Genomic DNA, 72,089 nt, shown 5'->3' with positions numbered 1-72,089 from the left:
CTACTGTTCAACCACCCCTCCACGGGCACCCCTCCACCATCTACTATTCATCCAGCCCTCCACCACACCACGGGGTCCTGTTCAACCACCCCTCCACGGCCATCCCTCCACCGTCTACTGTTCATCCAGCCCTCCACACCACGGGGTCCTGTTCATCCAGAGGCAACGCCACCGCTCACTGTTCATCCACCCCCCGCAACGCTCACTGTTCATCCAATTGATCGGCTTCAGTTAGCAGCAGTAGCGAAGGAATCGCTCCATCGGGTTCAGTTAACAGCCATCGATCAATCGCTCGGGTTCAGTAACGCGTAGCCTGCAGTGCAATCGCTCGGATTTAGTTAGAGCCCAACGCCTCACTCGGGTTCAGTTAGAGCGAACGCCTCGCACACACGCGCGTACGTGTACGAGAGAAACGCGCATCGCTCGGCCCCCGACCTCCCACCGTAACCGGCAACTCCCCGAAATCCCCCCCTCGCTTCTACCACGGGTTTTTCGGTCATGGATGGCCCAAAGAATGTCATGCAGTTGCGTCTCCAGCCCGCCCAGGACGAAATCCCATTTTATGTCATGATTTTTTGTCATAGAAGTAGGAGCCCACCACATCTATGATGATACCGGGTTTTGTCACAATTATCGTCATAGAAGTGTCATCTGTATGACAGAAAAAAAATTTGTTCGGCCCAAAATGTCAGGAATGTGTATTGTTTTTGTGTTGAAAGAAGATTTGAGTGGAAAGCAACTTGGGGAAGGCTAGAGATCAAGATTCATATGGTAGGAATGGAATATCTTGGTCTCAACACATGAGTAGGTGGTTCTCTCTCAGAAAATGAATGCTAGAAGTGTAGACACGTTCTGACGGCTCTCTCCATGAGTGAATAGTGGGTGGAGGGGTATATATAGCCTCCACAAAAAATCTAACCATTACACACAACTTACTAATCTCGATGGGACCGAATCGTCAAACTTGGTCGGACCGATTTAGCAAACAATGTGACCGTTAGGATTTTCGATGGGACTGACATATCAACTCGGTGGGACCGATATGGTTAGGGTTAGGGCATAACGTAATCTCGGTGAGACCGATTACACAAACTCGGTGGCACCGATTTTGGTAATAAGCTAACCAGAGAGTTGGTCAGGCAAACTCGGTGGGACCGATTCACTCATCTCGGTTGGACCAAAATGTTACGAAGAGGAACAGAGAGTTTGCATTGTAATCTCGGTAGGACCGATTACGCAAACTCGGTGTGACCGATTTTGGTAATAGATACATACCGAGAGATTACAATCCCATCTCGGTGAGACTGAGATCCCTATCAGTGAGACTGACTTGATTAGGGTTTGTGGTAGTGACTATGACATATGAACTCGGTGGCGCCGGATAGGAAGAATCGGTAGGGCCGAGTTGGACTTGTGGTTTGGGACATATGTGGATGTGAGAAAGTGGTTGAGGGATTTGGAGCATATCACTAAGCATTTTGAGCAAGCAAGCCATTAAGCAACACCTGATCCCTCCTTGATAGTATTGGCTTTTCCTATAGACTCAATGTGATCTTGGATCACAAAAACAGGAAGTGTAGAGTCTTGTGCTTTGAGCTTGAGCCAATCCTTTTGTCCTTAGCGTCTTGAAGGGGTTCCACATCCTCTAGTCCATGCCACTCCACTGCTGAACTTATATGAAACATACTAGGTAAAATTATTAGTCCAACAAGAGATATGTTGACATAAATTAGCAAAATCACCCAGGGAGCACTTGTGCTTTCAACCTCCCCCTTTTTGGTAATTGATGACAACATACATCAAAGCTTTAGACAAAGATATAGAGAATAACAAGTAAAGCTTTGGAAAGACATGTAACATGCATAGGCTCCCCCTACATGTATGCAATCATGTAAATATGGAATATAGGAGCATGTGAATGCATAAGCATGACAGGGTAAGCAATGTGTTACATGTATCTTGGCTATATGCATCAGAGCAATAGATGTGAATATGGGAAATGTGCCTTGATGCTCATGAGTACTTCTTGCAAATAGTATGTACATCAGCAAGAATTCCTCATAAACATGACTGTTATGCATATACTTACCTTGTGGTCTTGAGTTGGCTTAGGAAGGGATGAACCTGCGTAAACAAGGTCAGACAACACAGATACACCTACTAGCCAGAGCAAACAAAAGAAACAGCAAGAGAACCAAGACTGGGATGACATGTAGAGTGAGTACTAAGTACCACAATGAACATAGACATGTCCCCGAAGGTAAAGATGTGCAATGAATTCAAGGATTTCCTTCCCTTAGATGTCTTGCTCCCCCTGAATCTAACATGGGATACTGGGAGAAGATAGGGAACAGAAAATCAGGGCTCAAAGAAAATAAACAGAGCTAATGCAGACAAACAAATATGAACATGTCTTTCCCCTCTTGAAGACATGTGACTTCTCTCCTCTTGAATACCAAGCATCTGGGTTCCTTGATGACTACTCTCTCCCCTTGAGTGTTCTCTCCCCCTATAGATATGATTAAGCTTTGATGTGATCTCTCTCCCCCTTTGACATCAATTTCCAAGAAGGGTTCTTCTAGATGTTTGTCATGATGAGGTCCTTGACTCACAGAACAAAGCAGCAAGTCGAATGTGATGCTGGTAGAGGACAAGAATCATTGAGTGGAGCTGGATTAAGAAGAATGCAGAAACTAGTGGCAAAATGTCTTTCCTGCTGTGAAGTTGGTGGCTCCGAGTTTTATGCTTCGGTTGCGCCGAAAGGATTCGGTTAGGCCGAAAACAACAGACCGGTGTGACCGAGTTCATCACAGAGAAAACACTTGTCACCTCAGCTCATTAGACAAGTAAGATCTCACAAGGATTTGCAATGAATTGGATGCAGGGAATGCAGAACAAAAAGAAACAGAAAGGAAATCTAGATGAAGTTTTTTTTGAAAGGGGAAACAAATATGCATGAGACAAATGCAATAGCAGAGAAAAAGGACACGAGAGAACTTCATCTAGAATTGGTCGGCGACAAAGTCACCTATTTAGAGTATATTGACTTAGGAGTCAAGTGAGATCACTTGATCACAAGTCATACCCATCGTTTAAGCTCAAAATGGGGTTACCATTTTTCGTTTAAGCATCTTGATGTATTCACATCTTGTCGAGTTGCTTTGACTCATGACTTGGAGTAAAGCTTCTCTAAGATGGAATAACATACCTTGGGTGGTGGTGTTGATCGTGATCATGTAGTTGAACTTATGTGGGATGCTCAAGGTTGATGTAGCTCATCAAGAGGTTGGAGTGCCACTTTGGAGTTTGAGTTCATCTACCTACATGGGTTAGATAACATGCAAGGTGCAAATATATCCAAGACATAAGATTATCATCATAAGAGAAATATCAAGGATTAGTCATAGGCTCATGTCTTGCATGTATCAAATGGAGTTCCTACTCCAAGTTTGAAGCATCAATGATGTTCAATTCACCTCTTAACCTGCAAAAACACTTTCTCATCAAGTGGTTTAGTGAAAATATCCGCTAATTGCTTATCGTGCGAACATGTTTAAGATTAATGTCCCCTTTGGCAACATGATCTCGAATGAAATGATGACGAACTTCAATATGATTAGTTCAAGAATGTTGCATGGGATTGTGAGAAATCTTGATAGCACTTTCATTGTCACAAAGCAATGGAACAAGTTTCACATATATCCCATAATATTTAAGAGTTTGGGTCATCCAAAGTAATTGAGCACAACATGAACCAGCGGCAATGTATTCTGCTTCGGTGGTGGATAAGGATACCGAGTTTTGTTTCTTGGAAGACAAAGACACAAGAGATCTACCAAGAAATTGACAAGTACCCAAAGTGGACTTTCTATAAACCTTGTCACCGGCATAGTCCGAGTCGGAGTAGCCAACAAGATTAAAAGAGGCCCTCTTTGGATACCAAATGCCAAAATTTGGTGTATGAATTAAGTATCTCACTATCCTTTTCACGGCCTTAAGATGACATTCTTTTGGAGCCGCTTGATATCGTGCACACATGCACACACTTAGCATAATATCGGGACTGAAGCACATAGATATAATAATGAACCAATCATAGAGCGATAAACCTTTTGATCAACCGGTTCACCATCTTTGGTCAAATCAAGATGTCCACTAGTAGGCATGGGTGTAGTCATACCTTTGCATTCTTGCATATTGAACTTCTTGAATAAGTCCTTGGTGTACTTTGTTTGAGAGACAAAGGTACCTTCCTTAGTTTGCTTGATTTGCAAACCGAGAAAGAACTTGAGTTCACTCATCATAGACATTTCAAACTTCTTTGACATTAGCTTTCCAAACTTCTCACTAAAGTGAGGGTTAGTTGAACCAAATATAATATCATCAACATAGATTTGGCACACAAATAGTTCTCCATTAACCCCTTTAGTAAAAAGAGTAGAAAATATTTTTCCAATTTCAAAGCCTTTTTCAATAAGGAACTTGGTCAAGCATTTATACCACGCTCTAGGAGCTTGTTTAAGACCATAAAGAGCTTTGTGAAGTTTGTAAACATGATTAGGTTTCTTAGGATTAACAAAGCCGGGAGGTTGCTTAACATAAACTTCCTCCTCTATTTCACCATTTAGAAAAGCACTTTTAATGTCCATTTGGTACAAGGTGATATCATGGTGATTAGCATAGGCAAGTAATATGCGAATGGACTCAAGTCTAGCAACGGGGGCATATGTCTCACCATAGTCCATACCTTCGACTTGAGTGTAGCCTTGGGCGACGAGACGTGCTTTGTTGCGAACTACTTGTCCATCTTCATCTTGCTTGTTGCGAAACACCCATTTGGTACCGATTATGTTGTGGTTGTTGTCGGACTTCTCAACCTATGTCCAAACTTGATTTCTCTCAAAGTTGTGTGGCTCTTCATGCATGGCGTTTATCCAATCCAGATCTTCCAAAGCTTCTTCAACCTTCATAGGTTCAACGCTAGAGATGAATGAATAGTGTTCACAAAAGTTAGCTAAAACGAGTTTTAGAGCGAGTGATTCTCCCGGTTTGGATATCATTGTAGATTTGCTCGACAAGATGGTCTTTAGCAATTCTTGATCGAACTCGTGAAATCTTATGCTTGGATCTTGGTGGAACATCTTCTTCATATTGTTCTTCTTATTGGCCTTCTTCGTTTTTGACGTTGTTGTTCTCTTGTCGTGGTGGAGAAGGAGGTTGTTGACGTTCATCTTGGTGTACTTCCTCGTTTTCTTCATCTTGGTGTGTCCCACTTGTGGATGCTTCCGTATCAACTCTTGGTTCACCTTGTCGTGAGGTGGAAGCTTCCACTTGGACGGACGAGGTACTCTCCTTCACCTCCATTGGACGAATCTTGCCAATAGAAAAGTCTTGGATTGCTCCGAGGGGTCTTTGTCTCCTACATCAGATGGCAATTGCTCTACTTGCAAGCCGTTAGATTCATCAAACTTCACATCTACCGTCTCTTCAACCTTTCAGGTGAAATTATTGTAGACACGGTAAGTGTGAGAGTTTGAGCCATAACCAAGTAGGAAACCTTCATGAGACTTAGGAGCAAATTTAGAGCGACGATGCTTATCAAGAATGTAGCCCTTTGAGCCGAATACTCGAAAGTATCCACCTTGGGGTTTGTTACCGGTGAGGAGCTCGTATGCTGTCTTGCCAAGTAGCCTGTGAAGATACAAGCGATTTGTCGCGTGACAAGCTGTCTCAACCGCTTCTGCCCAAAAGTGCTTCGGCGTCTTGTACTCATCAAGCATCGTTCTCGCCATTTTGATGAGAGTCCGGTTCTTCCTCTCAACAACTCCATTTTGTTGAGGAGTGTACGTAGCCGAGAACTCATGTGAAATCCCTTCTTCGTCAAGAAAGGTGTCCACATTTGCGTTCTTGAACTCCGTTCCGTTGTCGCTGCGAACCTTCTTGATCTTCACTTCAAATTGATTTTGGGCCTTCCTAGCGAAGTTCTTGAAGATCTTTTGGACCTGAAATTTATCATCGAGAAAGAACACCCACGTAAATCTTGAAAATCATCAACTATAACTAGACCAAAAGAATTTCCTCCGAGACTTTTGTAGGCATTGGGACCGAAAAGATCCATATGAAGTAGCTTGAGTGGCCTCCTTGTGGTCATGATGTTCTTCACGGGGTGCCTTCCTCCAACCTGTTTACCTACTTGACAAGTGCTCCAAAGTCTATCCTTATCAAATATGACATCATTAATGCCAAGGATATGATTTCCTTTAATAAGCTTGTCAAGGTTTCGCATGCCCACATGACCTAGTCGTCTATGCCACAACCAGCCTTTAGAGGATTTAGCAATAAAGCAAGTTCTAGGTTGAGCCTTTTTAGTGAAATCAACAATGTAAAGATCACCTCTACGTATACCAGTAAAGACCATTTTATGATTATCTCTACGAAACACTTGGCAATCTACTTCAGTGAATAGGACATTGAAACCAAAATCAACAAGTCTAGATACTGAAAGTAAATTGTACCCAAGAGATTCAACGAGCATGACATTTTGAATGGAGCTATCTTGTGATATGGCCACCTTACCGAGGCCAACCACCTTACCCTTTGAGTTATCACCAAAGGTGACATACTTTCAAGGTCCATCATTTTCAGCAAGCTCACGAAACATATCTTTATCTCCGGTCATGTGATCGGTACATCCACTGTCAAGAACCCATTCCTTTCCTCCTGCCATGTATCCCCCAAGATTTGCCATAAGACCAAAGTGTCTCATTGCATCATCAAGATCAAAGTCACTATCATCATCCTCATCATAATATCCATGTTCAACATCATCATGTGGTGGATCAAATCCTAGAGAGGGTGATTCATTAGAGTGAGTTTGACAATGATCTTCTTTATGAATTTTAATAGCTTCGGAAATAATATCACTAATAATTCCAACATCTCCTTTGGCATGCATAAGGTTTGTAAGTTCAAATAGACAATCACCAAACATAGGATCATTGGAATTCATCTTACTCAAGGCAATAGACTTATGGATAATTTCATCTAGATTTTTCAAGGAATAATTTGGAAAGCGTTCCTCAAGAAATTTCCATATAGTGTAGGCACACTCAAGAGTAGGCAAACATCCAATCAAGTTTCTAGGCAAGCCTCTAGTGATAAGATTAACAGTCCTAAGATTGCGAATCATGTCAATTGACTCATCAAGGGTAGGATGCATGGGATCAACAAGAGGTGCACAAGGGCTAGCAATGTACTTGTTCAAATGATATTCATTAAAACTCACAAGCATCTCATTTTTCCACTCATGAAAGTACTCCCCATCAAGTATAGGCACTCTATGTCTAAGACTCCCCAAAGTAGACTCATCCATCTTCCTCCAATGGTGTTTAAACCAAAGCAATGGAGACCAAAGCTCTCATACCAATTGAAAGGATCGAGAAGAGGTGTCTAGAGGGGGGGTGAATAGACTCTAAGCAAGAAAAGTTGTAGTTTTTTAGTTTCTTTAAGTTGAAGTGGAGTTTTGGCACAAGTTTAACAATCACAATACATATCAAGAAAGTATGCAAAGAGTATATGAGCAGCGGAAAGTAAAGCATGCAACTTGCAAGAATGTAAAGGGATGGGATTGGAGTGTGCAAACGCAATTGGAGACATGGATGTTTTTGTCATGGTTCCGATAGGTGGTGCTATCGTACATCCACGCTGATGGAGACTTCAACCCACGAAGGGTAATGGCTGCATGAGTCCATGGAGGGCTCCACCCATGAAGGGTCCATGAAGAAGCAACCTTGTCTATCCCACCATGGCTGTCGCCCATGAAGGACTTGCCTCACTAGGGGGCAGATCTTCATGAAGTAGGCTATCTCCTTGCCCTTACAAACTCCTTGGTTCAACTCCACAATCTTGTCGGAGGCTCCCAAGTGACACCTAGCCAATCTAGGAGACATCACTCTCCAAGAAGTAACAAATGGTGTGTTGATGATGAACTCATTGCTCTTGTGCTTCAAATGATAGTCTCCCCAACACTCAACTCTCCCTCATATGATTTGGATTTGGTGGAAAGAAGATTTGAGTGGAAAGCAACTTGGGGAAGGCTAGAGATCAAGATTCATATGGTAGGAATGGAATATCTTGGTCTCAACACATGAGTAGGTGGTTCTCTCTCAGAAAATGAATGCTGGAAGTGTAGGCACGTTCTGATGGCTCTCTCCATGAGTCAAGAGTGGGTGGAGGGGTATATAGCCTCCACACAAAATCTAACCATTACACACAACTTACCAATCTCGGTGGGACCGAATCTTCAGACCGATTTAGCAAACAATGTGACCGTTAGGATTTTCGATGGGACAGACATATCAACTCGGTGGGACCGATATGGTTAGGGTATAACTTAATCTTGGTGATACCGATTATGCAAACTCGGTGGGACCGATTTTGGTAATAAGCTAACCAGAGAGTTGGTCAGGCAAACTCGATGGGACCGATTCGCTCATCTCGGTTGGACTGAAATGTTACGAAGAGGAACAAAGAGTTTGCATTGTAATCTCAGTAGGACCGATTACACAAACTCAGTGTGACCGATTTTGGTAATGGATACATATAGAGAGATTACAATCCCATCTCAGTGAGACTGAGATCCCTATCGGTGAGACCGACTTGATTAGGGTTTGTGGCAGTGGCTATGACATCTGAACTCGGTGGCACCGGATTGGAAGAATCGGTAGGGCCGAGTTGGACTTGTGGTTTGGGACATATGTGGATGTGAGAAAGTGGTTGAGGGCTTTGGAGCATATCACTAAGCATTTTGAGCAAGCAAGCTATTAAGCAACACCTCATCCCTCCTTGATAGTATTGGCTTTTCCTATAGACTCATTGTGATCTTGGATCACTAAAATAGAAAGTGTAGAGTCTTGTGCTTTGAGCTTGAGCCAATCCTTTTGTCCTTAGCGTCTTGAAGGGGTTCCACATCCTCTAGTCCATGCCACTCCACTGCTGAATTTATCTGAAACATACTAGGTAAAAGTATTAGTCCAACAAGAGATATGTTGACATAAATTACCAAAATCACCCAGGGAGCACTTGTGCTTTCACCTTGGCATCTTCAGAATGTTGTAGGCATAGTGGGATGCCGCCATGAATTTGGCTAGGGCGGGGCAACCAAGGATTCCATTGTACGGAAGGGGGAGGTCAAACACATCAAACACGATCTTATCAGTCCGGTAGTTTAACTCCCCCCTCCGAACGTCACCGGTAGCGTGATCTTCCCCATAGGACGACTCCTGCCGGGGTTGAACCCTTGGAACGTGCCGATAACCTTGAGCTCTTCATCTGCTATCTGGAGTTTGCTGATGACCTTTGGAGAAATCAGATTCAACCCGGCCTCGTCGTCAACCAACATCTTTGTGACCTTGAGGTTGCGGATTGTTGGTGAGACCAACAAGGGCAAACACCCTACCGCGATGGTGCGGTCAGGGTGATCCTCTTCATCAAAGATGCTGAGCATGCAGGGCCACTTGAGCGGCTTCTAAGAATCTGCCAATGTCTCCACGGCATTGACTTCACACGCCCACTGTTTAAGCTGGCGGTGAGAGGAGTGCAAAGATGCACCCCCATCAATGCATAGGGCGTCAGTGGCTTTCTAGAACTCCTGCTCGCTAGTTTCCTCTTCATCTCCTCCATCACTCTTCTCATCGCAATAGTTCTTCTCACAACCACTGGCGGGTTTCCCTTGATGCTAAGGAGCCTTGTCGGGGTGACCTGTCCTGCCGCCTCGGCCCTTCCCGCCAACGCCATCTTGGTCCTTCTCCGTGTCACCCTTCTCGTACTCAACCCTCTGCTTCTTGACGAGTTGCTCAACCTGATGACACTCCTGAAGATCGTGGCCTTTGGTATGATGGATCTTCCATTACGGGCCATCACCCTTCCCAGCCTTCTCGGCAGTCGCGGCTTCCCGGCAATCAGTGCACGTGGCAGCTTCTTTGCCGGGAGCCTCGGCCTTGGCCTTCTTGCCGGTACTAGGTGCGCTTCTTGTTCTTCTTCTTTTGGTTAGTGGCGTCATCGTCGTCCTCTGAGTCGATGTCAATGCCATCTTCTTCACCAGGGCTTCACCCTCCTTCCTCTACCCAAGCACACTTATCCACCAAAGTGTATAACTCATTCACGGTCTTGGGCAACCGAACGTTTATTTTAGAACGTGCTTGACAGTTGCGCACGGTGGACTGGAATGCAGCTATCATAGCTGCCGGGTGGTGAAGGAAATATGCCCTAGAGGAAATAATAAAGTTATTATTTTATATTTCCTTATATCATGATAAATGTTTATTATTCATGCTAGAATTGTATTAACTGGAAACTTGATACATGTGTGGATACATAGACAAAATAATGTCTCCCTAGTAAGCCTCTACAAGACTAGCTCGTTAATCAAATATGGTTAAGTATCCTAACCATAGACATGTGTTGCCATTTAATGAACGAGATCACATCATTAGGAGAATGATGTAATGGACATGACCCATCCGTTAGCTTAGCATTTTGATCATTCTGTTTTATTGCTATTGCTTTCTTCATGTCAAATACATATTCCTTCGACTACGAAATTATGCAACTCCCGGATACCGAAGGAATACCTTGCGTATTATCAAAAATCACAAATAACTGGGTGATTATAAAGATGCTCTACAGGCATCTCCGAAGGTATCTATTGGGTTGGCATAGATCGAGATTAGGATTTGTCACTCCGAGTATCGAAGAGGTATCTCTGGGCCCTCTCGGTAATACGCATCATAAGAAGCCTTGCAAGGAAAGTGACTAATGAGTTAGTTGCAGGATGATGTATTATGGAACGAGTAAAGAGACTTGTCGGTAACGATATTGAACTAGGTATGAAGATACCGACGGTCGAATCTCGGGCAAGTAGCATACCGATGACAAAGGGAATAACGTATGTTGTCATAACGTTATGACCAATAAAGATATTCATAGAATATGTAGGAACCAATATGACCATCCAGGTTCCGCTGTTGGTTATTGACCAGAGAGGTGTATTGGTCATGTCTACATAGTTCTCGAACCCGTAGGGTCCGCACGCTTAACGTTCGATGACGATTTTGTATTATATGAGTTATGTGATTTGGTGACCGAATGTTGTTCAGAGTCCTGGATGACATCACAGACATGATGAGGCGTCTCTAAATGGTCGAGAGGTAAATATTGATATATAGGACGATAGTATTCAGACATCGGAATTGTTTCGCAAAGTACCAGGTACATATCGGGTCACCGGAAGGGGTTCCGGGCACCCCCGACAAAAGATATGGGCCTAATGGGCCAAGAGGGGAAACACAACAGCTAGCATGGGCTGCTGCACCCCCCATATGGGCCGAACCATATGAGAAGGAAAGAGGGGAAGAGAGAAGGAAGGGGAGGGATTCAACCTCCCCCTTCCTTCCCTCCTCCCTCTCCTCCTTCCTTCCCCCTCCGGAACTTATGGAAGGTGGGAGGCCGAATTGGGGAGGCGCCCAAATAGGATTCCTCCTACTTGGGGTGCCCCCTTGCTGCACCCCTCCCTCTCCCACCTATATATACATGGGGAGGGGCTCCTAGAACACACACCAACAATTGTTAGCCGTGTGCGGCGCCCCCTCCACAGTTTACGCCTCCGGTCATATCTTCGTAGTACTTAGGTGAAGCCCTACGTGGATCACTTCACCATCAGCGTCACCACACTGTCATGCTAACAGAACTCATCTACTTCCTCGATACTCTGTTGTATCAAGTGTTCGAGGGACGTCATCGAGTTGAACGTGTGCAAAACTCAGAGGTGCCGTACATTTGGTGCTGATCAGTCAGAACGAGAAGAAGTTCGACTACATCAACCGCGTTGTCAAACGCTTCCGCTTTCGGTCTACGAGGGTACGTGGACACACTCTTCCCCTCTCGTTGATATGCATCTCCTAGATAGATCTTGCGTGAGCGTAGGATTTTTTTTGAAATTGCATGCTACGTTTCCCAACAATTGCATCTGAGCCAGGTCTATGCGTAGATGATATGCACGAGTAGAACACAAAGAGTTGTGGGCAGTGATCATCATATTGCTTACCACCAACGTCTTATTTTGATTCAGCGGTATTGTTGGATGAAGTGGCCCGGATCAACCTTACATGACCATGTTCATGAGACCGGTTCCACTGACAGACATGCAACTATTTTTGCATAAAGGTGGCTGGCGGGTATCTGTTTCTCCAACTTTAGTTGAATCGAATTTGACTACGGTCGTTCCTTGTTGAAGGTTAAAACAACAAACTTGGTAAATCACCATTGTGGTTTTGATGCGTAGGTAAGAACGGTTCTTGCTAGAAGCCCGTAGCAGCCACGTAAAACTTGCAACAACAAAGTAGAGGATGTTTAACTTGTTTTTGCAGGGAATGTTGTGATGTGATATACATTATTGTATGATATGATCATGTTTTGTAAAAGTTACTAGCAACCGGCAGGAACCTTATGGTTGTCTCTTTATTGTATGAAATGCAAATGCCATGTAATTGCTTTACCTTATCTCTATGCGTTAGCGATAGTTGTAGAAGTGATAGTTGGTGAGACGACCACGACGCTACGATGGAGGTCAAGGTGTCAAGCCGGTGATGATGAAGATCATGACGGTGCTTTGGAGATGGAGATCAAAGGAACAAGATGATGATGGCCATATCATGTCACATATTTTGATTGCATGTGATGTTTATCTTTTATGCATCTTATTTTGCATAGTATGGTGGTAGAATTATAAGATGATCCCTCACTAAAATTTCAAGGTATAAGTGTTCTCCCTAAGTATGCACCGTTGCAACAGTTCTTCGTGCTGAGACACCACGTGATGATCGGGTGTGATAGGCTCTACGTTCACATACAATGGGTGCAAGACAATTTAGCACATGCTGAATACTCAGGTTAAACTTGACGAGCCTGGCATGTATAGACATGGCCTCGGAACACTGGAGACCGAAAGGTCGAACGTGAATCATATAGTAGATATGATCAACATAGAGATGTTCACCATTGAAGACTACTCCATCTCATGTGATGACCGTACATGGTTTAGTTGATTTGGATCATGTATCATTTAGATGACTTGAGGGATGTCTATCTAAGTGGGAGTTCTTAAGTAATTTGACTAATTGAACTTAATTTATCACAAACTTAGTCCTGATAGTATTTACAAATTATGGTGTAGATCAATAGCTTGCGATGTAAGCTCCCCGTTTATTTTTGATATGTTCCTAGAGAAAAATAAGTTGAAAGATGATAGTAGCAATTATGCGAACTGGGTCCGTGATCTGAGGATTATCCTCATTGCTGCATAGAATAATTATGTTCTTGATGCACCGCTCGGTGAGACCGATTGCAGGAGCAAATGCAGACGTTATGAATGTTTGACAAGCTCGATATGGTGACTACTTGATAGTTTAGTGTGATATGCTTTACGGCTTAGAACCTGGACTTCAAAAACGTATTGAACTCCACGGAGCATATGAGATGTTCCAAGAGCTGAAATTGGTATTTCAGACTCATGCCTGAGTCGAGAGGTATGATACCTCTGACAAGTACTTTGCCTACAATATGGAGGAGAATAGCTCAACCAGTGAGCATCTGCTCAGAATGTCTGAGTACTACAATCTCCTGAATCAATTGGGAGTTATTCTTCCAGATAAGATAGTGATTAACAAAGTTCTCTAGTCAATATCACCATGTTATTGGAACTTCGTGATGAACTATAATATGCAAGGGATGATGAAAACAATTCCCGAGATCTTCGTGATGATGAAATCAACGAAGGTAGAAATCAAGGAAGAGCATCAAGTGTTGATGGTTAACAAGACCACTAGTTTCAAGAAAAGGGCAAAGGGAAAGAAAGGGAACTTCAATAAGAATGACAGGCAAGTTGCCACTCCTGTGAAGAAGCCCAAAGCCAGACCTAAGCCTGAAACTAAGTGCTTCTACAGCAAAGGGAATGGTCACTGGAAGCGGAACTACCCCAAATACTTGGTGGATAAGAAGGATGGCAAAGTGAACAAAGGCATATTTGATATACATGTTATTGATGTGTAATTTACTAGTGTTCATAGTAACCCCAGGGTATTTAATACCGGTTTAGTTGCCAAGATTAGTAACTTGAAACATGAGTTGCAAAATGAACATAGACTAGTTAAGGGCGATGTGATGATGTGTGTTGGAAGTGATTCCAAGGTTGATAAGATCACCATAGCACACTTCCTCTACCTTAGGGATTAGTGGTGGACCAAAATAAATGTTATTTGGTGTTATCCTTGGGCATGAATATGATTGGATCATGTTTATTGCGATACAGTTATTCATTTAAGTCAGAGAATAATTGTTGTTCTATTTACATGAATAAAACCTTCTATGGTCATACACCCAATGTAAATGGTTTGTTGAATCTCGATCGTAGTAATATACATATTCATAATATTGATGCCAAAAGATGTAGAAGTTGATAATGATAGTGCAACATATTTGTGGCACCGCCGTTTAGGTCATATTGGTGTAAAACGCATGAAGAAACTCCATACAGATGGATTTTTGGAATCACTTGATTATGAATCATTTGATACTTGCAAACCATGACTCATGGGCAGGATGAATAAAACTCCGTTCTCCAGAACAATGGAGCGAGCCAATGACTTATTGGAAATAATACATACCAATGTATGCGATATGATGAGTGTTGATGCACGTGGTAGGTATCATTATTTTCTGACCTTCACAGATGATTTGAGCAGATATTGGTATATCTACTTAATGAAACACAAGTCTGAAACATCTGAAAAGTTCAAAGAATTTCAGAGTGAAGTGGAGAATCATCGTAACAAGAAAATAAACTTTCTATGATCTGATCGTGGAGGCGAATATTTGAGTTACGAGTTTGGCCTTCATTTAAAACAATGTGGGATAGTTTCACCACTCATGCTACCTGGAACACCATAGCGTAATGGTGTGTCCCAATGTCGTAACCGCACTTTATTAGATATGGTGCAATCTATGATGTCTCTTACCGATTTATCAGTATCATTTTGGGGTTATGCATTAGAGACAGCCGCATTCACGTTAAATAGGGCACCATCTAAATCCGTTGAGATGACACCGTATGAACTGTGGTTTGGCAGAAACATAAGTTGTCGTTTCTTAAAGTTTGGGGTTGCGACACTTATGTCAAAAGGCTTCAACCTGATAAGCTCGAACCCAAATTGGAGAAGTGCATCTTCATAGGATACCCTAAGGAAACAATTGGGTACACCTTTTACCACAGATCCGAAGGCAAGATCTTTGTTGCCAAGAATGGAACCTTTCTAGAGAAGGAGTTTCTCTCGAAAGAAGTGAGTGGGAGGATAGTAGAACTTGATGAGGTAATTGTACCTTCTCTTGAATTGGGAAGTAGCACATCAGTGAAATCCGTTCCCATGATGCCTACACCAACTAGAGAGGAAGCTAATGATGATGATCATGAAACTTCAGATCAAGTTACTATTGGACCTTGTAGGTCGAACAGAGCATGTTCTGCACCAGAGTGGTATGGTAATCCTATCCTGGAAGTCATGTTATTAGACCATGGCGATCCTACGAACTATTAAGAAGCTATGATGATCCCAGATTCTGATAGATGGCTTGAGGCCAAGAAATCTGAGATAGGATCCATGTATGAGAACAAAGTATGGACTTTGGTGGACTTGCCTGATGATCGGCAAGCCATTGAGAATAAATGGATCTTCAAGATGAAGATGGACGCTGATGGTAGTGTTACTATCTACAAAGCTCCACTTGTCACAAAAGGTTTTCGACAAGTTCAAGGTGTTGACTACGATGAAATTTTATCACTCATAGCGATGCTTAAGTCTGTCTGAATCATGTTAGCAATTGCCGCATTTTATGAAATCTGGCAAATGGATGTCAAAAATGCATTCCTTAATGGATTTCTTAAAGAAGAGTTGTATATGATGCAACCAAAAGGTTTTGTCGATCCTAAAGGTGCTAACAAAGTGTGCAAACTCCAGCGATCCATCTATGGACTGGTGCAAGCATCTCGGAGTTGGAATATACGCTTTGATAAGGTGATCAAAGCATATGGTTCTATACAGACGTATGGTGGAGCCTGTATTTACAAGAAAGTGAGTGGGAGCACTATAGCATTTCTAATATTATATGATGACATATTGTTGATTGTAAATGATGTAGAATTTCTGTATAGCATAAAAGGATATTTGAATAAGAATTTTTCAATGAAAGACCTCGGTGAAGCTGCTTACATATTGGGCTTTCAATGAGTACATACCTTGATAGATCAAGATGCTTGATAAGACTTTCAATGAGTACATACCTTGACAAGATTTTGAAGGAGTCCAAAATGGATCAGCCAAAGAAGGAGTTCTTGCATGTATTGTAAGGTGTGAAGTTGAGCAAAGACTCAAAACCCGACCACGGCAGAAGATAAAGAGAGAATGAAAGTCATTCCCTATGCCTCAGCCATAGGTTCTATAAAGTATGCCATGCTGTGTACCAAACCTATTGTGTACCTTGGCATGAGTTTGGCATGGGGGGTACAATAGTGATCCAGGAATAGATCACTGGACAACGGTCAAAATTATCCTTAGTTACCTTAAAGAGGACTAAGGAAATGTTTCTCGGTTATGAGGTGATAAAGAGTTCGTCGTAAAGAGTTATGTTGATGCAAGCTTTGACACTGATCTAGATGCCTCTAAGTCTCACTCTAGATATGTATTGAATGTGGGAGCAATTAGCTAGAGTATCTCCATGCAGAGCATTGTAGACATAGAAATTTGCAAAATACATACAGATCTAAGTGTGTCAGACCCGTTGACTAAACTTCTCTCACAAGCAAAACAAGATCACACCTTAGTAATCTTTGGGTGTTAATCACATAGCAATGTGAACTAGATTATTGACTCTAGTAAACCCTTTGGGTGTTGGTCACATGGTGATGTGAACTATGGGTGTTAATCACATAAAGACGTGAACTATTGGTGTTAAATCACATGGCGATGTGAACTAGATTATTGATTCTAGTGCAAGTGGGAGACTGAAGGAAATATACCCTAGAGGCAATAATAAAGTTGTTATTTTATATTTCTTTATATCATGATAAATGTTTATTATTTATGCTAGAATTGCATTAACCGGAAACTTGATACATGTGTGGATACATAGAGAAAACACTGTGTCCCTAGTAAGCCTCTACTAGACTAGCTCGTTAATCAAAGATGGTTAAGTTTCCTAACCATAGACATGTGTTGTCATTTGATGAACAAGATCACATCATTAGGAGAATGATGCAATGGACAAGACCCATCCGTTAGCTTAGCATTTTGATCGTTTTGTTTTATTGCTATTGCTTTCTTCATGTCAAATACATATTCCTTCGACTATGAGATTATGCAACTCCCGGATACCACTGTAATACCTTGTGTTCTATCAAATGTCACAACATAACTGGGTGATTATAAAGATGCTCTACAGGCATATCCGAAGGTATCTGTTGGGTTGGCATAGATCCAGATTTGGATTTGTCACTCTGAGTATCGAAGAGGTATCTCTGGGCCCTCTCGGTAATACACATCATAAGAAGCCTTGCAAGCAAAGTGACTAATGAGTTAGTTGCCGGATGATGTATTACGGAACAAGTAAAGAGACTTGCCGATAACGAGATTGAACTAGGTATGAAGATACCGATGATAGAATCTCGGGCAAGTAACATACTGATGACAAAGGGAATAACGTATGTTGTCATAATGGTTCGACCAATAAAGATCTTCGTAGAATATGTAGGAACCAATGTGAGCATCTAGGTTCCGCTGTTGGTTATTAACCGGAGAGGTGTCTCGGTCATGTCTACATAGTTCTTGAACCTGTAGGGTCCGCACGCTTAATGTTCGATGACGATTTTGTATTATATGAGTTATGTGATTTGGTGACCGAATGTTGTTCGGAGTCCCGAATGAAATCACGGACATGATGAGGAGTCTCAAAATGGTCGAGAGCTATATATATATATATAGGACGATAGTATTCGGACATCGAAAGTGTTATGGAGGGTACCGGGTACATATTGGGTCACCGGAAGGGGTTTCAGGCACCCCTGGTTAAAGATATCGGCCTAATGGGCCAAGAGAGGAAACACAACAGCCAGCAGCGGCTGCTGCGCCCCCCATATGGACCGAAACAGAGGAGAAGGAAAGAGGGGAAGAGAGAAGGAAGGGGAGGGATTCGGCCTCCCCCTTCCTTCCCTCCTCCCTCCTCCTTCCTTCCCCCTTTGGAACTTATGGAAGGGGGAAGGCCGAATTGGGGAGGCGCCCAAGTAGGATTCCTCCTACTTGGGGCGCCCCCTTGCTGCTTCCCTCCCTCTCCCACCTATATATACATGGGGCAGGGGCTCCTAGAAGACACACCAACAATTGTTAGCCGTGTGCGGCACCCCCCCTCCATAGTTTACGGCTCCGGTCATATCTTCGTAGTGCTTAGTCGAAGCCCTGCGCGGATCACTTCACCATCACCATCACAACTCCGTCATGCTGATGGAACTCATCTACTTCCTCGACACTCTGCTGGATCAAGAGTTCGAGGGACATCATCGAGCTGAACGTGTGCAGAACTCGGAGGTGCCGTACGTTCGGTGCTTGATCGGTCGGAACGAGAAAAAGTTTGACTACATCAACCGCGTTGTCAAATGCTTCCACTTTCGGTCTATGAGGGTACGTGGACACACTCTTCCCCTCTCATTACTATGCATCTCCTAGATAGATCTTGCATGAGCGTAGGAATTATTTTTGAAATTGCATGCTATGTTTACCAACAAGTGGATATCTGGAATGTCCCTGTGCACTTGGCTGAACCTCTGCATGTACTTCCGTAGACTCTCTCCTTCCTTCCGCGGGAGGAGCCGCAAGTCACTGGACCGCCCTGGTTCTTGATGGCCGCCTATGAAGGTGCCAACAAACTCATGGCACATGCCAGCCTAGGTCAAGATGGAGTTCTCCGACAGGTGCATCAACCAAGACCTCACATTTGGCTTGAGTGCCAAAGGGAAGTAGTTGGCGAATACCTTCTCATCTCTTCCCCCGGCAACTTGAACAACGATGGTGTAGATGCTCAAGAATTCTGCTGGGTTCAGTCTCCCATCATACTTCTCTTGTATTTATGGCTTGAACGTGCGGGCTGATGGCCAACAGACTAGCCGCAGCTCGTGAGTGAAGGCAGGGCACCAAACCTCGAAAGGTAGGTACCCACCTTCACCAGGCGTGGGCTTGTCGATATTGGGGCCATTGCACCTATCAGACTGGCGGCGAGTGTCCTGGCGTTTTTCAATGGTGACATGCATGTCTTCCCTTTGCTTTTCTTCCAAGACTCATAGCTGGTCTCGACGTGCTCGAGGGTCGGATGAAGCCATCGATACATCATCGGGTTCTTGGTCACATAGCTCTGGCCGCGGTCTATGCGCTGGCTGCCATGGAGGGGATTGCACCATGGGGGTGGCCCCTTCGATACGGCCAGCGGCTTGGGCCGTTGTTGCCACATGTGGAGGTCGTGGCGGGTCTGCTCGCTGTGATCCTCCCACCTTGGCGATACCAATCAGACTCTGAATGGTGGCTCCACTCATCCATCTGACCAGCCGTCGGCAGGAATCTCAATAGGAGCTAGGCCCGCACCATGGCCTCCAAAGCAGTGCTCGACATGGATGATGACGTAGACTGCAATGTCGCCTGGCTTCTGACGGTGCCGGAAGTGGCAGCATCGTGCTCTCGTTGTCGTGAGCCAGTCACCAGGGTGGCATGGTGACGAGGTGGAGGTGCTCAGGGGTCGGCAGTTCCGTTTGGTGCATCGGTTGGGTCAGCTCGTCCTAGGGGTGGCGCATGCCCTACGGCCGCGCCCGCAGCGAGGGCGGCCAGAGGGTCGTGGTTTGCCCCAGAGCGAGCGCCACCGCTGTGGCTGTGTCCTTCAGTGGGGCGGAGAGGCGCGGACGGAATTATCTCTCTACCCGCACCTTGTGGAGCATGCCATTGGGATGCTACAGGCATTGTCCTTCCCTGGTGCCTCCTGCTGTCGGTGTCAAAACCGGCAGATCTCGGGTAGGGGGCCCAAGCTATATGTCTGAGGATCGATCGTAACTATGATCAAAAGGACACATTGTTTACCTAGGTTCGGGCCCTCTTAATGGAGGTAAAACCCTACTCCTGCTTGATTATATTCGAAAGGTATAGGGGTTACAAGAGTTAATCTACCACGAGATCGTATTGGCTAATCCTAGTTTGGCTAGCTTAGTAATGTTGTGTTCTTGCCTTTGATATAACCCTTCGGTTTATATAGAGACCGGAGGGGCCTAGGGTTGTACAAAGTCGGTTTAACACAAAGGAAATAACATATCTGGGCACCTAAACTTGCCATCCACGTATATGGGAGTCCCTATCGGACACGATAGGTGACCTTCTGTCTTGTATCTTGACGGCCCATCAGTCCGGCCCATATCCAATAGACCGGACGCCTGAGGACCCCCTAGTCAAGGACTCCCACAGTAGCCCCTGAACTAGTCTTCAATGACGACGTGTTCGGCGCGATTATCTTCGGCATTGCGAGGCGGGTTCCTTGAATAATACACATCAGTTTTCCTACATAAAGGAATTGTATATGGCTTTGCATAGTTAACACAACCCTTAGCCGCGAAGGTAGGATATCACTACTATCTAAAAGAAACGCAAGGTTCCGTTTCCCCTATTACATCATTCTTCATCCGACCCACCTTATGTTTAGTCAAACCACTTCTTCGTTCGCCCTCCTGGCTCCTGCACCCCTAGTCACCTCCTCTCCCATGATGGTTAATTTATTTCCATATATAATGCAAAACTCCCAAGGTTGTTGATTAATTCCCCACTGAATCATCTTCCGAATCCACGGACTGATTCTATCTCCTCCCGATTTGGCTGCCGCTGAGTGTCGCTGACACCGCGATCAACGTAGCCCCCCAACTCTCCTTTCCATCTCACAAGCATTAGGGGAGATTGGCGATGTTCTAAGGTCACAGACACTGGCGTCCTAGGGATTGGACATTGCTGTCTGGAGGAACTTGGCCCACGGCTTTGAGGATAGTGTGGGTGAGACCTCCTGGCCTCCCATGGCCGTCACCGCCAGGTCCTCTCGTTAGGCCCACACGTTGTTGATCCGGCTGCTGGCCATGCCCCGATCATCTCCTTCCCACTCATGTCATCCTCCCCTAGCATCTTACGTCGATTCGTCCTCGCAGCGCCGTCACCGTCTTCCCCTCATCCCCAGTGGCATGCTGCTCCTGATTGTTGCGGTTCCCCAAGCCGAGTTTCCCCCAAAAAACCTGCATCTTGTTAGCCCAACCTCGCTGTCGGTGTCAAAACCGGCGGATCTCGGGTAGGGGGTCACGATCTGTGCGTCTAAGGCTAATGGTAACAGGAGGAAGGTGTCACGCCCAATATGCGACCCTATCCAAAAGGAACTCGAAGGTCCCACCAAGGATAGACCCGCATATTGAAACGCTTTTGCAAGGTGGATATCATTACATCAACATTACATAATAGATGGGGATACATACATAAGGCATACAATGCCACTCGAATACAACATCATCTTACAAGAGATCAACATCCGACTACGGATGGAACACAAACAGAAACTCAAACGACATCCACCCTGCTAGCCCAGGCTGCCGACCTGGAACCTATCCCCTGATCAAAGAAGAAGCAGAAGAAGAACTCCAAAACAAGCAACATCGCTCTCGCGTCATGATCATCGCATAACATGTACCTGCAACTATTGTTGTAGTAATCTGTGAGCCACGAGGACTCAGCAATCCCATTACCATGGATATCAAGACTAGCAAAGCTTAAAGGGAAAGGAAGGGGTAAAGTGGTGAGGCTGCAGCAGCAACTAAGCATATATGGTGGCTAACATACGCAAATAAGAGCGAGAAGAGAGCAAAAGGAACGGTCGTGAAGCTAGCAATGATCAAGAAGAGATCCTAAACTCCTACTTACGTCAAACATAACCCAGAAACCGTGTTCACTTCCAGGACTCTGCCGAAAAGAGACCATCACGGCTACACACGCGGTTGATGCATTTTAATTCGGATCTGGTGTCAATTTATCTACAACCGGACATTAACAAATTCCCATCTGCCTATAACCGCACACAGCTTTCGAAAGATTATACCCTGCAGGGGTGTCCCAACTTAGCCCATGATAAGCTCTCGCGATCAACGAAGGATATACCTTCCCCCAGGAAGACCCGATCAGACTCGGAATCCCGGTTTACAAGACATTTCGACAATGGTAAAACAAGACCAGCAAAGCCTCCCGCTATGCCGACAAATCCCGATAGGAGCTGCACATATCTCGTTCTCAGGGCACACTGGATGAGCCAGACGTTAGGTTGGCATAGACCCTGGTTGCCCAGGGGGCGCCGGACATCGCTCGGTTTGGACCAACACTTAGACAAGCATTAGCCCTGGGGGGCTAAAATAAAGATGACCCTCGAGAGGGCGACTCCCAAGGGAAAAGGTAGGTGGTGGTGAGGCAAATGGTAAAACCAAGGTTGGGCCTTGCTGGAGGAGTTTTATTCAAAGCGAACTGTCAAGGGGGTCCCATAAATCACCCAACCGCGTAAGGAACGCAAAATCCGGGAACATAACACCAGTATGACGGAAACTAGGGCGGCAAGAGTGGAACAAAACACCAGGCAAAAGGCCGAGTCTTCCACCCTTTACCAAGTATATAGGTGCATTAATAATATAAGAGATATTGTGATATCCCAACATAATCATGTTCACCATGGAGCAATCTTCAACTTCACCTGCAACTAGCAACGCTATAAGAGGGCTGAGAAAAGCGGTAACATAGCCAAACAACGGTTTGCTAGGAAGGGTGTCAAAGGTTAGAGGTTCATGGCAATTTGGGAGGCTTGATAGAACGAATGATAGGTAGCGCAGCAAAGCGATAGAACGAAGCAACTAGCATAGCAATGATAGTAGTGAGATCCAGGGTAGCGGTCATCTTGCCTGAAATCCCGCAAGGAAGAAGAACGAGTCCATGAATAAGATGAACGGATGAAGCCGAACCAAGCATAGACGAACGCGTCCTCACGATCGCAACGAAATGGGAACTGTCGAGAAGAAGCACACGACATGGTAAACACACCACACATGAACAAGGCATGATGCACAAACAAGCATGATGCATGACAAGACTACATGAATCTACTCATGGCAAGGGATGATGCATACAAGAGCAACACATCAAGGCAAGTTTAAATGAGGCCGGGAACAACATATAACAATTCCGGTAAGTCCTCATATGCATATTTCGAAATTGGTCCAGATCTGAATAAACCTTATGTTCAAGTTGTTAAACAACAAGTTAAGATGCACCAAGATGATCTACACGAAACTCTAGTCAAGTTACATATAAAGTTCATTTAATTGGGAGCTACGGCCTAGAAGATATGAGCAACACAAGTTAAACATGGCATTGATGCAAAATGCATACAAACATCAAACACACACCTCAAACAAGGATTCAACATGATAATATGAAACTATATGCAAAAACAAGCAAGTTTCATATAGAGCACACTCAAAACGGAGCAACGGTTCAAACACATACACTCCATACAAGTTTAAAGGACAAGATGTCCAAAACAGCAACTAGGCATATTGCAAGCATCAAAACAACATGCTACAGGACCTCAACAAGAAAACAAAATGCATGGGCATGATGTATAGGTAAAGCATAACAAAACATGAACACTGAGATATCTCCATAAATCACTAGAACATGCTCAAACACACATGGCAAGATTGCAAGTAATAACAATTTCAGACTTTGCAGAAAATAACATCAGGTTGCAATGTTTAGAGCTATCAAACAACATGTTACAGGAACTTATCTTGGCAAACAAAGGCATGACATGATACTACTAAATGCATAGATCAAATGTCCTTTAGTGACCATGAGCCAAAAAGGATCAGAAAATATGATGGCACCCATGTAAACATGGCAACTTTTGTTAACAGATTCAGCGAACAGGGCATGGCAGGAACAACGATAAGTAGGCATGTTGATGAGCTTGTGCAACTCACTACAGAGCAATACATGGCATGGCAAGGCACCCAACAGTAAGAAGACATATTTATGAAGCTAAGCATGGCAAGAGCAAGTTCATAGGGTGCATGTATCACTAACAACAAGCATGGCAACAACTGAACTTAATGTTAACAGGCTGACAGCAACATTATTTAGCAACTTTGGAGCAAGATTACAACAAGCTAAAGCAGGCTATAATTACAACCAGGGGCATAGATGGATAGAGCATAACATGTAGAACAAAACACCCTTAGTGAACATCTCCAGATTATGCATAGAATGACTTGTAGCAGCAGGTTTACATAGCATCACGAAATAACAGATTCAGCCTAGCAAAACAGTAACAACAAGTACACTGCTTAACAAGCTCGATTCACTCACCACAAGTCATTGCATGACAAGATAAGCATAGCATCAGCAAGAAGACATGTTTTTGGAACAATCCAAGGCAAGAACAAGTTCATAGCATGCAAGGATCAACTACAACTACCTTGGCAAAATTGAATAACATGTAAACAATCTGCCAGGAAACATTTTGAAGCAAAAGTAGAGCACGAAAAGGACATGCTAGACTATGCCATAATTGCAAACAACAGAATGAACGGATAGACAATAACCATATGTTCAAAACATCCTTACTGAAGTATCACAAAATATGCATGGATCTCTCTGTAGCATCAAGTTTACATGGCATCAAAATAACAGCAGAACAGGGACTAAAATCAGTAACATCACGATGCCTAGTTTGCATGCTTGTGCTAGTCACCACATTGATCACAAAAATACATGGTAAGCTCCTATGTAAACAAGACATAGCATAGATCAAAACACATGTAGACATCAACCTCATAGTATGCACACATCAATCATGGCAAAAATGACAAATGAGCATGTTCTGTTAAGAAACAGAAACTAACATTATGAAGCACTCTTGCAACGATGATTCAGGCATCAAGATGGACTCAAATGAATATGATGCAATGGAACAAAATGAAGTACTCGTTGAGGCGAACAATTCTACATATTACACGCACGAAACGGAGCTACGGATGCAGAGATACGATACGTTGAACATGGCATGATAATGTCAAAATATTTCGGGACTTTAGAGAAATCTGGAGGTCAACCTTCGCATGGAAAACGATAATGGCCGGGGTTCTCGCCGGAGCAGGGGAAGAAAATGGCCGGAGAGGCTCGGGGACGCTGGATCCAGGGCTCGGAGGAGGCGCGCGCGGGCTGCTGCGGGCGGACGGCGGCACGACTCGGGCCCTGGCGCGGCTCGAGGGCGGGCCTGCCCTGGGTCGGGCCTGCCCTGGGCCGGGTGGGCTGCGGCGGCGGGGAGGAGGCCGGAGGCCAGGTGGCGTCGCGTGAGTGGCTGCGGGCGGCGGCGATGATGATGTGGCACGCCCTGATTGGGCTGGGCGACGTGTCCGGCGGACATGTCCAGCGCGGATGGACATGTCCGGCGGCGCGGGGAGGAGTTGCTAGTGTTTCGGGGGAAAATTGATCCGAAAATGGAGAGGGGAAGACGTTTTTATAGGTAGAGGGCGCTAGGCGAGTCCAAATGAGGAGCGGTTTTCGGCCACGCGATCGTGATCGAACGACCGAGAGCATGGAGGATAGTTTGCTGGGTTTTGGGCCACTTTGGAAGGGTGTTGGGCTGCAAAGAGAAAGGGGGGGTCTCGGGCTATGTGGTTAACCGTTGGAGTATCAAACGACCTCCAAATGGCACGAAACTTGACAGGCGGTCTATCGGTGGTATTACAAGGCCCCTTGGCAAGAATCGGTCCATTCCAAGAAAGTTTAATCACCCGCTCACAACGAGAGACAAAAGGGGAACGCCTGAGGGCATAGGAGTGCCGGATTGCAAAACGGACAACGGGGAAAACGCTCGGATGCATGAGACGAACACGTATGCGAACTGAAATGCATATGATGACACAAAGCGAATGATGACATGGCAAAATACAACACGCAAGCAAATGACATGGCAACGACGGCGAATGACAGGCAAACACCTGGCGCATCGGATCCAGGGCGTTACAGCAGGGGACACGATGCTTTACCCAGGTTTGGGCCCTCTCGATGGAGGTAATACCCTACTTCCTGCTTGATTGATCTTGATGATATGAGTATTACAAGAGTAGATCTACCACGAGATCGTAGAGGCTAAACCCTAGAAGCTAGCCTATGATTATGATTGTTGTTCCTTTCCTACGGACTAAACCCTCCGGTTTATATAGACACCGGAGGAGGCTAGGGTTACACAGAGTCGGTTACAAAGAAGGAGATCTAACATCCGAATCGCCAAGATTGTCTTCCACGCAAAGGAGAGTCCCATCCGGACACGGGACGAAGTCTTGAGTCTTATATCTTCACGGTCCAACAGTCCGACCAAAGTATATAGTCCGGCTCTCCGGATACCCCCTAATCCATGACTCCCTCAGTAGCCCCTGAACCAAGATTCAATGACGATGAGTTCGACACGTAGATTGTCTTCGGCATTGCAAGGCGGGTTCCATCTTTGAATACTCCAAAGCATATTAAGGATTGTGTTCGGCTCTATGAGATAATTTCCGCACACCACCGTAGAGAGCATAACACTTTACAAATCTAGTCTACTGACAATTTTTTTACGGTGTGCCCTAACACCGCGGCCTGGCTCAATACGAACCGGTTTTTCTCAGCCTGCCTCGACATGCATTGCGAGGCAGTTTTATTGGCACGCCTTATCGCAGCAGAGATCGTGTTTCCCTTATTGCGGGATCCTCCATCAATACGGGCGCGGGCAACCCCACGATGCCTATTGGTATGACTCCGTGTTTTTAGGCAAGTCCCAAGTGGTTACACTGAGGATGCTTGATATTCAGCCCCTTTATAGAGGGGCCGAGGCCTATCCCTCTTTGCTACCACACTTGCACCTTTCCGCATCTTGAGTTCCAACAGCCGAAGCCCAAGCTTAGGCACTTCGGATCTTCAATCATGTCCGGATCCAACCTTCAAGGCCAGTGGATGGCCTCCTCTGTCACAGAGGAGGACATTGCGAAGCTTAGGGAGGTCAGATATCTGACCGCCGACATCAAGCACAGGCTTCCTGCTCTAGGACAGGTCATCCCTACTCCCGAGCCCAACGAGAGCGTCTTATTTGTTTCTCACTTCCTCCGTGGCTTAGGCTTCACCCTTGATCCCTTTGTGAGAGGGCTCATGTTCTATTACGGGCTAGATTTTCATGATATAGCTCCGGACTCCATCGTTCACATCTCGTCGTTCATCGTTGTGTGCGAAGCCTTCCTCCACATCACCCCGCACTTCGGCTTATGGCTCAAGACCTTCAATGTAAAGCCAAAGGTGATTGAGGGGCGACACACGGAGTGCGGAGGCGCTGCAATAAGCAGAAACACCGACGCCCCATGGCCAGAGGGATTCTTCCCAGAGGTGTCCGATCTATGGCAGCGGAGGTGGTTTTACGTCACGGCTCCCAGAGGCAAAAAGTGGGTGGCTGCCCCTGACTTCCGCTCGGGCCCTCCGTCTCAACTGGCATCATGGGCCAATGTGGGACTGGATTGGGGGCCTGCTAATGACGTACCAACATTGCAGAGCCGCATTCAGGAGCTTCTTGAGAGGGACATTAGTCTTGTCAGCGTAATTTGGGTAATGCTAGTCCGACGGATCTTGCCGTGCAAACGTCGGCCTCTCCGGATGTGGGAGTTCAACCCAGAAGGTCCGCGGACTATTCAGCACTTCTTCGGCATGACGCTCGAAGGGATGTGTAAGTTATTCTTCGGACCACAAGTAAAGTGTCCGGACACCACCGAGGATGCGGGCCTGAGCTGCAACCGCCTAGATACCCAAGTAAATAACCCAGAAACCGAACACTTCATTTATATTTATCATAACATTATTCTGAAAACCATCCGCGGCCAGGATTGGCTCAGCAAGGCGGAGAGAATCAGGTGTCCGGCACCGCTTCCCAAAGGCTCGCGTAGTCCTGCCATAGCCAGGATGCTTAGTCGTGTACTAAGTCAAGTGCCCTCGGGGAAAGACGAAGGGAAGAACAGAGAAGCAGAGCTTCACACATTGCACATCCAAACCCGGGGAATTACTATCTCCACGGAGGAGGATAGTCGGGGAGGGGAATCTATGGTCTCATCCCCCTGCGGGAAGAAGAGGGCCGCATCCGAAGACTTGGAGACGGAGGTGCCTAAACAAGGGAAGAAAACTTCACCAGGGGCCCTGCCCCAGAGGGCGTCCTCACAACGCTATGCCCGCAAACGGGCCAGCCCTTAGCCGAGCTGTAAGTTAATCGTAAATACAAAGCTACTGCTTCCTCCTCCAAGAACTATAACCAGGATCCGTTCTTTGCAGTTCGGCTAGCAGCTCTTCTCGACAGAGTTCGTCTTCGGAGGATTTTCTTCCGGAGATGATGGAAAGTGAAACCCCACCTGCCTCTCCGCCTCATGGGGCAGGTGACCCCGAGGTGTCGTCACAGAGGAGTCCAGATTTGCCCAGGCCAGAAGGTAATACTTCGGCCGCCCTGAGCCCGGAGCGTTCGGCTCCCACGGGGGGCGATAAGAAGGGTCCGGCACTGACGGGCCTTCTGGAGCAAGCTGCTCTCTCGGAGGGTCACCGTTCATTAATGAGCACGGTGCTTGAGAAGATTTCATCTGCCACAAGCGGGTTGAATGAAGCTTTTACGAGCCTTCTCAAAGGCTTTGAGGTATATAATGAAATACGTAATTTTTTGGTTGTGGCACACGCGCTAGGTGTGCTCCTTATAGATAGTAGCCACTGAGACTCTGGTTGCCAGCCCTAGGCGGCAAACGGGGGATCACATTCTTAAGAAATGATCGCATTGTATTCATGCGCAGGTGGCTAAGGGTCCGGCGGCCGACCGGACCGCTGAAGTTGCCGAACTGAGGCGACAGATTGAAGTTGTGGACGCCGACATCACGCTTGTGAACGAGCGGCTTAACGAGTCACAGAGTATGTGCTTTGTTTTCCTTATTTATATAGGACATATTAAGAGGAGCATAATGTTAATGTGATATGCTTCGACTGCAGGCGGAGCTGCTGCCGTGGAGGCCCTGAGGGCGGAGCTTGCCCTAGCCAAGGAACAAGCCCGGGCTAGCAATGCGGCTGCCCTAAAGGCGGCCAAAGATTTGAGAGCCGAACAGGCTGCTCATCGCTGAAGCGAAGATAAAATAGCTGAGATGGTTGTGGAGCTGAAAAACTCCGCCGACCAGTATGAGCTCCTTGAAAAGGATAATCAGGCAAAGTCGGCTGACCTGAAGAAGGCCCTTGATGCAGCCAAGGAGACGAGTTCCAAAGTTAGGGATGCACGGGAGGAGCTTCACAGGCCGGAGAAATCGCGGCTGGAAGCCCCTTATCATTGCGGATGAAGTTCTTAGATCCAAAGTACGCTCCTCTGGATCGGCGATGGAGCGCTGGAGATGCGTATGCGGATCTAGCACAAAGTACGGCTGATGCGACCAAGTTTTTCGAGGATAAAAAAGGTAGTGAAGTAAAAAGGCTGTTCTGGTCACAATTCAGTGCTCCAACGTGCCCGTTGCCATTGAGTGAAAGGATGGCCGCTGTGGCTGAGCTCCATAGGTTGTCCGGTCTTGTAATGAGGTCGGTAATAGACCATCTATGGCCAAAGGGGCCGAAGCCGGATAGTTATTTTGGTTTAGTGCAACAATTCCTTGGCGCCGTATCACGAATCAATGCCATGAAGAGGTCGGTGTGCATAGAGGGTGCACGGATGGCTCTTGCCCGTGTTAAAACATATTGGGCCGATATGGAGGCCACCATCATTGCAACCCAGAATCCGGCGGGGAGCCAGGATCCGGACGAGCACTACTTGGAGCAGGTAACAGAAGGTGCTCATTTAATAGAGGCTCAGTGCTCAAAGAATGTCATGCTCGAGTGACAAATTGTTTCATTGTAAAAACAATTGTATTTTAATTATAGAGGCTATGTTTATACTTTCGCCCGAAAGTGTTATTGTGCCTCCTGTGCGGCCGTTTGATGTGTATATAACCTGAAAGTTAGCAGTTGTTGGCTTCAGCCCCCACGCATACAATGCGGGGGTGTTCGCAAAAATGTGCGTAATCACACTTTATCCAACGTCTTGGTCCATTAAGGAGGTGATCGCACGTCGAACTAGGCAACCGGACTATATAGCTTTAACACTTTCACTTAGTCATAGGAGTTTGATGGTGGGGCTACTATGTAGCCCCTGGTACCATCGCGTGCATCTGGATACGGGCGCGTCTGTACATGACCGGCAAACGGTCCTTCGTTAATGCGAAGGAATCCTAATGATTCCAATGAGTCCTTGAGTGGTTGACCAGTCTCTCGCTATATCATGACAGTCAGTTTTTGACTTTCTCTACTGAGGTGCTCATCCGGAATAACCAGGGCACAATCGCAGTAGTTCTCCTTTGGCCGCCTTAGCCGATAGAAGCGGAACGTAAGGCGGCAAACCCAGGAGCCGGGCAAACCCAACATTTGACCAAAGACATGATTTGGAGCTGATGCATATAAGGCCTAACTCGCGGCGCTGAATACTCCCGAAGGTATTCGGACTTTATAACATATACTGGGCTGAGTAGCACCCTTGATTATGAACCCTATATTTCCAGGTACGTGCATTAGTCTATCGTGGCGAAATGCCAATAACGCCAGTATCCCCTGTGGGTGTATTGAGTACCCATGGGATATAAAGCAACAAGAGAAAATAAAGAAGGTTTACACAGGGGCTTAATCTAAAGAGAAACCTTTGAGCGGGGCCCTGTTGCACGTCTGTGCCTTTGTCTCCGTTGTGCCGTGTCCTGGGAGGGTATCGCACGAGTGGTGTCTGTAAAAAGGAAAACTCATGTAAAAGAGTATGACGTAAGCGTGCGAAGAATTTGTTATTATCAATGGATAGTAGAAGTGTAAGACATTGGCCTATTAATAAGGTCAAGCCAAAAGGTGGGCTGTATTGCATGTTTGCAGCCCCTGGTGCCCTCTATGGGATTACATGTATAGCACCCAGGTCAGGTTTATCTGGGCTGTTACCGACGATGGTGTGCCGGACTCATCTAACCGTGTCCGTGGTCTTAACGACCGATCATGCGTTCTGATAGGAGAGGCCGCTTAGTGTCCGGCTGCTAGAGCCACCGCATATTCTTCCGCACGTAAGGAACGCTCTGTATTTCCGCTAACGGTGATGACGCCACGTGGACTGGGCATCTTGAGTTTAAGGTAGGCGTAGTGCGGTACTGCGTTGAAGCGAGCGAAGGCCGTTCTTCCGAGCAATGCATGATAACCACTTCGGAGGGGAGCGATGGTGAAGAGTAACTCTTCGCTTCTGAGGTTATCTGGAGAACCGAATGTCACCTCTAATGTGAGGGAGCCCCTGCAGCGGGCCTCAACGCCTGGTATCACCCCTTCAAAGGTGGTGTTACTTTGGCTGATTCTGGATGGGTCTATCCCCATCCTGCAGACAGTGTCCTGGTATATTAGATTGAGACTACTGCCACCGTCCATGAGGACACGAGTGAGATGATATCCGCCGATTATTGGGTCGAGCACCAAGGAAGCCGACCCTCCGAGCCGCATACTGGTCGGGTAGTCCCTATGATCAAAGGTGATCGGACAGGCCGACAGGGTTGAGTTGGGGGCATCGGGTTGTACAGCGTATGCGTCTCTGAGCGCGCGTTTGCGCCTTCTCTTGGGTTTGTGAGTCGCGTAGATCATGTTTACTGTTTTCACCTTTGGTGGGAATTTTTTCTATCCCCCAGTGTTCGGCTGGCGAGGCTCATCCTCGTCTTCACTTGGTGTTTCCCTTCCCTTGTGTTCGGCATTTAACTTGCCGGCCTGCTTAAAGACCCAACATTCTCTGTGAGTGTGGTTCACAGGGTTTTCGGGGGTGCCATGAATTTGGCACAGTCTGTCCAGGACTTTGTTCAGGCCAAACGGTCCTCTTTGATGCCTTTAAATGGCTTCTTTTGTTGACCGGGTCGAGAGCCCCTGAATCCGGCGTTGACCGCTATGTTGTCTGGACTTTCTTCCTTGTTTCGATGCTTGTTTTTATTTCACCGTGGTTTCCCGTTGGCATCCTTGATTTCAGATGTGCCTGGGTCGCTAGTGCCTCTACGGCCAACTAGCTGTCTTAACCCGCGCAGAAGCGGGTCATAAGGCTTGTTAAGGCTGCCATTGTCCTCCGCTTTTCTTAGCGAGGTGTCTGGCGAGCCACTCATCCCAGATACTGTGCTTGAAGGCCGCGAGGGCTTCAGCATCCGGACAATCGACAATTTGATTCTTCTTAGTGAGGAATCTATTCCAAAGCTTGCGGGCGGACTCTCTGGGCTGTTGAATTATGTGACTTAAATCGTCAGCGTCCGGAGGTCGGACATAGGTCCCTTAAAAATTGGCCCTGAAAGCGTCTTCAAGTTCCTCCCAACTTCCGATTGATTTTTTGGGGAGGCTTTTCAACCAGTGCCGAGCTGGTCCCTTCAACTTGAGGGGAAGGTATTTGATGGTGTGGAGGTCGTCCCCACGAGCCACGTGGATATGAAGGATAAAATACTCAATCCAGACCTCGGGGTCTATTGTTCCATCATATGCCTCTATGTTCATGGGTTTAAAACCCTGTGGAAATTCGTGGTCCAGTACCTCTTCGGTGAAGCACAGAGGGTGAGCAGCCCCTCTGTATCTGGACATGTTGTGGCATGTTGTTGACTGTTGTTGTGTCCGGTGCTGATTCCGAACTGGTATTCGATCAGTCTGATCGTTTTGGTGACCATAATCCTGCGCCGGAGCATGTCCTCTGGATCCATAGATGGACCTGGTCGCGCCGGCCTTTTTGCCCAGGAGCTCACATAAATTGTGTGCGGCGTCAGTAGCTACTCTATTGCGGTCATGAAGTGGTTGGTCCGGCCTACTGGCCGTATTGTTCTTTGGCGGAATGGCCTCATCGTCGAAATCTGGCAGCAGCTTGCGCTTTGGGTAGCTCTTTGTGTGGCGATCGTCGCCGTATTTTTCTTCAGTGCCCAGCACTTTATTCCATCTGTGGTTGAGCGTTTCCTGCACGACCTTAAGCCTTTGCTTCTGCTTCTTTAGACTTCTCGCAGTGGCCATAAGCCTTCTGTGGAGGTTATATCATTCCAAACGTTTTTCTGGGATGATGAATGCATTGCCGTCCAGGCTGTGCTCTTCTCCCGAGGCAGGTTGATGAGTTCGGCCCTCTGGATCGCTGTGATCGGGCGTCTGCTCCGGGCTGTGTTTGGCGTGACCTAGATCATCCTGCTCCATCACTGGGTCCATCTGGTCGCTGTTGCCTTTGGAGTTGATTGGGGTGTCGATCCTTCTAGTGCTGTTATCGCTATTTTTCATGTGGCTGGACTTAGAACGGCGTCTGCGCCGTCATTTTGGCTTTTGTCTGAGGGTTTTATCCTCCGTTGTGTCTTTTTTGTCGCCGTCGTCCTCCTTAGGCGTGTCCACCATGTATATATCATATGATGAGGTGGCAGTCCAGCGCCCCATGGGCGGTGGTTCCAAATCGTCCCCTGCACCGACGTCAATACCGTCGGTGTCATCGGAGTCGAAGTCAAGGGTGTCTGTTACGTCATCGATAGTGGCTATGAAGTGGGTGGTGGGTGGGCAACGAATTTCTTCGTCGCCTGCTTCCCCCTCGAGCCGGACATAGTTCGGACAAGAGTCTCCTGACAAAGAGAGAGACCTTAATGAATTCAGCATGTCGCCGAAGGACGAGTGCTGGAAGATATCTGCAGCAGCGAACTCCATTACCGGAGCCCACCCGAATTCAGCGGGCCCGGGGGCGCGCGGTCTGGAACCTACAGTCGGACACAAGTCCGGGGGTCCGGTGACACAAACTTCCTCGGGGGTGGAGTCTGTGTTCGGCTCTACCGCCGATGAGTATGCCGCCTCCGGGGCAGGGTCCATCCACCCGTCCTCGGTCGATGTGATCTGCCCCGGATTTAGGTTCGGAGCTCGTGCAGGTGTGATATCCCGAGTATTGTCTGACAGCAGGTCTAAGCCGTGCTCGCCGTGACTGTTCGGCGCTCCTGGCGTAGGCCCGAATCCGTCGAAGATCAAGTCTTCGTGGATATCGGCCGTGTAGTTCAAGTTTCCGAACCTGACCTGATGGCCAGGGGCGTAGCTGTCGATATGCTCCTGATGGCCGAGTGAATTGGCCCGCAGTGCGAAGCTGCCGAACATGAAGATCAGTCCGGGGAGAAAAGTCTCACCTTGAACCGCGTTGTTGTTGATGATTGAAGGAGCCATCGAGCCTTGCAACGACGACACAGAGGAACTCTCAATGAAAGCACCAATGTTGGTGTAAAAACCGGAGGATCTCGGGTAGGGGGTCCCGATCTGTGCGTTTAAGGCTAATGGTAACAGGAGGCAGGGGACACGATGTTTTACCCAGGTTCAGGCCCTCTCGATGGAGGTAATACCCTACTTCCTGCTTGATTGATCTTGATGATATGAGTATTACAAGAGTAGATCTACCACGAGATCGTAGAGGCTAAACCCTAGAAGCTAGCCTATGATTATGATTGTTGTTCCTGTCCTACGGACTAAACCCTTCAGTTTATATAGACACTGGAGGAGGCTAGGGTTACACAGAGTCGGTTACAAAGAAGGAGATCTAACATCCGAATCGCCAAGCTTGTCTCCATGCAAAGGAGAGTCCCATCCGGATACGGGACGAAGTCTTGAGTCTTGTATCTTCACGGTCCAACAGTCCGGCCAAAGTATATAGTCTGGCTGTCTAGATACCCCCTAATCCAGGACTCCCTCACTCGCACCATCATTGCAAAATGGAGGAGGCCGAGGTGGAAGGCATCGTTACGGCTTTCGGCAACTGAGCACGTTGACTGCAGCGGCTGCAGCAGGGAAGATGCTATCTGTCAGCATCCTCTTAAGATCATGCGTGTAAGTTGCTTCATATGATATCAATCCCTTTTTGCAGGAAGTCCTTTTTTGCTTGCATGAATCTGATAGTTTTGAACTTTTGAATACCTAACACACCACTCAAATGGCAAGCCCATGGGGCTCTCATCAAGGGAGTCATATTTGAAGTGGCATGAGGTGGTGTGTTTTACTATCCAGATCTCATAGTTGGTGGGTCTTACCATGTCTGCTAGATCGCTACATGATATCCATATGAGGGAGGAATTGCTGAGAATGGTGAGCCACTCTTTCGTTGCTGGTGTCAAATTTCCAATTTATGAGTTATAAGTTCTCAGTGCAAAGACAAAGAAAGAAAGTCATTTAGATGAGTAGTGAATTCATTGTAGACAATTTGGAAGAACAGATCAGTACACGTTTAGTTAAATGGCTGTATGCCTCTGTACATATGATTAAAGAACATATTTCTTCTTCAGTCTTATTTGATTATGTGTATAAGTGTGCATGTAATTTTGATATTACTCTATTTTGTGCTCTCATTCACCTTGTGTCTTTTCAGACCGAACATTTTGCTTACTCATACCCAAGACACCAAATAGAAGGAAGTTCTAGAAGTTTAGAAGTCACAACAATTGTCATGTTTAAACTATATTTTTTGCAAGGATGTTATGTTTAAACTAAATGCTAGATATTTTGATTTTTTTTTGTGGCAATAGGAATTATTGTTGCAAATAGAAACAACCTACAAATGTTTACTTAGCCTGTAAATTAGAAAAAGAAGAAAACTGCACCTGTTGATACAACATTCATTTTGCAGAAGCTTGCAAGTGACTAAGGACTTGGAGAGGATCATCACTACCAACCAAGGAGGACCACGGGAAAGGTAGAACACTACAGCTTGGTCCATGTTCCATTGAGGTCGGCCAAATCCTTGTTCTTCAAATTAATTTGCCATCGCTCATTAGTTGTGTGGTTCTTCTAATCTGGTAATTAGTGTGTTCTAATACGGGAAAATTGGAAGGAAAAGAACATTTAAGGGGTGATCAACTCATGTAGCTTTTGTTTTTCTCTATAGCTTTAGGACACAAAAAACAAGAATGATGATGATGATTCTAAGAAGAAGGAGAGGGTTGCCATGGCTCATTAGTTCTGCGGTTCTTCCAATATGATAATTGGTGTGTTCTCATACAGGCAAATTGTAAGGAAAATAACATTTGCGAGGTGATCAACTCATGTAGATTTTTTTTTTCTCTACAGCATTAGGACAAAAACAAAAAAGACAAGAGTTGGTCACCGATTCACCGGATTAAACACTCATATTCATCGGAGAGGGCACACAATATTGATCAGTGTCTTTATCTTTATTGTCCCGTGGCAACGCACAGGCATTGTCCTATGGAATAAAAAAACCTCGAGTTGGTCACCGATTCACCGGATTAAACACTCATATTCATCGATCTGTTACTGCTAATTTTACCCCTTACAATACCCCCTCCTCCGGCCTTCCTTTCACTCCCCCTCTTGCACCGCACACACTGCCCCTCCCCCCACCTCAACCTTGTCATGGACGCCGCGATGTCGGAGGTCGTTGAGATGAACGACTCCACCTAGCCCGCCCTCGCCACCGCTCCTTTGGCCGACGACGCGGTCGCGCCCGCTCTCTCCACCCTACAGCGTGAGTAGCCTGTCCGTCTCGCCCCCAGTCCTCATATCCCCCAAAACCCTAGCTCAGCTTTCGACGCTGTGGCCGCTCAGCGGGCGGTAGCTCATGTGTGTTTGCCTCGCCGTACCTGCATATCTGAAGGAGATCCCGTCCGTGGTCGAGGCGGGGTCGCTGACCAAGGAGGTCTGCCGGATCTCCCGCATCGTCCGCCTCACCGCCGCCTTGTTGCCCCCGACATCGCGGCTTTCCTCGCCTTCGCGCTGCCCCCTTCCTCCGAGGCCTTCACCCGCTTCTCCCCGCTCCTCCCCAAGGTATTTTTCTGCCTGCAACTTCAGATCTCTCGTGATTTGGAATAAACACGCAATTATGCCTGAATATGATGACAGTGTCAAGGACGTGAGCATCTAATGCTATGTTTGTTAATCTACATGTGTTAAATGTGTCCTGGCTGCCGATTGACATGGTATATCATTTTGGATTTATAGGCCTTTTAGAAGTAAATGGTAACTCATAATCTAGGCCATTGTAGTAGAGTAACTGTTAGCCGGCTACTGCGTGGTGATGCAATGCGAGCCTTTAGATTTTCGAATTCAGTTCCACTGTTGAAGTTCACGACAAATCAGGTTCCTTCTATTCTAACGATTAATTGGTAATTGACAGTCTTGGGTATCTCATGTTATGTATGACTTCAGATAATTCTGGATTACCTGGCTTATTAGAATTCATAATCTAGATCATTACTGCAACCACAAAGCAACTATTAGTGTATGATGATACAGTATGAGGCTCGAGTAATTCCATATTTTGCAATTGAGTTTCACTATTGAAGTTTATGTCGAACCAGGTTCCTTCTATTCTGATGCTTAATTGGTAATTCGCAATCTCATGCTTGGTGCGTAGGGGATTAGAACTTGCTTTTGTTTAATTCTGTACACGTCAATATTTTGAAACTAGAGTATTCTCTTGCTCAAAGGTGATTGATATTCATATGGAGTTACCTCTTGTAGGAAGATAGCAGTGAGATGGATGTTGATGTTGCAGCTCTAGCGGCTCAAGTTTCAATTAAGCATGGACTCCCAGAGATTAAAATATACTGCGACCTGCTTGTGTTGATTTTCCTTATAGATCACAAGAAATATGATGAGGTATGTTCAAGAATTTCCTCCACTGTGTCATCATTAGTGAAACATACCAATTTGATGTTCTCTTCAGGTTAAAGCATGTGCAAGCGCTAGCATTGCTCGTTTGAAGAATCTCAACAGGAGGACTGTTGATGTTTTGGCTTCTAGGTTGTATTCGTATTACTCGTATGTCCATGAACTCACCAACAGCCTTGCTGAAATTCGTGGGTGAGTTATTATATCATAATTAATCTCTACTCCTAATGTCTCAATTGGTAGAATAGTCTCCATGGTTTTTTTCCTCCCACCACTTTCATCCGGTTTTTTCGTCCCCTCCCGCACCCCCATGCACGCACCCAAAAAAACCACCCCGCACCACCGCTCCTCTCGATCGTCTCCCGTCTCCACCCGCCGCCCGCTGCCCTCATATTTTAGGAGATGTGTGCAAACGAACGTGTTGCGGCGGACGTTCAACTGCTACCTGTGCTCGACGGCGGCCGTCGTGTCGTCGGGTACGTACGTCCTTATACATCTTCTTTTGCACAAGTTCAACTCGCTTCTTGCGCATGCGCTCTGCCTGACTAACTTGCACTAAGTAGTTTTTTCTCATTTGGGGTTTTCTTTGCAGAGTGATTCCGGCTCTCATGCTTGGCAAGGTACGCAATTTTGATGCTTTAGATATTTATCTGGGTAGTGTACATCTTAGCGTTGTGTATGTGTAGTCAGAAATATACTGCCTATTTTACTCACGTGGTGTGTATTGGTGTTTGGAATTCAAGCATGTACTCATTCATACTGTAATTGAACTATGAATGAAGTGATCATGGTGTACGGCGTTGTCTCTAGGCCTACAAGTTCTGGCAATTTTCATGCAAGGAAATAACAGATACTAATTTCCTTGAATTTGGTCAAGGTTTCATTTGCTTCGTCATATAAATATAGGCTTATGCCTGAAAAGTCACATGGAAGATGAGGTTATCCCTGCTGGATTTGAACTCCGTAACCAAACATTTATATTAACTTCATTGTCTTAAAATGTTGGTTATATAAGTTTTGGGGCAGAGGGATTGAGTTTCACTTTAACTTGTACTAACAGACATAAGGTGAGAATGTGGGAGAAGTAAAGGTTGCATCTGACAAGAACGAGAGGAAATTCAAAGATGGCTCGACGATCCGAAGCATTCTTATCTGCTCCAGGTGCCACACACTTAACGATCTTCCTAGTCATTCTACCATCATTGCTGATAAGTTAGTATAGCTTCCTTACAATTTTCTGATCATCAGGGGGGTACGAAACCATGGAGGAGCTATTGGAGAAGATAACATAGTTTAAAATTGGAATTCACAACAAACATGGAAGCAACCGAGCACAATAGATAGGAGAGTTACAAGAGTTCATAATGACATGAAGAGAAAAAAGAGGAAACCATAGCTATAATTTTTCCATGGTTTAGGATATTTGATTTTTCCCATCTAAATGTAGTTTTCTATTTTGTAGCTTCCCAGTATCAGAAATGATAGCTATCATATTTCATTTCGTTATTTCAGTTATCAATTTTTCTTTCATTTGTTCAATTTCTAACAAAGAGTACCATTTATCTCCTTGCTTGAGCGATGTTCTGCTCTTTTCAAATTTTAGTAGGTGCAGGGATTATCTCTAATGGAATGCTTCAGGTTGCGACACAATGGTCACTCCCTTGACTTATCATATTTTAACACAACTTCATTAGCCATTTATAAGCTTCTTCATTTTTAACCATAGTTTTTTAATTGGTTTCATAGATGAAATAGTCCACATGGTTTGTCACGAGTTTTCCACATGGAGCAAAGGTAACATATGCCTACATGACATGTCTATGATGTATAAAGTTCTGAACCCCATGGCAATCTTGATCTTGTTCAGCAGCCAATGGCTTCTAATTCTGTGTCAATGGTTCTGCTCAGGATTTTCTGTCGATGATGTCCATTGACGAAGTGGTTCCCAGAGGTAGAGAGGCTGGTGGAAGATGTTGTGTAGAGTGTCTCTGAATGGGGGTTCGTCCGGCCGTCACTGCGGCTGGAGCTGCAGTGCGGGTACATGGAGATCAACGGGAAGGTATCCAACGCAAAGACCCGGTTTAGCCTCATGCATGGAGGACATGTACGTACTAACATAAACAAGATGACTAAGAGGTTCTCCGCTCTTCATCTTAAAGTGACGGGGGTGGATGCATTGTGCGCCATGAAGCAGAACAACTCCTCCAACAAGTGAACTAACTAATTTACATTGTATTCTTTTTATAGTTTATTCATGCCAAGTTCAAGGCCAATCTGAACTTATTTCTAAAAGCAGTTTCTGAACTCTGAAATTGTGTGACCAGTGTTGAAGCAATATTATGTGGCAACTCCTTTTATTGCTGATAATAATTCTATTCTCATTGACGGAAATAACTGGTCTAATTAGAAGATTAAGCACTGGTACTTTTTTAGTTGCTTATAAGGATTTTATTTGCGTTGACAATATTTACTGGCTGAAAATAATTAGATGATACCGAAGGCGAGAGAAGAGAGTATGCCTATGATCCATGAAGATGCGATTCAACACATGGTATGACTTCTTCAAAGAACCATCTCGATCCTTCTTTTTTTTCATATATGTCCAACCATTGAGGTTGTGGTGTCGAAGGTCGCCGGCACTCGATATTTGTATGATTTAGAGGGTTGGCCGGCGGCGGAGGTGATGGCTCGGGTAGGGTGCGATGAGGTAGTGGATGGCAGTGGGGGGGGGGAGGTTCCGTAGGTAGAGGTAGGCAGGTTAATAGAGTGGGCAAAGAAAAGGTAGGCGGAGAGAGGAATAAGAATAGTAGTCGCACCAGGGGGTGTTGGCGGTGGAGGAAAGATAAGAGGTTAACAGTCTCAAATATGAGGGGGTGTTGGCAGTGGAGGAAAGACAAGAGGTTAATGGTCTCAAATGCGAGGTGTGGGAGATCGTGGGCACCAAATATGGTGGTAGGTTTTAGAGGGATGGCTAGCATCGATGGAGGTGGTGACTCAAGCAAGGGGCGGCGTGCGGCAAAACTCGCTAGCTATAGGGTGGCAGGTGGTTAGGCAGGGAGAGGTGGGCGGGTTGACAGAGTGGTCGAATAAAAACGCAGTGGCGACATGAGGTAGAAGAAGAACCAGAGGTGGGACATCCCTGGCTGAGAAAGGGGTAGGGGATTAACAGATTTGAAGGCGGGGTACGAGACATCTCAGGTGGCGGAGGTTGCAGTGTTTAGAGGGATGTCCGACAGAAAATGTTACAACATTTCGTTTACAACATTTCATCACATAAATAGAAGAAGTTGGTGAAACTATGTTAGGAAATTCTATTTGGATGGAGAGATGAGGAAGAATGTAATTCATGATGGTCACTTTCATCGTTTATGTATTGTCGACATAGGACAGAGAGTGAGGGGTGCGTGGGTGAGAGAGTGAGATGTGTGGGTGTGGTGAGAGAGTGGCTGAGGTCAGGATAAGGCTGGGTAGGTAAGCTAAAAAATTGGATAGACAACCTTTCTGATATTGTGCGAGAATTTCGTAAGCGCATCAAGTAGATTTTAATTTGTAACAGATTTTTGGTTAGATAATCGTATTATATTTATACATCCACAAATTAACTTTTTAATTAATTTACATTGCAAGTAAAGTGTACTTCAATTATTACCTGATTGTGTCGTGCTATATTTTCTCTACGTGAGAAAATTAACATGCATTATGTTTACATATCTTCAATGAAATATTTCAAAAGCCCGTGGCAACACACGGGAATTCTACTAATATAAAAAAATAAGAATAGTGTCTTTTACTGACAACTTTTTTCGGTGAAGCGTCAGACTTGATCGTTCGATGTTTTGAATTGTTTTTACATCCCGCGTTCCATGTTTCGAGGCCAAGCCCCATTGGCCCATCCTGTCAAATTGGAGATCATGCCCACTTAATACGGGATTGCACATCAATAAAATTTGAATAATCCAACCGTTTACGGCACACACTTTCATTGGGAATAGGCGAGCTTCAAGGCGCAAGTGGGGTGACGGTTGGCATTTTCACCGCCTATAAGAGGGAAATAGATTTCTCTTTTCTTCCCCATGCCTTCCAGTCTCCTCTGCCTTCCAATATCCCAAGCTCTCCGCGATCAAAAAGTTTCTGTCTTTCTCACCACCATCACCACCTCCTCCGACCATGGCCGGATCCAGTTCCAAAGGCAAGTGGGAGGCATGCTCCGTCACGGAGAAGAGGATAAAGGATCTCCAGAGTGCGGGATACCTCGCCGCCACCATCGTGCATAGGATCCCTCCCAATGGCCAGATCATTCCCACTACGGAGCCTGGCGAAAGGGTCGTCTTTCTTCCCCACTTCCTTAGAGGGTTAGGTTTTCCACTCCACCCATTTGTCCGCGGCCTTATGTTCTATTACAGGCTAGATTTCCATGATCTAGCCCTGAACTCCTTCCTCCACATCTCGGCGTTTATCATCGTGTGTGAGGCTCTTCTCCGCATCCACCCACACTTCGGCTAGTGGCTGAAGGTCTTTAATGTGAAGCCGAAGGTGGTCGACGGGCAGCATGCGTACTGCGGCGGAGCTATGATCAGCAAGCTGCCCAACGCCATGTGGCCCAAGAGGGCCTTCGTGGAGACCGTCAAGATCGGGCAACAGGAGAGGTTTTACATCACTGAGCCGTGCTGCACTAAGTGGGCGGCGATCCTAGAATTCAGATCCAGACCCCCCATGAGGCTCGTCTCCTGGACCGCGAAGGGCCACGACTGGGGGTCTTAGACGGAGGTGCAGACGCTGCAAATGCGTATCACCAACGTGCTGAGCAAAAACGTTGGTCTAACCAATGTAGTGCAAATTATGCTCTTCCACCGCATTCTCCCCTGCCAGCGCCGGACTTCCGCCATGTGGGAGTTCAATCGGAGGAGCCGCGGACGCTACAGCTTTTCCTCGGCACAACGCATGAGGGAATGTGGAAGCTGCTCTTCAAGGCGCAGAAGAGTTGGCCCATGGAGACCGAAGACGTCGGCCTCAACGCCAAGAATCCGGCCACTCCGGTAAGTGTTTAATTTTCTGAAGATATACCAAGTTTATGTATTCGATCAATACAAAACTCAAGAGCCCGCCTTTTTGCAGGGCTGGACCAAGAAGTCAGAGTGGATTAAGAGTCTGGCTCCGTTGCCCGAAGACCTAGTCACTCCTCAGCTGGAGGAGATGCTGGTCCCAATGCCCTATCAGGCGCTAGACAAGAAGATCACGAAGAAGGGCAAGGGGCCCAAGGATGGGCCCCGCTGCAAAGGTCCTTCGAACGCAGTGTCCAAAGTGACCGAGATCATCTCCTCTCATGAGGAAGACGAGGACGAAGAGGAGGAGGAGGAAGTGGAGAGCGACTCCCCACTCAAGATGAGGAGGGGGAAGAGGACAGCCTCCGAAAACCTGGAGGGTGCGACGCCGAAGAAGGGGAGGGTAGTCCTCTCGGATAGTTCGGACTCAGAGTCCAAACACAGCCCGAAGAGGATCCAAAGGGATAAGCCCCTGGCCGAAACGTAAGTATCGAAAACTTACTTGTTCAATTATTACTTATTCTGCCTCTGTTATATAAATCAAATCTTTTCTTTGCTTTTCAACCCTCCGTGCGAGATCCTGATTCCCTCCTCTTTGGAGGGTAACTCTCTAGCACCTAAAGAGGTGGAGAGTGACAGACCATCGCTTGCCTTCTCCTCCTACCATGGAGGATACCGAGGTGTCATCTCAAAGGGCATCTCCTGGCCAAGGAGGAGTGGACGAGGCCGTCCAGAAGGCGCTCGAGGATAACACCTCGGACATTGTAAAGTAGGGCACGGTGAACCCCATGACCACCCAGGGTGGGGAGCCTCGACAGTTTGGGCCCTTGCCGAACACCGTCCCGGAGACCACTACAGCTCCGGGTTCGGACCAACATCCCCCTTCGACAGAGGGAGAGGAGCAGCAACTCTGTCTGTGGCCTCTGTCAATCCGAAGGCCGCTGACACTCTGCAGGAAGCACTGCAACATGCGCCCATTGTGGAGGAACACCGCACCCTGATGGGTGCGGTTATGGAAAAGGTTCGGTCCGTGAAGAGCAGACTGACCGAAGCTTTCAACAGCCTACTGACGGGCTTTGAGGTACGCGATGTAATACTCTTTACAAGTTTTTTTGGGTATTTATATAATGCTGAACCTGCATATATACAATAGCCCCCGAGACTTTGTCTAGATTAGAACAATCTGGATAGAGGATCAAAATCAAATTGATAATGTATCGTACTATGTTATTGGACATGCTTCTATGTTGGCGGCTACTGCCCAGGCCGCAGAGGTTGCCGAGCTCAATCGGAAGCTTCGACTATCCGATGAGGCACTCGACTGCATCAACAAGCGGTTTAGGAAACTCAAGGTATGCAGCACTATGACATACCCGAAAGTGATATGTGTGTTAATCTTTTATACTGACTAAAATGTTACAAATATACTCACAGTTGGCGCAGCCGAGGTCGAGTCCCTCAAGAGCGCCCTCGCCCAAGACAAGAAGGAGGCGGAGGTGAGCAAGGTGGCCGCTAACAAAGCGAACAAGGAATTAGAGGTGGAGCAAACCACCCGCCGAAGACATGAGGCGCGGGTGGGGGAGGTCGAATAGGAGCTCAAGTACGTCGTCGCCAAGTGCAAGTCCTTGGAGCAGAAGAGTTCAGAACAAGCCTCCGAGCTCACCAAAGCGCTAGAAAGCGCGAAACAAGCCCGGGTTGAAGCCCAGGACGCTCGCGAGGAGATCCAATAGGCGAGGCAGATAGCAGTTGGTAAGGCCTTTCTCATGCGGAGTAAATTTACAAGGAAGATATATATTTTGCTGACCCGGGTTTAGAGTTCTCCAGGCGCATTTTGGATCTGCCGAGGAGCATTGCTGATGCCTAATGTCTACTACACAACCTTCTTCCTGTAGACGTTGCTAGGCCTCCAAGTGCAGAGGTTTGTAGGACAGTAGCAAATTTCCCTCAAGTGGATGACCTAAGGTTTATCAATCCATGGGAGGTGTAGGATGAAGATGGTCTCTCTCAAACAACCCTGCAACCAAATAGCAAAGAGTCTCTTGTGTCCCCAACACACCCAATACAATGGTAAATTGTATAGGTGCACTAGTTCGGCGAAGAGATGGTGATACAAGTGCAATATGGATGGTAGATATAGGTCTTTGTAATCTAAAAATATAAAAACAGCAAGGTAACTAATGATAAAAGTGAGCGTAAACGGTATTGCAATGCTAGGAAACAAGGCCTAGGGTTCATACTTTCACTAGTGCAAGTTCTCTCAACAATAATAACATAACTAGATCATATAACTATCCCTCAACATGCAAAAAAGAGTCACTCCAAAGTCACTAATAGCAAAGAACAAACGAAGAGATTATTGTAGGGTACGAAACCACCTCAATCTTTAAATCGATCTATTCAAGAGTCCGTAGTAAAATAACACGAATCTATTCTTTCCGTTCGATCTATCATAGAGTTCATACTAGAATAACACCTTAATACACAAATCAACCAAAACCCTAATGTCACCTATATACTCCAATGTCACCTCAAGTATCCGTGGGTATGATTATATGATATGCATCACACAATCTCAGATTCATCTATTCAAACCAACACAAAGTACTTCAAAGAGTGCCCCAAAGTTTCTACCGGAGAGTCAAGACAAAAACGTGTGCCAACCCCTATGCATAAGTTCACAAGGTCACTGAACCCGCAAGTTGATCACCAAAACATACATCAAGTAGATCACGTGAATATCCCATTGTCACCACAGATAAGCACATGCAAGACATACATCAAGTGTTCTCAAATCCTTAAAGACTCAATCCGATAAGATAACTTCAAAGGGAAAACTCAATCCATTACAAGAGAGTAGAGGGAGAGAAACATCATAAGATCCAACTATAATAGCAAAGCTTGCGATAAATCAAGATAGTGCCAAATCAAGAACACGAGAGAGAGAGAGCAAACACGTAGCTACTGGTACATATCCTCAGCCCTGAGGGTGAACTACTCCCTCCTCGTCATGGAGAGCGCCGGGATGATGAAGATAGCCACCGGTGAGGGATCCCCCTCCGGCAGGGTGCCGTAACGGGCTCCTGAGAGGTTTTTGGTGGATATAGAGGCTCGCGGGGGCGGAACTCCCGATCTATTGTGCTCTTGGATGTTTTCGGGGTATATGGGTATATATAGGCAAAAGAAGTCGGTTAGGGGAGCCACAAGGGGCCCACGAGGGTAGGGGCATGCCCAGGGGGTAGGACGTGCCCTGGACCCTCGTGGCCACCTCGTTGCTTCCCTGACGTCCACTCCAAGTCTCCTGGATTGTGTTTATCACAAAAATAACTCTCCCAAAAGTTTCATTCCGTGTGGACTTCATTTGATATTCCTTTTCTGCCAAACACTGAAATAGGCAAAAAATAACAATTTGGACTGGGCCTCCGATTAATAGGTTAGTCCCAAAAATAATATAAAAGTGCACAATAAAGCCCATTAAACATCCAAAACAGATAATATAATAGCATGGAACAATCAAAAATTATAGATACGTTGGAGATGTATCAAGCATCCCCAAGCTTAATTCCTGCTCGTCCTCGAGTAGGTAAATGATAACAACAGAATTTTTGATGTGGAATGCTACCTAACATATTTCTCAATGTAATTTTCTTTATTGTGGCATGAATGTTCGGATCCATAAGATTCAAGATAAAAGTTTAATATTGACATGAAAATAGTAATACTTAAAGCATACTATCAAAGTAATCATGTCTTATCAAAATAACATAACCAAAGAAAGCTTATCTCTACAAAATCATATAGTTTGGCTATGCTTCATTTTCGTCTCATAAAATGCTCCCATCATGCACAACCCCAGTTTCAGCCAAGCAATCGGTTCATACTTTTTAACGCGCTTCAGCTTTTTCAACCCTCACGCAATACATGAGCGTAAGCCATGGATATAGCACTATGGGTGGAGTAGAGTATGATGATAGGGATTATGTGAGAGAACAAAAAAGGAGAAAGTCTCACATTGGCGCGGCTAATCAACGGGCTATGGAGATGCCCATCAATTTATGTCAATGCGAGGAGTAGGGATTGCCATGCAACAGATGCACTAGAGCTATAAATGTATGAAAGCTCATCAAAAGAAACTAAGTGGGTGTGCATCCAACTTGCTTGCTCACGAAGACCTAGGACATTTTGAGGAAGCCTGTCATTGGAATATACAAGCCAAGTTCTATAATGAAAAATTCCCACTAGTATATGAAAGTGACAACATAGGAGACTCTCTATCATGAAGATCATGGTGCTACTTTGAAGCACAAGTGTGGTAAAAGGATAGTAACATTGTCCCTTCTCTCTTTTTCTCTCATTTATTTTTTTCTTTTCTTTTTTCTCTTTTTTTTATTTTGGTGGGCTTCTTTGGCCTCTTTTTTTATTGGGCTTCTTTGGCCTCTTTTATTTTTCATAAAGTCCGGAGTCTCATTGTCGGTGTCAAAACCGGCGGATCTCGGGTAGGGGGTCCCAAACTGTGCGTCCAGGGCTAATGGTAACAGGAGGCGGGGGACACAATGTTTACCCAGGTTCGGGCCCTCTCGATGAAGGTAATAGCCTACTTCCTGCTTGATTGATCTTGATGATATGAGTATTACAAGAGTTGATCTACCACGAGATCGTAGATGCTAAACCCTAGAAGCTAGCCTATGATTATTATTGTTTTTTCCTATGGACTAAACCCTCCGATTTATATAGACACCGCACCGGAGTCAGTTATAGAGAAATGAATCTTCATATCCGAATTGCCAAGCTTGTCCTCCATGCAAAGGAGAGTCCCATACGAACACGGGACAAAGTCTTCTATCTTGTATCTTCATAGCCCAACAGTCCGGCATATGCACATAGTCCGGCTGTCCGAGGACCCCTTAATCCAGGACTCCCTCAGTAGCCCCCGAACTAGGCTTCAATGACGATGAGTCCGGCGCGTAGATTGTCTTCGGCATTGAAAGGCGGGTTTCTTCTCCGAACTCTTCAAAGTACCTGTTGTAAAGAGCAGTGTCCGGCTTCCCATTTAATGTTACGCTCACCAGCTTCTGTACCCTAATAGTCTCAGCTTCCATGTGTCGAACGAATGCGAGAAGTCGGGGCATTTTTATACTTGCCACCCGAACCATGTAAATAAATTGTCTATTAAAGAGACGAGGGTCGTCAGATCCAATCCACACCATCTTTCCCAAGCGAGGAATCATCAGAGCGTGCCCGAAAAAACCCCTCCAACATGGCCGGTGCTCGCAGCTCTTCCTCCCGCCCTCGCAGCACCAAGCCGGGCGATTGGGAGAAGTGTACCGTATCCCACGGCCTATTAGCAAAGTTGCATACTCAAGGGTTTCTACCTCCTACATATCTAGTACCCGTTCGAACTGGATTGGCTTCCTTCGATAACGGGGAGCAAGCGGAGAACCTTCCCAACCCATCCAGGGGGAGCGAGTATGCCTTGTTTCCCACTTACTGAGGGGTGTCGGATTTCCAATCCATCCGTTCCTCCGCGGGCTTCTGGAGTGCTATGGCCTCTAGCTGCAAAACTTCACACCTGCCTCCATCCTGCACATCGCAGGTTACGTCGCTCTTTGCGAGCTATTTCCGGGTTGCGAAGCCCATTTCGAGCAATGGAAGAAGTTGTTTTGCCTTGTCCCCCATAATCAAGAGGGATCAATATTCCAAGTGGGCAAAGCCGAGATATGGCGCATCGCCGGGACCGTATACTTATCCCGCACACCGAAGAAGGCATCCGAAGAATGGCCTTCCGAGTGGTTTTATATTGAGGACGTCTCCCTTCCTGACCCAATCCGAATGGGTCTTCCTGAGTTTACAAATGCTCTGCTGAAGAAACGCCTCAACTGGCGTCCCTGGAGCCTCAGAGAGGAAGATATCAGGGAGGTCCTTCAATTGATGAGCAAGATAAGAACGCTTGCTCAGTCCGGACTATCAATAGTCGAGGTTATGGCGATATCCATAATGCGGGGGGTTCAGCCACTCGACTGAGGGTGTCCCATGTGGCACTTCAATGGAGAAGACGACACCACCCGCTGCGGTCGGAAGGGTCCAGACTCCACCACCGCTCTGGTGGAAATACTGTCCGGTTTATACAAGGGGGAAAGAGAGGAGTTCATCCGCATTAAGCCACGGGATGGATTTTCCATGTACAACCCTCCCAGCTGGGTGAGCTGCCATCCATTCCTCTACTCTATTCATTCCCTGAGTCTTTTTTCATAAATATTCACTCCGTTCATTTATAACAACAATGGCAGAAAATAACCAGGGAGTTCCATAGCCCGACACCACATCCAGAGGACCATAACCGGGCCCTCGACCCCGGATTCGAAGAGGATCCGAATATATTCGTGGAGCTCGTGGAAGGGGTGTTTTAGCAGGCAAGTTGTGGCGGCACAAAAGTGGCCATCATTGCTGACTATCCCGGCCTCCTCCCTGCATCGCATGTAAGTAAACAGGAGACATCTTCCGAAAAGGATTTATTCCTTCCGTCTCACCCACTGCACAGTTCTTATGCTCTAAAGGGAAGACGATCGGCGCGCCATGCCGAACCCGAGGTGACTCATCGACAAGGGGCGCTCGTGCCGGGTAGGCCATCAAAAAGAAAGGCAAATAGAAACAGCGCCAAGCCGTCATCAAGGAGGTATGGTATTAAACACGTTCTGTGATTGTCATCTTAAAGTATGACACTATCCATTGTGTTTTAGCAGAAAGAACATCTGCCGGACTATGTCCGGGGATCTTGCCAGCCGTGCCTCTACAAGCCGGGTTCCAGACCCGGTCTTGAGGACAGAGGCTAACATGGAAGTGATACCGGTCTATCCTCATACAGAGGATTTGGATAGAATGTCCGTTACAAATTCTGAAGTGGAGAGCGCTATGAATCATCGGCGCCAACGGGCCGCACTCCGCGACCCTGATTTTTCAGAAGAGGCTTTCAATGCCTTCAACTAGGGTGATGCATACATCCAAGCCGCTCAGGATGGGCTTGCTAGAGCCACATACCAGTATTTGAAAGATATATGGGTAAGTATGAAAATCTGATAATTATGTATATTAGTAGCCCCTGAGACTTGAAACAGTTGGTACAACTGATTTAAGGATCATTGTATTAATAGGTGCTCTCAGAGAAGAACAACCTGTTGTCTCAAGAGCTGGACAAGTGTCGAACCCAGCTAACGGCCGCTACAGCCGAGCTGTCAAGATCCGAAAAGGCATCCACTGGTATGTATTCCCGAATTGAGAAAAAACAACATTGTATGTATAGACTAGTAACGCTAACCATATCTAATGACAAAATCCTCAGATAATCCAGAACAGAATTCGGGAATCCCACGAGAGGGTGAACAAGGATCTCAAAGGCAATTGGCCGCTAGCGAGCGTGTACTTAGACGGGTCATTCAGGAGAAAAACAAACTCCAAGATGCCAATACCCAACTGGGCAAGGAATTGAAAGATGTTCGGGCCCAGCTGGCTGACTCCGTGAAGGAAAATAAGAGGCTTCAACGCGGCATTTTTAGTATGTGCTCAAACAAACATTTATATAGTTCGGCAAAGAAATGAACTAACAGAGTTATGTCTGTAGGTATGCTCACTGGCCGTCCCGAAGAGGAGATGCCCGGATCCTCAGGCGATCTGCTACAAGAGCTTTCGCAACTGCACGAGCAAGTTCGGCAGGTCATGCGGAGTGTCGCCAAGGCCTTGTGGCTATCCGCCTCCCTACCAGGAAGTATGGGGGAGCTTGTACAGCTATTCAAGGGAGCGCGGCGGCATTTCTGACTATGGAAGATATCTGCCTGTCGAGAAGGTGCGAGGGAAGCTTGGGCCATGGTGAAAACACAGTATACCAAGCTCGATCCGAATCATATGGCCCAGGTCAGACCTTTAGGGTCAGATGGGAAAGAAATTCCAGTTAGTCTAGTATATGACCAGGTAGAATTAGCCGCAAAATATTCCCAACAGGATTGCAGGCTAGACAACATGTTGGATGGCATAGAAGAAGAAGCATTTGAGTCTAAGTGACTATGTACTTCAATTGACATATTTGTCCCTAGCCGGATTGTAAAACATTTGTCATGGTAGACCATTTTGCTTTAGCCTCCGGACCGTGACAGTCTGGAGTGTTTCCGAATACCCGCTCGGTAATATAAACCGGGGTACGCATGGAAACCAGGCATAGGAGTCATAGTCGCTTGAACAGACAAGTACCCAACTAGCTATGTTATATTACATGGATAGTAAGCAACATCTTCCAGAGAGAATAGTTCCGTTAAGGGTTCCTTTCCCTGGGTACGCATGCATTAACGTGCATGTCCGAACTGCGATCAAAAAAGCGTAGTATAGTAACATTTGGGGGTTCATATTGTAATAGGTAAAAAACATCTTTAGTCAACCGACCGGATATTCCCTTAAGAACGCTAGCTTTCGGCTTCACCCAGTCTGAGGTACACATCCGGAGTACCCGGCAATAACAATCGCAGAGGTGCTCCCTTTATGCCCTAGCCGAACTAACGGGAACGTAGGGCATAAGCACAAGAGCCAGGTAACCCAGCTTGGCCAAAACTTAATTCATATCTATGCATATAATGGCGAAAAAGGGTACATACGGAAAAAAGGATGCATATGCAATGAGCTTGATGCCTGGAAGATAATTATATTAAGCTTCTGTATAAGAAGCCCCCAGGTATAATGAGTGCACATACTTGGAGATTAGTGTGTCACAAGTGTGTAGTATAGCTACACTAAAAGCTTTAGAGCTACAAAAGAAGGAGCGAGAAGAGAGCTAAAAAGTAAATAAAAAGGAACAGAGGGAAGAAGATGAACAAAGAGTCCGACGCTAGGCGTAGAATCTTCGGAGTCTGGCCTCGTTCCATGGGTTCGGCTCGAGGCAATTATCTGATGCATCACGCAGGCGGTACGCTCCTCTGGTGAGAACTTTGTCAATGATGAAGGGACCCTCCCACTTGGGCTTGAGTTTGTCCTTATTCTTCTCTAGTAGACGTAGAACGAGTTCGCCAATATTATAAGTCTTGGTCCGTACTTCTCTGCTTTGATACCTACAAGCCTGTTGTTGATAAAATGCGGAGCGGGCTTTTGCGATGTCATGCTCCTCTTCCAGGGCATCTAAACTGTCCTGCCGATCGAGCTCGGCCTCTCTCTCTTTGTACATGCCCACTCGAGGTGAGTCATGAATAATATCATAGGGCAACACAACCTCTGCGCCGTACACCATGAAGAAGGGTGTGTATCCGGTAGTGCGATTTGACATGGTCCGCATCCCCCAGAGTATGGAGTCAAGCTCCTCAACCCAGTGCGTGTCTGATTCTTTTAAAGATCGCACTAGTCTGGGTTTAATGCCGCTCATAATAAGACCATTGGCTCGTTCGACTTGACCGTTTGTTTGAGGGTGATAGACAGAGGCGTAATCGAACTTAATGCCCATGTTGCTTGTAACGCCCTCGATGCAGCTATATCTCCCACGTGTCGAAGCATGACTTAGAGGCATAACCGCATTGAAAGCAATGTCGCAAGTGAGGTAATCTTCACACAACCCATGTAATACATAAGGGAAAGAGATACATAGTTGGCTTACAATCGCCACTTCACACAATTACATGAATAAAGCATTACATCATCCAGATACAATCAAGGTCCATCTACGGAACCAAAATAAAAGAAGAACCCCAAATGCGACAAAGGTCCCCGATCGACCCCAACTGGGCTCCACTACTGATCAACTTAGAACGAAACAGCACAAAGGGCAAGATCTTCATCGAGCTCCTCCTTGAGCTTGGTTGCGTCATCTGCACGGTAACATAGGCACCTGCAAACTGGTTTTGGAAGTATCTGTGAGCCACGGGGACTCAGCAATCTCGCACCCGCGAGATCAAGACTATTTAAGCTTATAGGAAGGATGGAGTAATGAGGTGGAGCTGCAGCAAGCGACTAGCATATATGGTGGCTACAATCACAAAAGAGAGCGAGAAGAGAGGGCAAAGCACGGTCGATAAAAGTATGATCAAGAAGTGATCCTATAGCAACCTACGTCAAGCATAACTCCAACACCGTGTTCACTTCCCGGACTCCGCCGAGAAGAGACCATCAAGGTTACACACGCGGTTGATGTATTTTAAATAAGGTCAACTTTGGGTTTTCTACAACCGGACGTTAACAAATTCCCATCTGCCCATAACCGCGGGCACGGCTTTCGAAAGATAATACCCTACAGGGGTGTCCCAACTTAGCCCATCACAAGCTCTCATGGTCAACGAAGGAATAGACCTCCACCCGAGACGTTCCGATCAGACTTGGTATCCCGGTACAACAAGACATTTCGACAGGGTAAAACTAAACCAGCAACACCGCCCGAATGTGCCGACAAATCCCGATAGGAGCTGCACATATCTCTTTCTCAGGGCACACTCAGATGAGCAATCCGTACAACTAAAACCAAACCTCGAGTTTCCCCGAGGGGGCGCTGCACAGGGCTCTAGTTTGGACCAACACTCAGAGGAGCATTGGCCCGGGGGGGTTAGAATAAAGATGACCCTTGAGTCTGCAGAACCCAAGGGAAGGTGGTAGGTTGTTAGTGCAAATGGTAAAACCAATGTTGGGCATTGCTGGAAGAGCTTTACTTAAGGCGAACTGTCAAGGGGTTCCCATTATAGCCCAACCGTGTAAGGAACGCAAAATCCGGGAACATAACACCGATATGACGGAAACTAGGGCGGCAAGAGTGGAACAAAACACCAGGCATAAGGCCGAGCCTTCCACCCTTTACCAAGTATATAGATGCATTAATTAAATAAGATATATTGTGATATCCCAACAAGTAAACATGTTCCAACAAGGAACAACATCTCCATGTTCCAACAAGGAACAAACTTCAATCTTCACCTGCAACTAACAACGCTATAAGAGGGGCTAAGCAAAGCGGTAACATAGCCAATCAACGGTTTGCTAGGACATGGTGGGTTAGAGGTTTGACATGGCAATTTGGGAGGCTGACAAGCAAATGGTAGGCATCGTAGCATTGTCATAGCAAAAGAGCGAGCAAACTAGCATAGCAAAGATAGTGGTGATTTCGAGGGTATGATCATCTTGCCTGAGATCCCGCAAGGAAGAAGAACGAATCCAAGAATAAGACAAACGGTCGTAGAAGAACAAATCCTCACAACTCCGGAACGAAACCGAAGCTAACGAGAGAAGCAACCCGGAAAGAAACAAACAACATAGTAAACACACAAGCATAAACAAGTCATGATGCACAAACAAGTATGATGCATGTCCGGTTTAATGAGGCATGGCATGGCAAAGTGCAACAAACAATACTACAAGTTAAGTGGAGCTCAATATGCAACGAGGTGCATGTTGACGGAACACCACATCAATTATTTAGTTATCTCTCGTTTAAGCTACCCAACAATATTAACTGTTGTTAAACATGGCAAGAGGTGAAGCATAATATAAACTATACCATCTAAACAATTTAAATGGGGCCGGATATAAAAACAACAAATACGGTAAATCCCCATATGCATTTAGCAATTTAATGCAGCAACAAGTTTAAACATTTTAAATGTTGTTATCATGATGCGGATGACATATACAAGTTTTATGCAATTTTATGAAAATGTTGACATGAGCATGTTATGAAGCGTTTGGTCACCATGGCGGAACAAAAAGGGTGCCACGGCGGCGAAACAAAAATGGTGCCACGGCAACATTCCGGTCCCGGTAACTCATGGAGATACCGGTGCAAAAGGAGGCGTGCGGATGTGCGGAACATGCTAGAGATGGTGGGGTGATCCCGGTTACCGGGTTCCCACGGTTCATCGGCATGGCGAACGAGGAGGAACGTGCATGAAGCAAACGGGCACGGTGCAAACATAGGGTGCATCTCATACAACACATGCATTCGGTCCACGGACGGCGTCTCGGGGTTATACCTTCGAAGCGTGCGTTTTCGGAGCGGTTCGAGTCGTCGAGGGAAGTAGTCATTCACGGCGACGGTAGAGGTACTCGCGATCTTGGCAACGGTAGTCGTACATGTCCGGAGAGGAACTTGTCGCATCCACGGTATTCGGGTGTAGTGGAAGTAGTTGTTCAATTGTTGTCGTGGGAAGTAGTCGTACACGGCGTCGGTAGTGGTACACGGGTCTTCGGGCGACGGTAGATGGTACATGTTTTCGTAGATGAACTTGGCGATCCGAAGGGGTACTTGGCGCATCACCGTGTAGTTGTACATGGTTCAAACAAAGGCATTGACACATCTGGAGGGCATCGAGGGACTCGTCAAGGCCCTGCCTCGGGAGGTCACCGGAGATGCATGGAGGCAGCTCGAGCTGCTGGCTGTTGGTAGCGTGTGCGGGCGGCGTGTGGAGGCGGAGCAGGGAACTTGGCACGGCCGAGACAGGGGGCGAGCCGCGCGGTTGGTTGATGGTAGCCGCGGCCATGGTGGTGGTCGCCACAAAGCAGAGGAGGCCGGGACTTGGCGTTGGACGATGCGGTCGGCATCGGCCTTGACGTGCAGCAGGGGAGGTGGAGCTCGTGCTCGAAGAGGAGACCGGCGGCGCGACGCGAGGGGACGCGAGCTCCATGGCAGAGGGAGCGATGACGTGCCTGCTCCCCTGCTCGAGATCGAGCGAGGACGAGGGAAGCAGAGGAGGTCGAGGTCGAGGTCGAGGAGGCTGGACGTCGGCGGGGCTCGAGACGGGGGCGATGACGTGGATCCGGCGGGGTGGAGCTTGGGGAGGCGACGCCATGGAGGACGGCGATGAAGCGGAGGCGAAGGAGCTGCTCGGCAGCGCTCGCTTCTGGCGGGGTCGAGGGAGGAGCGGGCGGCGGCCTGGCGACGCGTTCCCCGTTGGAGCTCGAGGGAGAGGGCGAGAGGAGGGGGATCGAGCGAGAGATGCGGGGGAACGAGGGAGAGATGGCTCCTGGCGGCGCGAGGATGGAGGGGGAGACGAGAGGGAGAGATGGGGATCGGGCGCTGCGGCTAGGGTTAGAGGGGCACCGGCTGGGCCTTGGGCCGGCTTAGGTTGGCCGGGCCTAAGAGGCCGGCTGGGCTGCAAGGCTCTCTTCTCCCTCTCTAAAGAAAATAAAAACAAAACAGAGATAGGAAAGAAAAGAAAGAGGGGTTAGGGGAAGAAGTAGGACATGGAGATAATTTTTCCGGACTCGCAAAAAATGAGTTTGTTCCGAGAAAAATAGAAAGGCCATGATTGAAAGATTAAATTCAAACTCATTTGATTTAAATTCAAATGATTTGAATAGGAAGTGAGGTTTGGGAAGGTCCAAAAATGTTTGGATTTTTGGTGGAGCTCCGGAAAATGATGAAATAAATTATTGGCAAGGTTGGAGACCAAACTTGAAGCAGAAAAGGAACGAAATTATTTTGTAAGTGTGTTTTGGTGATTCCAAAATAGTGGAATATTTAATATAGCTCCCTAATATTGGAGGATATGTTATAAAGAGAAGTCACCATGTGAGTCCCTCGATTTAAATGGATCGAAAAATCCATACAATTTATTTAGTTGAGGTTTTAAAAATTAATGATATGATGGCATGATGACATGATGCAATGCACATGATGCAAGGATGAATGCAACAAATAAAACAAATCACACGACGAAACTCGGAATAGCTGGAAGTCTTCTGGAGCGTCGGTCTCGGGGCGTTACAACACTCCACCACTACAAGAGGATCTCGTCCCGAGATCTAGGATGGCACCGGAGAGAAATGGAAGAGGAAGAGAAGAGGTAAAACTAAGTTGCTTCTTTGACCAATGAGTGAAACCAAAGAACCTTGAGAGGTTGAACAAATTGAAAGAAAGAATACAAAGGAGATGAACGAGATTGCAAACAATCCGTTAGAAAGAGGAACAAGGAACATTACGAGAACTTGAAGGTTGCAAAGACATGAATCAAGAGTTTAATGGACAAGATAGAATTCGAAACCACTCCGGTTAAAACAAGATGAGAGGGGAAGAATTCGGGCAGTACTCCGGTTGAACATGGAAGGAATAGAACATGAACTTGAGAAGATGGGATGTTACTTGATGAAATCAACAACACACTGCCTCCGGAACTATTGAAAGAATGGCACAATGGGTAAGAAGGATTTCAGACAGCTCTCCAGTTGAGGAAGGAGGGAAAACTTGATAAGATTAGAGAACTCGAATGAAAACACGACACTCCGGTTAAATGGATAAGCAAGAAAAGAACACGATCCTCACGAATCGAGATGGTGAGTGAAAAGAGCAACGTCACAATGCCTCCGAAAGAAATAATAGAAGATATATCATTGGAATAACAGAATGGAGAAGAAAATGCCAACTTCTGCCACAAATGAGTTTGGAAAGCATCCTTGCAAAGAAGAATTGAACGGAGTTGTTGGAAAATCAACAACGAAAAGCACAAGCTTGTAGTGGGCTTATGGAAAACATCTCAAAATTATGAGGTGACAACCGGCCACTAACGGAAACAATTGCTTGCTTGAGATCAACGAAGAGATGAAAACTTCTTCCACCAAGATGATAAAGAGATAACTTGGATCATTGGCAAGCACCACAAATAGCAACATTCCCAATGGAAGGCTTTTAGGTGAAATATGACACAAGATAACTCCAACAACGAGGTTGATGGATTTAAAAATAACTCATTCTTAACAACATGTGAATCATGGAACATGAACTCAAATTATCAAGAATGACATAATACCACCTCCAAAATATGGTAGAAAGAATTGCACTCCGGATTACCATATGAAGAAAGCTTGAGCTCCTTAGGAAAGAATCTCGATGAAAACTTTGAGAAGGGAATTAAATCCTTGATGAACCATCATGTAGAACCTCCATGAAGAACTCCGGTAAACAAAAGGAATGAAAAGAAAGAGAAATTGAAAACACAAGGTGAATCCTTGCAATGATTTAGATGGATCTCCGTGATAATTAGAGCTTGGAACTCCGGGAAAAAGAGAAGATGAAACAAATGAAACCGAGAATTTTAAGGGCCTCCGGAATAAAGAATTAATCACTTGGATGAACAAGAATAAGAATTATGTTATGCTTATCCTTCACCAATTAAATTGACGACAATCAACGGATTTGGCATACTACTTATTCTCGTAGAAAGGATTAAAAGAGATATAGCGTAAACTTGAGAAGGTCTTCAACGAACCACCGGTAGGATTGGAACAACAAATGAATTGATATGATGAACAAGGAAGAGAGATCTTGAAAGAACCACCGTAAGAATTGAAAATGATCGAAGTAGGGGTGCATCACCGGTAAGAATTAGCAAATGAACGAAGGTGCTTGAGACAAACTAGATACATGAGAACAAAGAGATCAAGAACTGATTAGAGGATATTCGATAGATGCACCGGCAAGATAGGAGAATGATAACTGACGGCTGAGAATGAATAAACCTGAATTGATGGACTCCGGATGACAAACTGAGAAGACTCTTGAATATCTCCTGATGGGTGAAAAAGATTCTCACAATCGAAAACAATTATGAGAGGATGGCAACAAGCTAGCACCATGAATCTTGAAGAGAATAGAGCAAGATTAAAGAGAAACTCTTCTTCGGTCTTCAAATGATGAGAATGACAACGAGAAACACCACCAAGAATTATTGAGGCACACCGGAAGAATCAAAAGCGAAGAGGTTGAGCCAACTATGAAAAGAATTTGAAAGATCTTGGAGAAAAGCATTTGACTAATGATAACTCATTCTTACGTCAAACTTGGAGAAGAATTTAGGATAGCTCTGGGAAAATAGAAGAGTCAGGTAAGATCCTGGGAAAAGACCTGTGGGTTAGGGCCCACTCAAAAGAACACCGTTGAAAAGATTTAAAAGAGATGTTGCACCGGTTGAATTAAATGACTTGAATGAGATACCAATCTCGAAAGAGCTTGAACGAATGCAGAGTGGAAACACGAATCTTCGAGATATCTTGAGCACTCCGGAACAATTTAATAGCGAGAGATGGATGATTAAGAGGTGCACCGGCATAAGAAAAGCATTGGAAAAAAAAGAAAAGGAGTATGCTTAATACCAAAGCTTGAATTAAATCCACCGGAGAAGAAAAGAACGAGGAATGACGAACTTGAAGCTCCATTAGAATCTTCATGAGAATCACCGGATAAGAACATTGACGGAAAAGAATGGAGAAACTTCCCATCAATAAAATGGATACTTGAAGAAGAAATCTTAGTCCTTGAAGAAAAACAAAAGGGAGGGAGGGTGGGAAAAACAAAGGCAACTTGGAGACGGATGAAACAAACACCGTTGAGAAGAAGTGATAAATGATCTTGCAAATGTTGACGTGAACGGATCCACTTGAGGAGAGACACACCGGTTAAAAAAAAGGATTGACAAGACAGACTCGATGATCAAGAAGGATTAGTATTCACATAGGAATATGAGAACACCATTTGGAAAAGGTATGGAATCAACATTTGACTTCGAAGCAACTCGAATACCACAACTCAAAACAAAACAAAGGATTGGCTTGCAAAATAAGCCAGAACAAACATATGATAGAGATTTCGTCCGAAGTTTTCGTGGTGGGGCCTACACGGGCTCGATCGTACAGCACCATCATGTACAAGGCAGTGCACATGACATACGAAGCGTCCCCGAGTCGGCATAGCCAAGGACTCTTTAAGACACAACGAGACCACTGTAAAACGACCGTGAATAGGCGGACCACTAGACGTCGAACCCCAATTTCATATCATACATCCGTCGGAAAGATATCCTAAGAGCTACTTGAATTCCCACCTATGAAACTCCCGAAATTTTCAGGTTATGCAATCAGGTGTTGGGGATACAGGGGAAGCATAATATCTCACCCAAAACTAACAAATCCTACATCCAGCTGTATCCATCCTTCAACACATAACCAAGAAACCTTCGGAAATCGTCTACCTCAACCTTCGAAAAGCATCCGTTATACAAGTCATGGCAATACTCCCGTACTCACCTCAGTACTGGGTTATCGGGGTTATCTCACCAACAACTGCATAAAAGAGATTTTCGATGTCGGCGTACTAAACTCAGGTATTCCAGAACTGCAACGATAAAATTATGACGACAACACCTCAGAGCTCAACTCCCCGGGACACTTCCACTAAACCCCTGACAGGAGGCACCAAGACAATGTTCTCATCATAAAACCATCGGAACGATTCCAAGATACCCGCGTGATCCTAAAATTTTTTTAGTGAAATTTGAGAAGAGAAGAGTCAAAACTCTACGTCAGGATGCCTTACCAGAGCGATGAAGAGACTGGGGAGTAAAAAGAATTCCTAACTCTCCGATATATAATCCTAAATGACTCAAAACATTTTTCTAGACACAACTCGGCCGCTAAAAACGATCAAGCAGTGGGGCTCCTAAGGTCGGGGAAGGCTCTGATTACCAACTTGTAACGCCCTCGATGCGGCTATATCTCCCACGTGTCGAAGCACGACTTAGAGGCATAACCGCATTGAAAGCAATGTCGCAAGTGAGGTAATCTTCACACAACCCATGTAATACATAAGGGAAAGAGATACATAGTTGGCTTACAATCGCCACTTCACACAATTACATGAATAAAGCATTACATCATCCAGATACAATCAAGGTCCGACTACGGAACCAAAATAAAAGAAGAACCCCAAATGCGACAAAGGTCCCCGATCGACCCCAACTGGGCTCCACTACTGATCAACTAGAACGAAACAACACAAAGGGCAAGATCTTCATCGAGCTCCTCCTTGAGCTTGGTTGCGTCATCTGCACGGTAACATAGGCACCTGCAAACTGGTTTTGGAAGTATCTGTGAGCCACGGGGACTCAGCAATCTCGCACCCGCGAGATCAAGACTATTTAAGCTTATAGGAAGGATGGAGTAATGAGGTGGAGCTGCAGCAAGCGACTAGCATATATGGTGGCTACAATCGCAAAAGAGAGCGAGAAGAGAGGGCAAAGCACGGTCGATAAAAGTATGATCAAGAAGTGATCCTATAGCAACCTACGTCAAGCATAACTCCAACACCGTGTTCACTTCCCGGACTCCGCCGAGAAGAGACCATCACGGTTACACACGCGGTTGATGTATTTTAATTAAGGTCAACTTCGGGTTTTCTACAACCGGACGTTAACAAATTCCCATCTGCCCATAACCGCGGGCACGGCTTTCGAAAGATAATACCCTGCAGGGGTGTCCCAACTTAGCCCATCACAAGCTCTCACGGTCAACGAAGGAATAGACCTCCACCCGAGACGTTCCGATCAGACTCGGTATCCCGGTACAACAAGACATTTCGACAGGGTAAAACTAAACCAGCAACACCGCCCGAATGTGCCGACAAATCCCGATAGGAGCTGCACATATCTCTTTCTCAGGGCACACTCAGATGAGCAATCCGTACAACTAAAACCAAACCTCGAGTTTCCCCGAGGGGGCGCTGCACAGGGCTCTAGTTCGGACCAACACTCAGAGGAGCACTGGCCCGGGGGGGGGTTAGAATAAAGATGACCCTTGAGTCTGCAGAACCCAAGGGAAGGTGGTAGGTTGTTAGTGCAAATGGTAAAACCAATGTTGGGCATTGCTGGAAGAGCTTTACTTAAGGCGAACTGTCAAGGGGTTCCCATTATAGCCCAACCGTGTAAGGAACGCAAAATCCGGGAACATAACACCGATATGACGGAAACTAGGGCGGCAAGAGTGGAACAAAACACCAGGCATAAGGCCGAGCCTTCCACCCTTTACCAAGTATATAGATGCATTAATTAAATAAGATATATTGTGATATCCCAACAAGTAAACATGTTCCAACAAGGAACAACATCTCCATGTTCCAACAAGGAACAAACTTCAATCTTCACCTGCAACTAACAACGCTATAAGAGGGGCTAAGCAAAGCGGTAACATAGCCAATCAACGGTTTGCTAGGACATGGTGGGTTAGAGGTTTGACATGGCAATTTGGGAGGCTGACAAGCAAATGGTAGGCATCGTAGCATTGGCATAGCAAAAGAGCGAGCAAACTAGCATAGCAAAGATAGTGGTGATTTCGAGGGTATGATCATCTTGCCTGAGATCCCGCAAGGAAGAAGAACGAATCCAAGAAGAAGACAAACGGTCGTAGACGAACAAATCCTCACAACTCCGGAACGAAACCGAAGCTAACGAGAGAAGCAACCCGGAAAGAAACAAACAACATAGTAAACACACAAGCATAAACAAGTCATGATGCACAAACAAGTATGATGCATGTCCGGTTTAATGAGGCATGGCATGGCAAAGTGCAACAAACAATACTACAAGTTAAGTGGAGCTCAATATGCAACGAGGTGCATGTTGACGGAACACCACATCAATTATTTAGTTATCTCTCATTTAAGCTACCCAACAATATTAACTGTTGTTAAACATGGCAAGAGGTGAAGCATAATATAAACTATACCATCTAAACAATTTAAATGGGGCCGGATATAAAAACAACAAATCCGGTAAATCCCCATATGCATTTAGCAATTTAATGCAACAACAAGTTTAAACATTTTAAATGTTGTTATCATGATGCGGATGACATATACAAGTTTTATGCAATTTTATGAAAATGTTGACATGAGAATGTTATGAAGCGTTTGGTCACCATGGCGGAACAAAAAGGGTGCCACGGCGGCGAAACAAAAATGGTGCCACGGCAACATTCCGGTCCCGGTAACTCATGGAGATACCGGTGCAAAATGAGGCGTGCGGATGTGCGGAACATGCTAGAGATGGTGGGGTGATCCTGGTTACCGGGTTCCCACGGTTCATCGGCATGGCGAACGAGGAGGAACGTGCATGAAGCAAACAGGCACGGTGCAAACATAGGGTGCATCTCATACAACACATGCATTCAGTCCACGGACGGCGTATCGGGGTTATACCTTCGAAGCGTGCGTTTTCGGAGCGGTTCGAGTCGTCGAGGGAAGTAGTTGTTCACGGCGACGGTAGAGGTACTCGCGATCTTGGCAATGGTAGTCGTACATGTCCGGAGAGGAACTTGTCGCATCCACGGTATTCGGGCGTAGTGGAAGTAGTTGTTCAATTGTTGTCGTGGGAAGTAGTCGTACACGGCGTCGGTAGTGGTACACGGGTCTTCGGGCGACGGTAGATGGTACATGTTTTCGTAGATGAACTTGGCGATCCGAAGGGGTACTTGGCGCATCACCGTGTAGTTGTACATGGTTCAAACAAAGGCATTGACACATCTGGAGGGCATCGAGGGACTCGTCAAGGCCCTGCCTCGGGAGGTCACCGGAGATGCATGGAGGCAGCTCGAGCTGCTGGCTGTTGGTAGCGTGTGCGGGCGGCGTGTGGAGGCGGAGCAGGGAACTTGGCACGGCCGAGACAGGGGGCGAGCCGCGCGGTTGGTTGATGGTAGCCGCGGCCATGGTGGTGGTCGCCACAAAGTAGAGGAGGCCGGGACTTGGCGTTGGACGATGCGGTCGGCATCGGCCTTGACGTGCAGCAGGGGAGGTGGAGCTCGTGCTCGAAGAGGAGACCGGCGGCGCGATGCGAGGGGACGCGAGCACCATGGCAGAGGGAGCGATGACGTGCCTGCTCCCCTGCTCGAGATCGAGCGAGGACGAGGGAAGCAGAGGAGGTCGAGGTCGAGGTCGAGGAGGCTGGACGTCGGCGGGGCTCGAGACGGGGGCGACGACGTGGATCCGGCGGGGCGGAGCTTGGGGAGGCGACGGCATGGAGGACGGCGATGAAGCGGAGGCGAAGGAGCTGCTCGGCAGCGCTCGCTTCTGGCGGGGTCGAGGGAGGAGCGGGCGGCGGCCTGGCGACGCGGTCCCCGTTGGAGCTCGAGGGAGAGGGCGAGAGGAGGGGGATCGAGCGAGAGATGCGGGGGAACGAGGGAGAGATGGCTCCTGGCGGCGCGAGGGAGGAGGGGGAGACGAGAGGGAGAGATGGGGATCGGGCGCTGCGGCTAGGGTTAAAGGGGCACCGGCTGGGCCTTGGGCCGACTTAGGTTGGCCGGGCCTAAGAGGCCGGCTGGGCTGCAAGGCTCTCTTCTCCCTCTCTAAAGAAAATAAAAACAAAACAGAGATAGGAAAGAAAAGAAAGAGGGGTTAGGGGAAGAAGTAGGACATGGGGATAATTTTTCCGGACTCGCAAAAAATGAGTTTGTTCCGAGAAAAATAGAAAGGCCATGATTGAAAGATTAAATTCAGACTCATTTGATTTAAATTCAAATGATTTGAATAGGAAGTGAGGTTTGGGAAGGTCCAAAAATGTTTGGATTTTTGGTGGAGCTCCGGAAAATGATGAAATAATTATTGGCAAGGTTGGAGACCAAACTTGAAGCAGAAAAGGAACGAAATTATTTTGTAAGTGTGTTTTGGTGATTCCAAAATAGTGGAATATTTAATATAGCTCCCTATTATTGGAGGATATGTTATAAAGAGAAGTCACCATGTGAGTCCCTCGATTTAAATGGATCGAAAAATCCATACAATTTATTTAGTTGAGGTTTTAAAAATTAATGATATGATGGCATGATGACATGATGCAATGCACATGATGCAAGGATGAATGCAACAAATAAAACAAATCACACGACGAAACTCGGAATAGCTGGAAGTCTTCTGGAGCGTGGGTCTCGGGGCGTTACATTGCTGCACCAAGTTTTCACCTCATTGGCTATGAAGTTGGAGCCGTTGTTGGTGATGATGCTGTGGGGGACACCATAACGGTGCACAACACCCGACATGAAGTCTATCACGGGTCCGGATTTGGCCGTTTTTACCGGTTTGGCCTCTATCCATTTGGTAAATTTATCCACCATGACCAACAGGTATTTTTTTCTTATGGCTTCCTCCTTTAAGGGGTCCGACCATATCAAGCCCCTAGACCGCAAAAGGCCAAGTGATGGGGATTGTTTGTAGAGCGGTGGGTGGCATATGGCTTTGGTTGGCGAAAAGCTGGCACCCGACGCAATTTTGGACGAGGTCATGTGCGTCTGCTCGGGCTATCGGCCAGTAGAAACCTGTACTGAAGGCCTTGCTTACAAGGGCCCGAGCTGCGGCGTGGTGACCGCCGAGGCCGGCATGAATTTAAGCCAAGAGCTGCCGCCCTTCCTCCTCGGAGATACATCTTTGAAGTACTCCGGTAGCGCATTTCTTATAAAGTTCTCCCTCATGGACTTTGAAGGCTTTAGAGCGCCGCACAATGCAGCGTGCCTCATTTTGATCCTCGGGGAGTTCTTGCCTATTAAGGTAGGGCAAGAAGGGTTCGGTCCATGGAGCGATAATAACCATGATGAGATGGGCCGAACGTGTTATTTCGGTGGTGGAGCCCCCGATTATGTCAGAGTGTTTAGAATCTGGGGTTGTGGTTGGATCGGAACTGATGTCGCCGGTCTCCCCTTGCCACACCATGGATGGCTTGAAAAGCCTTTCCACAAAGATGTTAGGTGGGATGGGGTCGCGCTTAGCACCGATGTAGGCGAGGAGATCCTCCGCTTGATTGTTTTCTCGAACCACATGATGAAATTCGAGCCCCTCGAACCGAGCTAACATTTTAAGGACGACATTACGATAGGCCGCCATTTTCGGATCTTTGGCATTGAAGTCTCCATTTATTTGAGATATTGCAAGGTTTGAATCCCCACGCACTTCCAGGCGCCGAATTCCCATGGAGACGGCCATCCGAAGACCATGCAATAGAGCCTCATATTCGGCTGCATTGTTGGAGTCTGTTTATAATATTTGGAGTACTTTATCTCCAGTGGGGGATGTTAGGACAACACCTACTCCCAGACCTGCCAGCGTTTTAGAGCCGGCAAAGTGCATGATCCAATTGGAAAATGTGCCGTACTCTTTAGGGAGTTCGGCCTCTGTCCATTCGGCGATGAAGTCCGCCAATACCTGGGATTTAATGGTGTGTCGTGGTTTATATGTGATGTCGAATGGGAGGAGCTCTATGGCCCACTTGGCAATCCGGCCCGTGGCATCACGGTTGTTTATTATGTCATTGAGTGGTACTTCAGAGGCCACCGTGATTGAACACTCTTGAAAGTAGTGTCATAGTTTCTGGGATGGCATGAAGACCACGTATGCTATTTTTTGATAATGTGGGTACCGGGATTTGCATGGTGTGAGGACAGTAGATACGTAGTATACCGGCTTCTGAAGCGGAAATTTGTGTCCGTCCTCCTCTCGTTCGACGACGAGCACCGCACTCACAACTGGTGTGTTGCAGCTATGTATAACAACATGGGTTCGCCAATGTTCGGCGCGGCTAGGATTGGGTTGCTTGCTAAAAGAGCCTTTATTTCCTCTAGTCCGGCCATCGTCGCGTCCGTCCACTCAAAGTGTTCGGTTCGTCAAAGAAGGCGATAGAGTGGCAATGCCTTTTCTCCCAATCTGGAGACAAAGCGGCTTAAAGCTACCACGCATCCAGTTAGTTTCTGGATTTGTTTGAGATCTATTTGGGTAGCCAACTGTGACAAAGCCCGGATTTTAGCTAGGTTTGCTTCAATTCCTATATTGGAAACGATGAAGCCTAGAAGCTTTCCAGCGGGGACACCGAAAACACATTTTTTCGGATTGAGCTTAATGTCATATGTTCAGAGGTTACGAATGTGAGCCTTAGATCGTCTATTAAAGATTCGACATGTCTGGTCTTGATGACCACATCGTCAACATATGCTTCAACTATTTTGCCGATTTGTTTCTCTAGGCATGTTTGAATCATGCGTTGGTAGGTGGCACCAGCGTTTTTGAGCCCGAAAGGCATAGTGTTGAAGAAGAAAGGCCTGTATGGGGTGATAAATGTTGTTGCGGCTTGATCAGACTCCGTCATCTTGATTTGATGGTATCCGGAGTATGCACCGAGGAAACACAATGAGTCATGTCTCGCGGTAGCATCGATAATCTGATTGATGCGCGGGAAAGGGAAGGGATCCTTAGGGCAAGCCTTGTTGAGGTCTTTGAAATCGACACATAGGCGCTAGGATTTATCCTTCTTTGGTACCATCACCAGGTTTGCTAGCCAATCCGGGTGTTTTATTTCTCTGATGAATCTGGCCTCAAGTAACTTGGCTAGTTCCTCTCTCATAGCTTGCCGTTTGGGTTCTGAAAAGTGCCATAGTGTTTGCTTGACCGGCTTGTATCCCTTCAGTATGTTAAGGCTGTGTTCGGCCAGCCTGCGTGGGATCCCCGTCATATCATAAGGGTGCCAGGCGAAGATATCCCAATTCTCGCGTAGGAACGCCCGCAGCGCGGGTCGATTGTGGGGTCCAGCTGTGCCCCGATGGACGCTGTCTTCATGGAGTCCGTTGGGTGGACTTGGAATATGACTATTTCATCCGCTGGTTTAAAGGAGGTGGACTTGGATCGCTTATCAAGTATTACGTTGTCCCTATCCACTGTGGAGCATAATGCAGTTAATTCTTCGGCCGCGAGGGCTTCGTACAATGCTTCGAGGGCCAAGGCGGCTGTTTTATTTTTGGCGCGGAGTGCTATGTCCGGATCACTGGCAAGAGTGATAATTCCATTGGGACCAGGCATCTTGAGCTTCATGTACCTGTAATGGGGTATAGCTTGGAAGCTCGCAAACGCATCCCGCCCTAACAAGGCGTGATATCCACTAGTGAAAGGGGACACCTGAAAGGTTATCTCTTCGGATCGATAATTCTCTGGCGTGCCGAATACCACATCAAGTGTGATTTCTCCCGCACATCGTGCCTCCCGGCTGGGAATAATTCCACGGAAGGTTGTGCTGCTTTGCTCAATGCGGCTCATGTCTATTTCCATTTTGTTGAGATTTTCCTCGTAAATGAGGTTTAGTCTGCTGCCGCCGTCCATGAGCACTTGGTAAGCCGGAAGCCGTCCACGATTGGACTGAGGACCAAAGCGGCTAGTGCCTGGACTGTTCTGAATTGTGGTTCATCACTGGCACTAAAAGTTATGGTTGTGTCATTCCAGGGGTTTATTGCTGCAACTTGGCAGACTTCAGCAAGGCTGCGGAGTGCTCTCTTGCGCCTGTTACCTGAGGCGAAAGTCTCGAAGACTGTCAATACTGTAGTGTTGTGTTCTGTGGGATGTTTCTCTGTGGTGTTTTTTATGAGGAGATCCTCGCCGCTCTTGGCCACCTGTCGAAGTATCCAACATGCTCTAAGGCTGTGTGTTGGTACGATATCCGGTGTGGTGTTTATTTTGCGTGGCCTATCGAGCCACCCTTCCAAAATGGTTCCGCGCCCTATAGTGGGCTTCAAATTCTTCGTGATTGAATCAGACGACCTATGAGGGTACACCCTTTTTGTTCGGACGAGGGGTTTAGTGAGAGTCAGTGGGTCCCAAAAGGTTGCCTGAGTTTTCCAGGTGCTTTCCATCGCGCAGTACTTCTGTACTATGGTTGCCAAGTCATCGAAGCGTGATACGTGACGGTGATTTATGGCGTTAAGGAGCCCCTTGTCCATGCAATTTTTGCAGAATAATGAGATTGCGTCTTCATCGTGACAGTCCTTGACCTTATCCTTGACAAGGAGGAATCTAGCCCAAAAGTGTTGTACCGTCTATTGGGACTATTGTCTGATGTGGGGAAGATCGCTTGTATCTGGGTGGGTTGGTGGATTTAAGTCCCAACCCTGATCTGATCTATGACCCAGAGCTTGAGGAGTTTCCGAGCTTAATAGTTCGGGTTTCAGGATGTGAACCAATTTTTCTGGCCCACAGTCCGATTCTAAGTTCGGAGTTCGGGGCACGTCTTCCTGCGAGCAGGTATCTGGCTTGGAGAGCTCGGAAATCCGGACATATTTCGTCCTTAATGTAGGGGAAGAGTTGTTGCATTTCTCCTCCACCACCGCTATCTGATGGGTGATCGTGGAGATTCAATCTCTCTCTGATCGGGTTTAAGCCCAATCCGACCGTAGTCCGTAGCAACTCCCAAAGTGGCGATGCGATCCATCTGCTCGGCGTATTTCGAGCTGACGTGGAGGCGATTTTCGATGACCCGAGTAGTCATTGTCGGCCCGACGGCCGAACGGGCGGTCATGGCGAAGCCGCCCAGCCGGAGGGTTTGGCCTGAGGCCAAGGCTCCCCCGGAGGTGATGTTGTCCCTTATAACAAGGCGAGCCATCAATCCTATCTTCGATGTCACAGTGAAACTCTCAATGAAAGCACCAATGTCGATGTCAAAACCGGCGTATCTCGGGTAGGGAGTCCCGAACTATGCCTCTAAGGCTAATGGTAACAGGAGGCGGGGGACACAATGTTTACCCAGGTTTGGGCCCTCTCGATGGAGATAATACCCTACTTCCTGCTTGATTGATCTTGGTGATATGAGTATTACAAGAGTTGATCTACCACGAGATCGTAGAGGCTAAACCCTAGAAGCTAGCCTATGATTATGATTTTTTTTCCTACGTACTAAACCCTCCGGTTTATATAGACACCGGAGGGGGCTAGGGTTACACAAAGTCGGTTACAGTGAAAGGAATCTTCATATTCGAATCGCCAAGCTTGCCTTCCACGCAAAGGAGAGTCCCATCCGAACACGGGATGAAGTCTTCTATCTTGTATCTTCAGAGCCAAACAGTCCAACATATGCATATAGTCCGGCTGTCCGAGGACCCTTGATCCAGGACTCCCTCACTCATCCCAACTTGTGTGGGAATTATAGTCTCCATCATCCTTTCCTCACATGGGACAATGCTCTAATAATGGAAATCATCACACTTCTATTTATTTACAACTCAAGAATTATAACTCGATACTTAGAACAAGATATGACTCTATATGAATGACTCCGGCGGTGTACCGGTATATGCAATGAATCAAGAGTGACATGTATGAGAGAATTATAAAGGTGGCTTTTCCACAAATACGATGTCAACTAAATGATCATGCAAAAGCAATATGACAATGATGGAACATGTCATAATAAACGGAACGGTGGAAAGTTGCATGGCAATATATCTCGGAATGGCTATGGAAATGCCATAATAGGTAGGTATGGTGGCTGTTTTGAGGAAGATATAAGGAGTTTTATGTGTGATAGAGCGTATCATATCACGGTGATGAGCACATGGTTACATCATAAGTGACATTTCAAAAATGTGCAAAATTTAGTTGGAAAGAATTACTAAGCCGAATCAAGCAAACACATACCCAGGTGAACGCTAACTTAAATTTACCTTGTAACCTTGATGACACAACTATGTTTTCCTCTCCATTATTGTTAGTTGAACTTAGGTATAACATGGAAGAAATCCAACAACCAATGAGCTCTTGAAGCAACCGCTTTGGAGGAACGAGTTTGAAGAAAACAAGTTTCAAGTGAAGCTGATGCTGTCAGTTTTTACCTCTGATATTTCATGGTGGCACACCCATATGGTGGATAGACGGGGCCATAGGGTTACATCAACAGAATCTAAATCAAATTAGATTTCCAATGTAAAAAACCTCACATCATTTGGAGTTGTGAGTCAAAAGTACTAGTCATTCTCGTGGAAGGTGTCCAGCCTGTCAAGACTTCGCGAATTTCTGAGGAGCTCTCCAACCACTCCCAAAGTTGACTGCTTATTCACCGAAGGAAGCCATGCAAACCTGCTTACTTTTGAAACCATTTTCACAGCTAGCTAAGGGGGGTTGTCCCTTCTATAAAACCCCATCTCCCCCATCCTCTATAAAACCCTTTTGTCAAACCATTCGGCTACAAGCTTATGCAGCAAGACTGCTAGAGAGATCCGAGAGATCTTGCTACCTTTGCTCTTGTGAGTTCATTCGGATTCGCGAGAAGGAGCCTTTGGTTCCCCTAGTTCATGCTCTACGGTTCCGGCCGTTTTGTGTGTATTACTCCTAGTTTGTGGTTTAGTGATTGTTCGGACAGCGGGTTGGAGTTCTTGTAGCTTCGGTCAGCCATCCCCAATGTACGAGTTGCATCCAACCTTGGCAGGTATAAAGCTAGTTATCCCGGCTGCTTGCAGCTAGTTATCCCTCCCGATTTGATCCTACAACGTGAAGATCGGGCCACCCTCGGGCGTGAACTCGTTCATCAGGTTCCCACCTATCATCTGGCATCAGAGCTTTCGTTGACACGGTAGGATCTGTTATCCAAGTTTATCTTGCTATCATCCCTTTAGATCGAGTGTTTTTCATGCTATATTTTCTGTCCTAGAAGTCCAAAGCCCCACCAAAAATAAATCCAAGCCTTGTTGGTGCTGAGATCTTGTTGTTGCATACCTTGCATGTTCCTCATCTTTTAGATCTGCACCAAGTTCATCTGCATAATTGCTTTCAGATTTGGTTGTTGTGCTTTGGAAAAAGAGAGAAAAGAAGGAGTGGCAAAAAATCAAAGAGAGAAAAAAAAGAGTGGAAAAAAGTCAAGAGAGAAAAAGAAAGTCTTGTGGAAGATCCAAAAGTTTCAGCTTGATAGAAAAAAATTCAGGAGCTTGTGTGTTGTGTTTTTCAATCTTGGTGCAAAGGCGCAACAGATCCATCCACATATTTTTTCTTGGTTTGCATCAACTTGATTTCATCACAAGCCTCTTTTTGTTTACCCCACCGAGCTCCACCAAAAACCGAAGCTAGTTCTTTGATCCCTGTCTTTCAATCGCTTTAACACATCCGAGAGAATCACAATCTGATGTGAACTCATAAGAACCTTGGTGAGTAAGAGCTGAGGTTGTGTGATTCCACAAAATTATCCTATTCCACTTTGGCCCTACTAACATGGCAGGATCTACACCAAGTGTGCGTCGAAAGAATCATGGAGAAGGAAATTGTTTGGCCACCCGCCCTAATGTGAAGCAACTCGAGAACAATATACTCCGAGCCATGGAGAAGATGCTTCACGAGTGTCCTCCAACATGTGGTGATGGGGTTCGACATCGACAATACCCTGTTACTCATGAAGTGCAACAAAGAATACATGCTCAAGAGTATGATGTTGCTGCTCGTGGACGTGTCACTAGTACTCATGAAGTGCAACAAAGAAGACATGCTCGAGGGCTTGGCGTTGCTGCTTCTAGGTGTGTCACTGCTCCTCAAGAAGTGCAGCAAGGAGGACATACTCGAGGGCATGGTGTTTCT

General features: G+C 46.3%; 1 protein-coding gene and 1 long non-coding RNA gene across 3 annotated transcripts; both read left to right on the top strand.

Moving 5' to 3' along the window:
- The first annotated feature begins 36,626 nt into the window (after positions 1-36,626).
- LOC123067482 (probable 26S proteasome non-ATPase regulatory subunit 3) lies at positions 36,627-38,704 on the top strand. The gene is made up of 5 exons (XM_044490261.1): positions 36,627-37,082; positions 37,779-37,916; positions 37,984-38,120; positions 38,521-38,548; positions 38,672-38,704. Exons 2-5 carry the CDS (start codon positions 37,794-37,796, stop codon positions 38,702-38,704), a joined length of 321 nt encoding a protein of 106 aa, XP_044346196.1. The 5' UTR covers positions 36,627-37,082; positions 37,779-37,793.
- A 342-nt stretch (positions 38,705-39,046) lies between these two features.
- LOC123065347 (uncharacterized) lies at positions 39,047-40,268 on the top strand. 2 transcript variants are annotated; one of them, XR_006430978.1, is made up of 4 exons: positions 39,047-39,089; positions 39,177-39,580; positions 39,675-39,722; positions 39,837-40,268. It is a non-coding gene; the product is annotated as an uncharacterized lncRNA (long non-coding RNA). The 2 variants fall into 2 exon arrangements; XR_006430977.1 differs by lacking the exon at positions 39,047-39,089 and having other exon boundaries at positions 39,096-39,580.
- The last annotated feature ends 31,821 nt before the right edge of the window (positions 40,269-72,089 follow it).

The sequence above is a fragment of the Triticum aestivum genome, chromosome 3B (assembly GCF_018294505.1).
Source record: "Triticum aestivum cultivar Chinese Spring chromosome 3B, IWGSC CS RefSeq v2.1, whole genome shotgun sequence".
NCBI lineage: Eukaryota > Viridiplantae > Streptophyta > Magnoliopsida > Poales > Poaceae > Triticum > Triticum aestivum.
This window is presented reverse-complemented; position numbering and strand designations above follow the sequence as displayed.

Coding starts and splice junctions, on each gene's coding strand:
- LOC123067482 (XM_044490261.1), top strand. CDS start 37,794: ATGGATGTTGATGTTGCAGCTCTAGCGGCTCAAGTTTCAATTAAGCAT. Junction 38,121..38,520: donor AGCCTTGCTGAAATTCGTGG/GTGAGTTATTAT, acceptor TTTTCTTTGCAG/AGTGATTCCGGCTCTCATGC. Junction 38,549..38,671: donor CGGCTCTCATGCTTGGCAAG/GTACGCAATTTT, acceptor TTGGAATTCAAG/CATGTACTCATTCATACTGT.